Source organism: Phoenix dactylifera, chromosome 6 (genome assembly GCF_009389715.1).
Source record: "Phoenix dactylifera cultivar Barhee BC4 chromosome 6, palm_55x_up_171113_PBpolish2nd_filt_p, whole genome shotgun sequence".
NCBI classification, from domain to species: domain Eukaryota; kingdom Viridiplantae; phylum Streptophyta; class Magnoliopsida; order Arecales; family Arecaceae; genus Phoenix; species Phoenix dactylifera.
This window is the reverse complement of record NC_052397.1, coordinates 2270870-2334447: the sequence shown is the minus strand read 5'-3', so window position 1 is coordinate 2334447 and position 63578 is coordinate 2270870. Positions and strand designations below refer to the sequence as shown.

Below are 63578 nucleotides of genomic sequence, written 5' to 3'. Positions count from 1 at the left end.
ATAAAAGGGATAGCTCAAAGGATGTATCAAGGTCTAATTTGAATAAACCATCCTCTAACAAGCAATTACCAATAATAATATTATTCAAAGAAAGGTTTACAAATGACCGTCCAAATGAAATGGTATATCCAAAGGAAACAAGTTTCGAAATAGATATCAAGTTTCTTGAAAATTCGGGTACATAGAAGGTATTTTCTAGATACAAAATATGGCCAGTCTTTAAGGTCAATTTGAACGTTCCAACTGCTTCCACATGTGAACGCATCTTATTTCCCATTATGATGCTTCGTTCACTTTCCGTTGGAATTCTTTTGTTCAATAATCCCTGCAAAGTTTTACATATATGGATAGTAGCACCAGAGTCAATCCACCATGTGTTATGAGGTACATCTATAAAATTTGATTCATAACACACTAAGGAAAGAAAAGTACCTTTCTTTTCGAGCCATTTCTTGTACTTGATGCAGTCCTTTTTCAAATGTCCCTGTTTCCTACAGAAGAAGCACTTTATTTGCCTTTTATCAGTCACTTTGGCTGACACTTTCATTTTCTTCTTCTTAACAGGAATATGATGACTGGTACCGCCGACCTCTTTATGTCCTTTTCCCTTATGAGAGGTGAGATAAACACTCTCTTGCCTCTCTTGTTTTATTCTCTGCTCTTCATCAACACACATGGCTAGAAGTTGATTCATAGTCCATTTTTCTATATGTGTGTTGTATGAGATCTTAAATGGTGCATATTCCATAGGCAGAGAATTAAGAACAAAGTGTACAAGAAAAGTCTTTGACATGTCTACTTCCAATGATTTTAATTGGGCAGCGATGTCACGTAATTCCATAATGTGCTCGCGTATGCCACCATTATCATTATACTTCAAGGAAGCAAACCTTGATATTAAGGTGCTGGCTAGGGCTTTCTTTGAACTCACAAATTGCTCTTCTACTGCTGTTAAGAATTCTTTTGCAGTTTTGCAATCAGGAATTGAACCCCTTATCTTTCTGGAGATATGATTTTGTATGAGTAAAAGACTTAAGCGGTTTGACCGCTCCCACCTCTCATACAACTTTTTCTCCTCTGGCGTAGTTTCCTCTGTGGGGACAAGTGGCATGTCCTCACGAAGTGCCAGATCAATATCCATGCACCCTAAAGTAAATGTCAGTCTTTCTTTCCATTCCGAGAAATTTGAACCATTAAGTATTGGGATGCATGATGTGGATTGTGAAAAAACTGTCGGAAACAAAGCTGCAAAAACATATGCTTACTATCAATATGCATGCTATAATTACGCTAAAACCTTATCTAAATCACTAACCCATATTAGCAATTTAGTGAGTAAATCAAAATTAACTTTACATGATTTACCCCTTTACGATAAAACTAATGCATTAAGTATGATATTTAATGAACTTTAGTTGGAAAAATCCAAAGAATAACAGCCAGATCAGCTCCAGATCGGTGGTGGAGCACTAGGCTCACTTAAGTACCAGCCTTTCTTAGGCACGTATGCCTTTTTGACAAGCTTTTCTTAGACACCGTTATTCAATGGATAAAATTTTACTAGATATTGTTCAATATTAATGAAGAATTCAAGGCCTTTGGGCAACAAGATTTCATCATAAATATCATACTAATAACATTATTTCATCCCATCATTAACTTTGTATAATGATTTCCCTTTGGGGCCGGTTCATTATATATGATGCAACTATTCAATTTCATGAGATAATGATAAAAAGACTCTTTATTGATTAAATTAAACTAAAGCATTCTAAAAGTTATGGGATGCTTTGGCTCGTCACCACAAATATGCAAAAATTTAATCATTTATATATAAGATGCTTTGGCTCGTCTCATGCATATATCATCCTTTTATCATGAAAAATATGAATAATTTAAACAATCATGTATCATCATAAGAAAGCATATAAATTGATCATTTATGTAATAAATTCATTACGGAGACCAATATGTAATAATCAGTGTACCGTTCTGTAATGAATCCTAAGTACAGGGATCAAATAAATATACTTTAGCACCTTTCTGTAATTTAACTTTCGGCTGGGGACCATAGATGAATTTCGGAATCCCCTTGTTCAGAATAACATATTGTCAGGGGTTTCTTTGCAAAACTCACAGTTTAGTCAAAAGGATTCGGGTTTCGGGTTGCGGGTCGAAACCCAATAACCCGGAACCTGTTAATCCCTTCACCTTTTTTTTTTTTTTATTAACCGGATTCGGATTGCGGGTTTAGAAAACCCGAAACCCGAAACCCAACACTATTCATCTTCTTCCCCAAACGAAAAGAGAAGGGGGCCAAAACCAGTGGCCCCTTCTCTCCTAAACGACGGCGGCGCAACCGCCGCCGCCAGCCGTAGACATGGCCGCAGGCTGCGGGGCGGCCACAAGGCGGGGCCGGAGGCCGGGGGTCGGCCGCGGGGTGCGGCCGCAGCCCGTGGTCGCGGGCCGCAGGGGCGTCGGCCGCAGGCCGTGCTGCGGGCGCCGTGGGTGGCGCGGCTGGCGCCGCTGGCAGTGGCCGGGGCCGCTTAGCGGCGGGCCGCAGACCATGGCGGCCGATTTTTTTTTTTTTTCTTCTTCGCCCGCGGTGGCCATGGCGGCCACGGCGGGTTGCAGCCGCTGCCGGCTCGCCGGGGGGCGGGTCGCAGCGGCAGCCGGGGAGTCGGGCCGCTGGACAGTGGCCCTGTTGGCCACCAGTTGGACGGGGAGGGCCGCGACCGAGACCCGCCGCAGCGGCGGCCATGGCAGCGGCTCTCTCTTCCTTATTTTTCTTGAGAAAAATGGAACGAGGGGAAAGATGGGAAGAGTTTAGTCCCACATCGCCCAAATGAAGAAAATTCATTGCTTTAAGGAATATGGGGAAAACTTCTTATTCAGAGATAAGAGTTTAGTCCCACATCGGCTAGCCAAAATTCGTTCCGATGTTTAAATAACATCGGGTTCTCAAGCAGGGTAAACTAATAAATCAAATAGGTATGATTTATTTTGGAATCAAATCCACCCGCTCTGATACCATTGATGGAATGATTAACTAAATGAATTATAAATCATACCTTGATTCGCTAAATCCATCTTTAATTGGACTCTGAGATGCGTGCCCAGTCTCGATTTGCTCTGATTGAAAAGAGATTAGCGAGAGATCTTCTGGAGAGAGAGCTATTAATGCGTGTATAAGAGAAGGGGTCTGACAGGCTATTTATAGCCCTCTCCAGGGACCAAACGCCATGATTAGTTACACACGTGAAGAGTCACCCCCCATCAAGGCAACCTTTCACTGCCGTGCAATTACCTTAATGCCCTTGTGATGATCAGGATTTACGAAATTCAAGGGATATTTGTCAAACGTGGGTTCTAATTAAACGAGATCAGGGTTTAATTAAAACGGGATCCAACAGAAAAGGCAATCTTTGAGATTTCCGTTCAGGGGATGGCAGCTCTGCACTGACCAGACAACAACTTTGTTCGCATATAACGGTCATATAGGTTGTTATATATCCAAATATCTATCTCCTGTCCCCATTTGAATAAAAGCAATACTAAGTAAGTAAAATCATCAAAAAATGTCACTCAGCTGTCTTGCAGCAATCACTTTGCCTTTTTTTTTTTAAGCGGCACAATTCACAAGGTTTATTCAAAAGGAGCAATAATAATACAACAAACCAGCTGAATAATTTTCTGAATTGCGTACCTGAGTTACTATTAAAGCTTTTCTATATATATGGTGCAATGCAATACATCAGAGATATCAAAACAATGTCAACAGTGTTGTAACGGCCAAAATTGTTTCAAACCAACAGGAATATCTCATCAGATCCCATTATTTTGGTATAGACTCTAATAGCTTAACCTATAATGACGATTTCTCTCGAGACCGAGTAAATACAGCGGAAAAAAAATAACTATCTTTCTGTCGAGAAATTATTGGTTAGATCATATTTTTTGGCGAACACAAAAGAAAAATAATCAAGAAAAAAAAAGAAGCAATACAAATGTGATTGTGCATGTTGCTTCGTGGTTGGACTGATCCACCGTTGAGCTAGTAGACTTGATACAGCCAATATTTTTATCCCCCTCTCTCTCTCCCTCTCTCCTATATTTTCATCTGGCAATTAGACTATAGACTTTATGATAAAGAATTACAAAGTAGTAACGGAATTACTCACATGATCTAAGAAAGGATTGTTTTCTCGCAAGCTCCCCTCATGCTTTCCAAGTCCATTGTCATCATTGCTTTGAGAACTCGCCCGCGGTTCATCAAAGGTCTGAGGTGCCCAGGTCCAAGAGCAATCCACCGAAGCCTCTAATAGATCCTCCCAGCTGGGACTCTCCTGTCCAAATTGAAGTAATGGCTTCTCCTCCTCTTCAAGCATTTCCCACTCCACATTAATCGCAGCTATCTTCACAGTCTCTACAGATTTGCTACTGCTGCTCTCCGACTCCATTAGAGTTGACGAAGACGACGAGAAGGTCACCGGGGATGATGACGACGAAGATTCCGTCAGCTGCCACATGTTCTCGACAAAAGATTCTATTGCCCGGACTTGAATCTGAGGAATCTTTTCCACGAGAGGGTACTCATACAGCCCACACAGGCTCATCCTCTTGCACCAATCGTAACACTCCTCAAGGCGGCCGGCTTGCTCGGCGGCCTTCTTATAGATGCCGAGCCCGGCGACGCAAACCCGGTGTGGCATTTGGAGGAGGTTGTCCAACACAACCACGAGCCTTGGCCGGAGTGCGGCGTACCACATGAAGCTATCGCATATGATATGCTTCATGGCAGACCGGACGATGGAGCTCCGATGGGCCGTGCCTAACGGCCGACACTCCATCGCCCGGTCTAACATGCCCTGGAGCTGAGAGACGAGCTCGACGGCCTGGTCCACCTCCTCCACCTTCTTTGCAAAGGTCTCAGGAGGAGGTGGGGAATAGACTATAGTATCCTGGAGGCAGAATAAAGCCTCGTCAAGGAAGTAAGCATAGGATCGGACAAAGATGGTGAACTCGTCCGAAGTGCAGCGGAAATGGCATGGATTGAGGGAAATGATGGCATTTGCATGGGACCTGAGGAGGTCGGAGTGGAAAGGGTGGTCGGAGGGGAGAGTGCGGAGGAGGCGGTGGAGGAGGTGGAGGCATTTGACGGCGACGCGCCAGGACTTGGTCCGGCCGAACCGGCGGGTGAAGCTGAGAGCAAAAGCTTGGGAGGTAGAGGGGGAGGAGGAGAAGAGGTTGGCAAGCTCCCATACAAATTTCTCGGCAAGTGCAGCATCATCAGAAGAAGTGGCCTTGGCAAGGATGAGGTCAAGATCAGATCTGCGCATGATGAGATAGATGAAGTGGAAGGTCCGAGGGAAGGTGATGGAAGGGAAATGGAAATGAGGCACCAGTTGCATGCAGCTAAAAGGGGAAGGGGAATGATGAGATGGCTTTGGGATTTACGCCTGGTCTTTGGAGAATGTGTGAAGCTTTTCAGCCTAGGCTATGTTGCGGCATGGGAAGCATCGAGGAAATGCCTGTCCCCGGCCAATTAAGGCTTCTCTGAAGATGTGGATATCGGCGCGTGCGTTACGAAGGGATGGGGATAGGTCTCCACGCGTTCGTGAGAAGATTTCATTTATGCCATGCCAAACTTGGCTCTTTTTTACTTTAGATATCTTGTTTATAATCCGAACATAGTACAAAAAATGTTTGGATCCAGTTCATGACTTTCTATCCTAGTTTGTTTATAATCTTTAATGGTCCGCGTCATAGTTTCTTGTTGTAAGAATGGTTAAAATAAAATCCTGGACTCTATTGCATCTAATAGACTAGCTTCCCATTGTCACGGCCTGGGGTCTTCGGTGCAAAACTACATAGTCAGGGCTCCGATATATAAATATATAATTGTTAGAGTAAGTGGCTCGTATTAAGTGATACACTGGTACTCTTATTTGAGTAATACACTGGTATTCTAACGAAACGGAGCGAAACGCCGGTATCTTCTTATTTTTGGAACAATTATGTAGTGTTTTATTTTACCAGGAACATTGATAGGGGTTGGAACTCCGGGGCCAGAATTTAAATATAAATATTATATAATACTTGTTATTTTTGAGATATTGAAATTATAATCTTTTCGCTCCCGTAGATGTAGGCATCTTGCCGAACCACGTAAAATCTCTATGTTTGATTTCCTTTCTCTTTCTCTCTTAATTCTTTGTACTGTTCTTCATCATTGGACCCTGCGATTTTACCAAAAATAATCATATCAATACCTCATGTCTATGCAACGACCTATTTACCCCTCCGATAAACATGTATGCAGTCGATGCTATACTCCATATGAATCTTATCATGAACAAGAAACTAAAATACAGGTCATGTTTAGATAATTCATCTTTGTTTGAATGACTTCTTTTTTGAGGAACAAGGAGAGGGAGCTACCTCCTCCGCTGTTTATCAAAGTAGATAAAACAATAAAATCAAAGTACATATTACATGAAGGCGATTAGAGGGGTTTTTTTTTTTCTTGGTGAAGGGAGAATTAAGCAAGGCAAACAATAGATTGAAAAGCCAATAATGGAGAAGAATAGTTGATGTCTGGTAATGAACTCCCAGATTGGTTCTTATGTTCATGTCATGACTTGCTACGCGTTCCCAAACATCTGAACACTGAAGAAAAAGGAAAAAGAAAACCAATACGTATCATGAGTTTGCAATCCAGTATAGTTAATCAGAAGCCAGATTCAATTAAAAACATCATCCGGCATACTTTCATCAACCAACAAATAGATAAAAGGAGAATAGTGGTGACTAATTTTACGAAAGCCCGGTGCTGCAGGTACAAGCCAGCAAATTCGATTCTTCTCTTACGGAAACCAGATTGAGCATCGCATTCAAAACAACTGCCCATGGTGCATGAGTTAAAGAATTCAAAGAAATCCATGGCGCATGAGTAAAAGCACTTGGAGCAATACTGGTCCACCATGAGTTGTTACGAGCAAGTAGCAGGTGATGAAATAGAAGATTGAGGCCAAGGAAATGGCACAAGAGCATGTTGAAAGAAATAAAATACTTCAAATTTTCCGGGCAACTAAATTTGAGTTATATCTTGTCCCTCTCTACACTAACTTGCTTTATCATGTTTACTAACTGATTTTTTTTATAAAAAAGGTAAATTGGCTCAAGGAAAAAATCTGAAGGTTTAAAATATTTTGAAATCAGCATAGCAGAACAAAGAAGAACTGATAAAATATTAGCTGCCAAAGTGTATGACACTTTCTAAAGCAGTGACTGCAGGACTGCAACAGATATAACAAAATGCAGCCCAACTTGGATGGAGCAGCACATCAGAATGTTAGAATTTTTTTAAAGTTTAAATGGAACCTTATCTCTTTCCATTTGAAATTTTAAAATGGAGCAAGAGAACTTGGCTTTATACATCCAATGTGGAACTAAGCAGTACATTCAGCATGATATGAAGACATACTCTGAATCTGTGGTGGCCTCAGGAAGGGGGGCACAAATTATTTCTGACACCTGAATTGTGAAATGTGGGGTTGGTGGTACATCATGCCAATAAGCATGTGAAATGCATGATACACATGTTGGCCCCATGATGTTTGCAATGCATCTCATGCATACCCAAACAATTAAACTAAATTGCAATGTCATCCAACTCCCGAGGCTTCAAAACTTTATTTCATTTTTTCCTTGTTGCCCCGGAAACACTTTCTATATCCGCTTCTCTTTAAGGAGTATATTTACACATTTGTTCATGATCGTGGTTTAAATGGTTCGATTTTTTACGAATCCACGGAGGAAGCAGCTGTCTACGACTTTAAATTTTCATATAGTTTGAGTTAGTCTATAGTCTGTAGTGATACGGAACAACTCCAGTTTTTTCCAAGTCTTCAGATAGAGATGAATGCTCCGCCTCAGATGAGCGGATGAGATAATTTGTCTGTTCGTTTATTTACTCTAATTAATCTTTGCAGCCTAAACACCAAAAGTTCATGCCTTGGGAGATTAAGGGATCGAACAAGCGTAGCATCAAAACAAAAACAGCTTTTTTCTTAGTAAGAAGATGGTGAAGGATTAGGATAAGCCTTCGCAGTGGTGCGGGTGGGCGGCGTACTCCTACCATTGGAATGATTAATTTTGGATGGCCAATGATTTAACTCATATTTAACCTGATCTTGAGCTGAACCTAAGCTGCTCAGATGAATTGCCCGACCTACTCCTACCATTAAGGGTTGTGGAAGGTTAGGGAGGTTTCACCCAAGTTCCAAACCTATAGTTTGGATCTTAAAGTTGCATGATGCACTTTTCAAACAAAAGGGATTGGGATCTAGTTGTCATTATTCCCACAAAGTCGTAAGAAGAGTTCATGATTTTTTCATAAAAGCTTAAGCAATGTATTCGCAAAAAATCAGGTAGATTTGTTTTCAAAAGTGACAAGCTCCTGAATAGAATAGAAGATTATTTGCCATGCGAAAGTTGGGTGAAATAATTTTGCAAAATGACAGATAAAAGAGAAAAAGAAGGGAGAAAGATAGTAAATGTGAAAAAAATAAGAGAGAAGACCCCCGATCAAACTTAATATTGGAAACTAATGATCTATATTTTCTCATCTGATAGTGTTTAATTCATAAATATTCTCGCTGGGAGTAGTCCAAACTCGTTGAAAGTAATACTTCCAAACAAGACACCACATAATCTTAGTAGTTAACTAAAGTCCTCTGGTATTTGGCACATAATTGGAAACATAATCCTGTGTTTCATACTTGAGTCATCTGAAGCTTTGTTCTTCTTTGAAGTTTGATTTTTTGAACATATGCTGCATGTACAGTTGGAGAATTAGCGCTTTTTAGTTTGTTTTTCAGAAGTAGCAAATTGTCCTGTTACATTTCTATTAGATTCATCATTAAATCCAATAATCCTCCTCTCCATGCTGCCAACTCTGATTGGATGGTCGGTTGGACAAATATCATATTAAAATTAGAGGTCGACCATGAGAGAGCCTAGAAACTTTGCTCCATGATTGAACCGAATAGAACCCAATGCAATGTGAACCCAATGCAACTTGGTGAGCCCTCTTTCGACGATAAATTAATGCAATACATATACCCGCGACATAGACAATTATGCCATTCCTTTCTCTTTCTTCTCAATTTTCTATCCAAGTGGCAGTCACCACTTAAAAGTAATCCAGATAAGCTAGAGACTGAGCTATATAATAAATTCCCTTCAATCATTTATGACACGCAAAAAAATTTCCATTGCGTTATAGAGGATACTTCAATGTAGAGCCCTAACTAGTACAAATAATAGTCATTGTCTCCCTTAAATATAAAACAGCCACCTCCAAGCCCTGAAAAACTAAATAAAGTATAAATTTAATGCTAATTTAAAATTCTATTGTAAGTCATTTAGGCTGTTAAATAATTGCAATATCGAACCTGATTTATGAATAATTATGTAGGAGAATATAGAGAAATTGGGAGATACTATTTGAGCCCATAATGTCCTAACCAGTCACTTTCTTAAATACCAATGATTGTATATGAGGGGGAGACTAGCTAATGACTTGGAGGGAGAAATGATTGAAGAAAGGGTAAAGAACCAAGGGGAGCCTTGTACCATATGCAAAATAATGGAGGTAGTGATTAGGCAATACATGAAATATGAAATTGTTTGTAATTTATATGCTTAACCGGGCATCAAGCGAAAATTCATGCATCGAGTCTGAGCTAATCGGTCACTCATGAAACTAATCTGTAATCAGTTATATTCGATAGAGTTTGATGCGTAAATATGTCATTAATAAGATGAACTAGTCCCACAACATACCCTGCAGTGTCTAGTTCAAACTCATATTTAAATTACTTACGTTCCATAAGGTTTAATTCACAAATATTCTCACCTAAAGTCTGAAGACGTGGCAGGTTAAAACTTAAAATTCAATGGAAGTGATGATTACAAACAAATCTCTACGTTAATTTAACATTCGCTTTAAGTCCTGTAGTATTTGGCGAGTTCCAATCTTCTCATTCCACTGCATTAAGCTTGGACTTGTTTCGGTATGCTACCTGATCGAACTAGTTTAAATGAAAATCATAGAAATTAAATCTCCTTACAAACAAATTATTTTGTTTGAGTACTTAAATATTGGCCAAACTATTCGTCTCTCCATTCCATTGAGCTTGAACTGGTCCCAGCAAGTTGCATGACGAGACAGGCTAAAACATGATAACAGTAGCAATTGCAAATAATCAACTCTACAACTGAAATAATTCACTGAAGTCCACCTCATACAAGCCCTCCTGTTCCCAATTCCGTTCGTAGCTCCATGGTTTGAATGGAGATTATATTTCTTTTTCTTCGTGTATTAGTATGGCGTTGGTGCAGCAAACTGATGAAATAAGAGAATTTTTTTTCCTGTACTTTAAGAGAGCAGGGAAGAATGATACTCTAACATCCTTGTTGGCCCGTACTCAATCCTAATAAATATGTGCTGCTGTGTCCCCTAATCTATATAGATTATGAGTCGGGTTCACTCTGATACCATTTATAATAATTTAGGATTTCACCTAAAATTTATTCAACGAATAATTGATGTGGAACTAAACACACGTCTGCATAGGTCTCCACACATGTAGTTGGTGGCAAGATAAAGAAATATTGATACATGGAGTTAGGGGATTGGCACTCTTAAATCTATTGATCAATACCATCACAAGAATTATTTAACAAAATTAATTGTCTTATTATATTTCTGTTAATTTCATCATTAAATCCCAATGATTCTCCCCTCCAAGTTGCCAAGTTTGATTGATGGCTGGTGTGATGAGTATCAAGATTTGGATCCGATGTTGACCATAAAAGAGTGTGGAGACTTCACTCCATAATTGAATTGAAGAAAACCCAACGCAATGTGAACCCAGTGCAACTTGGCGGGACCTCTTGAGACAATAAAGACACTGCATGCTGCCCGAATCCATGTTGTTCCTCCTTTTCTTCTCAATTTTTTGTGCAAATGGCAGCAATGTCTTCTAAAGTTGCTACAAGCACCACCTAACATCCGAGTAAACCTAGATTCTTACCCATAGCATATAGCCTTTAACCATTTATGATCAAAAACAAACTTCCTTAAATTATAGAACAACATACTTTAATGTTCGGGCATAGTTGATGAACAGAAGTCATCGTAATAGGTTTGAACACTCCTCTATTAAATTATAAACATATATGGCAATCTTAAATAACTCTTAAGTTCATGGCAGTCATATCAACCATTTCATTAAAAAAAACACACACACTAAAGTATTGATCTTAAATACTGCAAAATATTATGGAATATAGTACAAAATAAGCATGGCGGTTCGAAGACATTAACCTATAGCATGCTCATTTATGATTTATGATATTTTATATAGGAGGGTATATAAAGACAAAGGCCGGATGCCCCTGGAGTCCATATTATCTTAACCAGTTCATATTTTTTTAAGTATTGATGATTGTGATGGAAAGGGGCTAGCAAAAGAGAGAGAGAGAGAGAGAGAGAGAGAGAGAGAGAGAGAATTTTCTGCAACCACGAGAATCTCATGAATATATATAATATTATTTAATATTTTTAGTTATTAAAAAAAATTTATATTAGATGCATAACTAAATATATATCTGCATTGTTCTTCGTATATTTTTTCTATTTAGGTAATGATGTCCTCGTCAGGCTAGAGATTCAAATCTAATCATAAACACCATGATCAGCTTATAATCAATTTAAATAGATCTATACTGCAGCTTATAACACCATGATACTATTTGTAACGATTCAGGCCTTATCTAAAAAAAATAGCTAGAATATATTTTTTAAATTTTTTAGTCTTTTTTATGCATAATCGATATAGAACTAAATATATATTCGCATAGATACACATAATTTTAAAACTTAAAAGATAGAAAGAAAGCATGTGGCCTCATACTATGTACATAAACAATAATGGAGCTTTGGAAAGATGTGCAAGTGGGAGAGTTGGCCAACTGATCGAATGGACCTGGTAGGTGGCAAGGATGCCCTCGGACGAGATGTTAAAAGACTTAGGACGAACATAATATACTGTGATTGATGGATTCGAAGATCTTAGCAGTATCCCTCATGTCCCCCCTGTACACCACAATCAACACCAAAGACACCCATTTAGATCCGAAAATCTCGGCGTATCTCCATTATCTATGCTTTTTATTTCAATTATATGATTAATTAACCAAGACATAAGATTATATTATGTGACAAGTTAATACTTTGGAATATTCTTGTTCCTACCTTCCTATCCACTAGACTAGTCTTGCAGAGGATGTCTTGCTTCCACGGGGATAATTCTTTTCTCTCTCCCTTTCGTTGTAGTTTATCATGTCATTAGGACATGAGTGGAATACTTTCGACACTGACGCGGACCAACTCTATTATTTTTGGTTCGAGGGTGAATTAAGCTTGTGGTTGTCTTCATAGACATGAGTGTAATTTTACCTTCTCGTTGCAATGATGGATCGTGCTATCGATCCTTTTAAAATTTAGTATACATCGAATTTCTACAAATCAAGCAGTATTCAAGTTTCTGATGGCATCAGTTCTCTTCATTAAATTTTATTCATGAGTATAATATCTATGTCATTACAAGTGTTGCACTGAGCTATACCGAGTTCATCATGGTAACAAAATAAACAAAATCTATAATTCAAATAAGCAAACCTAAAGAACATTCTCCATACAGAACAGTTCTAACTAAATTTTAAGTAGTGTTAATTCACTTTAAAAACCTCACTCCTAGAAACATAATATAAAGCTAAATATTTTAATATTAGTATCAAGTTCATATCTTGTATTGACTTTCAAGATTACAAACAAAATTAGACGAGGACCAATTTGACTATAGCATGATTTACGTACGGTTTATCAAGGACCAGCTCTTATTTGACATGGTGATTGTTTATGTTGGATATTTGCATGCAATATTTTTTTTTATTAGTTGGAATTCTTAACATAGTTGGGCATATTAAGCTAGAATATAGCATTGAAATTTGATTCTTTCTATTGTGAAATATGATTTTGTGGGGTGGGGTTTTGCCCACCAGCAGAGTTCAAATCTTATCCTCTCTGGTTGGGGGAGGGACGCAACTAGTTGGCGAAAGTTTGGTTTTTTCTTATAGTTATTGCATGATCAACAAAATTATCAAGTACAAATTCTCCTCCTCTCAGCTATTTCTAAATTTGCTAAATATCTACCCACCTTTGCTTTCATTCCAAGCAATATGATGTATCCAGCGAAACAGAGGTCATGCACTAGGAAAGAATATACTCCGCACCTTCTTGAAGAGAGAATATATAAAATTGCTTCATATTGTAATAGTTTCTAGGAGGATCATACTGTTCAATGTTTTGTTTGGTAATAAAAAGATGTAGCTAACAAAAGTATATTTGATAATGTGAAAATTAGATAAATTATTGAGATCTTGAACAAATACTATAAAAGCAACTCGTTTGTTTATTTTTTTGTAGCAAATGAAAAAAAAAAGGTGCAAACTAATTTGATAACTCTTCTGATAATTCAATACATGGTCATAAAAAAAGTTGAGACTAAGAATTTTGCCCTTTGAATTATTTTGCCAAATAGTTTGCATATTTGCTATAGCGAGACACCTAAATGGGCTTTCCACAAGTCAAGTCTTAACTCATATACTCATAAACTAAGACTTTCCACCTAATTACATGTGAATTTGCACAGTTAAAATATTAAAAAATGATGTACCGAGTAATAATTTAGCAAACAAACATATATTTGAAGAAGGAGCGAAGCTTCATGCCCACTTTGAGCCTCGGATATCGGGAACTATAACGATCTCCGACTTTGATGTTCCAATGTCTTTTGCAAGATTCCTTGATCCCATAATCGTGGAAAATTTTGAGAAACAAACATGAGGAATGAAATGCTCATGAGAAATAGGACCTACTAAAAGTGTTCTTTAAGTGAAAATTCCGGTATTTTTCATGGAGGCAAAAAAAAAAAAAAAAAGAAAAAAAAGGAGGAAGAAAGAAAAGAAGTTCCACACGATTAGGAACACACGTAAGAATGAACTTGGTACTATTCTGTCGTCAACTTTCCATCATAGCTAATCAAGCATCTCGGTGTAGTGGTTTGATCGAGTCCACCACATGCTGTCCGAACTTGGGAAATGGCCAGTCTCTCTCTGTCATCCATGCATGCAGGTCCCATCAATGAAGAAATGATGATGGAGAGCCAGGCAAGAAAAGGTTCCACCCAAAAGGTGACCCAACACTAATTAGAAGTGGAGCTGTCATGGACCAATGAGAGAGCATCTAAAATGGACCAATAAGAAGACAGGGAGATCAATACGTGCTTCTCAAGTGGCACAGTGGTGGGACCCCATCACCACCACTTGAAGGTCGAAACCACCCTCCCCCTCTATATCATCAATCCAGAGTCCGGACTTGCCCCATGCCCCTCTTCTCTCCCTCCCCCCCCCCCCCCCATCACTCTTTGGTGATCTTGTAGAATTAAGAAGAAATTTAGAAGAAATGGGGTTGTCGAACCGACTCCATGACGTCTCCAGCGACTCCATCCCGATCCTCCTGGTCGTGACGGCAGCCGAGTGGGTCTCCTACCTTCGCTCCCTCCTCCTCTGCCTCCTCCACTCCCTCGGCCTCCTCCGTCTCCACCCCGCCGACGAAGACCCCCTCGTCCCAGCCGCCGGATCCGGCCTCGCCGGCCTCGTCGTCATCGCCGCCTCCACCCGCTCCTTCATCTACGAGCCCGCGCCGTCGGCGGCGGAGGAGGAGGAGTGCGTGGTGTGCCTGTGCGGTCTCGCCGACGGCGACCGGGTCAGGCGGCTGGCGTGCTGCCACGTGTTCCACAGCGAGTGCCTCGACGGGTGGTTCGACCAGAGGAACCTGAGCTGTCCTCTCTGCCGGTCGCCGCTGGCGGCGGAGGAGAGGCGAGCCGATGCAGATCGCCGGATCGGGGCGGAGCTCGTCGCCTGGCTCTCTCCCTATCGATCTGATCATCTCCCGATCGGACGGTGCTGATGTCTTCTCTTCCCAATTATCGTTAATATTACCGTTGCCGCTGTTGTTATAATAATAATAATACTAATTATTGTTATTTGTTTTTGAGGGTCGGCCGTGGCTGAGCTGCTTCGCCTTTTCTTCCACTTTTTATCCCCTTTTTGGAAGAGTTTCTTAAACTCTTCTTCCTCCTCCTCTTCTTCGTGCTTTTTTTTCGGCGTGTGAGGGACAATTACGTTGTAAGTTTTGGTTCCTAATTAAGCATGGATGGCAAGGAGGGATCCTGTAAGTTTTAATTGTGTTAACTGTTTAAAACCATGGTGTTAATGATGGTGTGCTTTATATTGATGCTTCTTGGTTTTTGTTTCTGGATCGTGTCATGGTTCATTCCAACCTTTTCGGATCATATTAGATTTTTATTGATGGTATGATTTGATGATGATGATGATGATGATGATGAAAGGAAGAATTATTACTTTGCTGCAATACTTTTGTAGTTTATTTGTGTCTTGTTATGTTTTTTATTAATTCTTTTGGGCTAAATAAGGTGATGAGGAAGATCAATACTATTTAACTCTTTATATGTTATATTTTAGAGAAATCTGTGGATGGTAGGTTGATTAGGTTTGCCACCACCGCCAGAAACAAGTCTTGGGTGCATGGCGGCACAACTTAACTTTTGATGCACGCCAGATCACCTAATAGACTGGCCTTACTTAGTTAGTCTCCCCAGAAAGAGAAGGGGGAAGTCGGAACGGACTTGCGGAAACCTTTAATAAGACCTTGTGCAAATTGCTGAAGAAGATTAGTGACCAGAAACAAAAGAGATTGATACGAAAGGATCTTCGAATGGGTCCGTGGCTGCACCCTTGACTTTTGATGCATGTTTGCGTGCATCAATTTGGATACACTGGTGGATGACAAATCGACTGGTTTGCATGTTACTCTTAACACATAAGCCCCCCCCCCCCCCCCCCCCCCCCCCCCACCCCTAAATAAAATAATTATAAAAATATTACTGATTATGTCATAAAAATAATAGAAGAAATATGTGAGAAACTCCTAGGAAGGCTTCAAAGCAGCATCTCTTTTCAATGGCAACTACAATAACCCTATTTGCTTCGTTTTGCTCCTTTTTCTATTTTTCATGCATACACTATAGTTGCAGGTAGTACAGAGGGGGATAGACAGTACACTTAAGTAGGTGGGATCAAATACTTGAATACAAGCACCTTTAGTAAATCACCTTTTGCTCCTTTTTCTGTTTTTGTTATTTTTTACTTAAAATCCAAGATAGTAATTTTAAGAAGGATTTTTTTTTTTATTGCTACAATCAAAAATTCTTCTTTGAAGAAGAACAATTGTAAGTGAAGTCATACAATTATTCGATATCCTCATTCTAGAGACTTGGAATAGGGAACCTCGTCGTGAGCAAATTAGTCCATAATAGGAGCCCATTTACTTTGCATATCTAACAAAGTTTCAACAAAAGGGAGAATAAAGAGCTGCATTAGTTTCTCTCTCCTCATTCCTTATAATAAAACTAGCTAATTATTCTCAGAGAGATCAAATACTCACCTCTCAGTACTTTGTGCTCATACCACTATGCTTCCCGTATTTCCAAGAAACAATTGATGTAAAATTAAGTACTAAAGCTTGGTAGTGGTATATATCTGAAACAAAATGCTATCTAACATTAAGTACTAATACATCCGAATACACTTTAATTTGAAAAGCAGTTTTTTTTTTGAGAATGATTTGGCAGAGCCTAATGATTTTCATTGAGCAAATGAAGCCGGTACAAAATATAATTTGAGAGCTCAAAAATAAGAAATTGTTGGTATACAAATTTCAAATGCCACTTGATGTTCTCACCATCAGAATCTTTAATGTTATGACACTACTCTAATTGACTGACAGGGATAGGCCTTTTATTTGCTTCGAGACTTTATGATCTTAATTTGCTTGTTGAAAAGGAGAAGTGAGATTTAAGCCTTCAATGCCATGATGACTACCTACTCTTGGAGATAATGTAAAGTTGGACGAGGAGATCCACTTGGTTCCTTAGACATGAGGATGCCTTGATTACAAGAAAAGTATGCATGACCTCTCACTATCTTTCACTCTCAAATCCCAAGCCCGAACGTATTTGTGGAACTAGGGTTGTTTTTCCCCCCGGAAAATAGGATTAAACAATAATATTTGTTGAGGATGTTGGTTTAGTTCAGCAATGGAATGGTCAAATCATACCCACCTACATTAGTGCAGACATTTTTCCATATGTAAAAAGGGGATCAATTGATGATCAACTTAGTCTGATTAAAAATTGGTTTCTAAACTTAGGTCCACAAATTAGACTCTAAATTCAACTAGTTTGCATAACTGGTTGGCCTGGGTCTGGTTAAGAGCGCTTGTTTGGATGTTATCATCTCTTAAGACTTGTACGTATGACCAAAGCACAATTCTAGTTGGAGACAACCCTCCGAGAATAGGTGGATATAAAATAGAAGGCATGAATTAGCCCTTCCTAATATCAACTTATTGCTAGCTACATGTTTGAACTCTAAAACAAGATTCAATCAACATTACCAAAAGTTTCGAAAACACTTAGAGTTTAACAGACTACATTAGATTTGGGATTTGCATGGAGACCTGAACCGCTGCTACTGTGGCCTGAATTCTATTCCATGCGGTTGAGCTTGCACACCACTCAGCTCTCAGTCCCAACATCCAAGGGTCCTCATATTTCCCTTCTCACAACAAATCTCAACCATCCAATGGCATCTACAATGCCAGCTGACCCATATGGACCACTAAAATTGTGTAGTACAATGGACCCAAAGCTCATAGCTCTTGTTACAGTCACCGGCTGGCCTACCTGAGAAGGGACGTAGTCTTTGAATTATCCGGTGGTCCTACGCGACGGGTCCATATCAGAGGCACAGAGGCCGCACACTAATACCTCACTGTGCTGGATCCCTACAGGCTTTGATGGTACTTCTATGTGTCTTTTTATCCTTTAAATTGCACTTGGTTACTTTCAAGCACGTGAAGCTTGGTCTATAGTGCAAGGTTTATCGTTTCAGCACTGGATTCTATACCAACATCATTTTATTACAATATCAATATACGTAATATGATATTATAAAATTTGGTGTACCGAATATTAGTATGTTAGATATCATATACCAATTCGATATGGATATAGTACGATAAAGAACGGTCTATTATAAATGTCATGACTTCTTTCGAGTGTAATGTTATAGGCTTCAAAAGAAGAATCTAGGCAATTTCATTTAAGTGGTATGGTGGTGCTTCAAGTTTTGTTTTTTTTTATTTTTGTTTGTGTTTTCAATTGAAATATGATCAGTGTCTAGGTGGAGATATAGGTGGTGCAGCATCGAAAGACATGCTATGTCTTTTGTGTTCTTCTGCTGGTTTTAATTCTCTTCTCCATCACTTTATTTCATTTTATTTTAATTTCCTTTCTCTTCTACAACTTTTCATTATTTTAGTAAATTATTTGGAGGATAATAACGTGGATGAACTAAGGTGGATTTCTCTCTCCAAATAAAAGACAAACAAACAAATAAAAGAAGAAATCCAAATATTTGAAGCCAAAGTATCTTTCAGTTTTTATTGAGTTTCCAGTAGTTTCAGCTGAATTTGAAACAAGATCGAGATTAGGCCGAGTGAGTTCGGCCTAGATATAGTGGGGAGAGGCCCAACTAATCATCAAAAGAACTCTCAAGTGGAAGGAGCGCAACCCAGGCCAAAATTGTCATCAAAAGAACCCATCCAACCAAAAGTAAATGGACACGACCACATTTGCTACGTCTGAATCGACGATTAGCGTCAAACGAATGGTTTCAGGCTTGCTACATACAGAGCCAATTAGAACCTAAGTAAGGGGCCAGGTCCAATTAAAACTTAAATCGAAAAAGAGGAGACCCAATTCAACATAACTGAACATAAACGCATTTTGTAAATTAGGCCAAAAGCTGAAAAGAAAAAAAGAAAAACAAATAATACATATTTTGACTTTGCTACTCTTACATTAATTAAAAAAAATCATATCGATGAATTCCCAATGGTTCCGATGGGAACTGGGAAAAGAAGAGGAAGAATAATTTTCAGTTGTTGTTGTCATAATCTTTTAGATAAAAGTAGCACTCTATGAGTGTGTGATACCAACCTAGGGATGCAAATGGGCCAGCCATGTTAAAACTTACACTGTTTCTAAGGCCCACTCAGAACCCTCCTGCGGCCCTGCCTGACCGAAGCCATACTACCGAGGTAAAGTTGTTCCAAGAGACGCATTAATTTGCTGACAACCCGTAACCTTGGTCCCCTGTTCTTCTTCCAACCGGGATGCATTGCCCCCAGGATGGTGAGAAGCTGATAATTTCTCTGAATTCTTAACTAAGAAGTAAGAATCATCCATGGTGATGCAGTCCATCCAACGACAAGTCAAAGGCAAAACTATCATGATGATGACAAGCTTTTCATTTTTGGCCTCCAAGCCAAGCAACTGCGTCCTCCATCTCCCCTATAATTAAGAGGCCACCTTCCGGGATCTTTAACCAAACATACTCTTACATACCATCCCTTTTCATCACCATGCCGCCCCGGCCTGAACCCCGGCCACGCCCACCCGGCCCTCCGCCTCCTCGCCCGGAACCTCCCAGGCCCCCGCCGCCCCGGCCAGAACCGCCCAGGTCCCCGCCGCCCCGGCCAGAACCGCCAAGGGCCCCGCCGCCCCGGCCACAATCTCCCAGGGCCCCGCCGCCCCGGCCAGAACCTCCCAGGGCCCCGCCGCCCAGGCCAGAACCGCCCAGGGCCCCGCCGCCCCGGCCAGAACCGCCCAAGGGCCCGCCGCCCCGGCCAGAACCGCCGAGGGGCCCGCCGCCCAGGCCAGAACCGCCCAGGCCCCCGCCGCCGGGACGTCCGCCGCCCCGTCCAGAACAGCCGAGGCCGCCGCCACCCCGGCCAGAACCACGAGGGCCGCGGCCGCCCGGTCCGCCGCCTCATCACCATAGACCGCGCGGCCCGCCACCACCATGATCACTCCGTCCACTAGCAACGGTGTCGCGATAGGATCTGACAAATACTATGTACTTCTTCATGAGAGACGCCGGTGCTGTGGTGTTCTACATTTCTGTACCAGGATTCCCGTCCTTGCCGGTTCATATGTGGAACCTAGTCGTGTGTGTGTACGTGCAATAAAGTCCCAATGTATTGGTTGATGTACAAATAGTTGTTGATCTTGTTTGGGTATGATTGATCTTACACGCAAAAGAACAAAAAGGAAAAACGATTCCCTTCCAATTAACATTCCTTTAGCTTTATACGATGCAATATTTTCTAGCTAATTGTAGCGATGCATCTTCTTATTATAGATATGTCACATGAGACCAGCTTATGCCTTATACTGGACACACGTTCATTGGAGGTTTCATATCATTAACAAAGTTTGGCTGGGGGCTTCATGTCCCATTCCGGTTGGAGCAAACTAAAAGCGTGAACGTGGCGCAAAGGAGTGGGACTGTCCACTTTTGGATGTCGAACGCAATGACTTGCTGCTGCCTTTCAGCTATCTTATCTGGTTGGTCAGCATCTATTTCAACTCGGCACTAATCCATAACTGGATTGAGCTTTGGTCTTAAATTATAATTATGTTGCAATCTTCCTTTTCTCTTGTTCCTTTTTCTTCTTGTTTTGTAGCCTATGTTGAAAGTTCTTGGCCTAATCTCTCTTTCCTTATGTGCCTAGCTAGTTACAACGTTCAAAAATAACTCCCATACAATAAGCAAGAACTAAACTAGCCAGTAATGGAGGGAAATTGGCATCCCAAATAGCATTCCATGCACTATCCTGATTCTCCTGCAGATGGGTTTGGGAAGCACAGAAAGATTCTATAGGGTCAGCCACCTGCCAAATATCAATTACCCGGGGGGTGATATAGCTTTCTAAAGGAGTTCCATAAACTGCCTCGCAAGACTTAATCCAAGTGATTACCACCCAAGAATCGCTCTTAAGCCAAACTTGTTTAGGCTGAAATGGTCGAACCGCCGCTTTTAAATTAACCACACCATGCAGTTCTCAGCTCGGTATGAGGACGTAGTCTCGCTTTGTGGTGGCTTCAGGAAGGGTACAAAATTATATCCGACAGAGGCTGACATTGATTGTGAAATGTGGGGTTGGTGGTACATCATGCCGATAAGTATTTGAGATACATGCATGATTCACATGTTGGGCCCCATGATGTTTGCAGTGCATCTCATTCATACCCAAATAGGATATGGAGCAAATTTGGACATTCAAACTATTAAACTAAATTACAGTGTAATCTTTGCAGCATAAACACCAAAAATTCAGGCCTTTGGAGACTAAGGGAACAACTGTAGCATCGATTTTTAGTCCTACTCCTACCAATAAGGGTTGTGGAAGGGTAGGGAGGTTTCAATCAAGATCCAGACCTATAGACTGGATCGTAAACTTGCTTGACCTAATTTTCGAACAAAATGGATCGGTCTCATAATAGGTTAGCTCTTGTTAGATTAAATAAATAAGGCAGCTTTGGCCCCCTCTTTCTAATAGAAAAATCCAAACCATCTGATGGCATATTTACCGGGCCAATTGTCATTTCATTGTGGATAGAGTTCCTAATTCCATTCAATTTTATGAGCAAATAATGGCTCAAAATAGACCTGGACAGTGGAAATAGTACTGTGGATCCCAAGCCTCCAGTTGTAATTGTCACGGATCGAAGAAGGGACAAATTCTTCAACTGACCCACCATTGGAGGCAGAAAGGCCACGTACTATTATTAGACTAACACCTCGTTCTGGAACCTGCCAGGCTTCTATAATACCTTTTGATGCATTTTCATCCACTAATTAAACGCATTAAAGATTATTCTTAATCAGACATCAATCAAATAGGGGAATTGTGAAAGGAACACAATATGCATATTTATGGGTTTGAATTTGGGAAGGTTAGTCAACTACGTTTCAAGTTGCAATCTAATCAAAATGGTCCAAATCCAGCTGAACTTAACTGAACTTGAATTGGCTCGAGCTGATTTCCAAGCGAATCAAGTTATAAACACACTCATGGCTTCAGGCTTCATTAGCCCCGTGAATATTGGGGAGAGAAGTTTGGCTCAGTTTAAATGAGCATCCAATTAGCTGAACATAATTCCAGCCCAGTTGTAGCGCTGCTTAGGCCCAAACTATTGTCTCAGGATTGTAGTGGACCTAGGCCAGGGGTGTCCAAGGAAAATGAGCTACGCCTCATTAATTGAAAACATGAATGGTTTCAGTCTTGCTAGAAGGATTCAAATGCAAATCAAAATCAAATTAAGGAAGTGGACCTAATTAAACTTGAACTAATTTGACCAAAACCAATTGAAGAGGACTAGACTGAATTTAGGGTGCGTTCGGTTTACAATTAGAATCGGAATCGGAATGGACCGAATTGAGAATCGAAATGGCCATATTTTTTTGGTGTATTTGGTTCGTAGCTAGAATTAGAATAAAAAATGAAATGGATTTTAAATATTAAGAGAGAGTCGGATTGGGTTTTGGGAGATTAGGGTTTCTTTGTTTTTTTTTAGAACTGGAATGATAATAGGACTTCCTCGATCCAACTAAACAATTGGAATGAGAATTACTCATTTCTATATCTATTCCCGTGCACAACTCCACCCGATCAAACATACCCTCAATGTAGTTGACATACAAATAGATTTTGATACATGCTTGCCTAAATTTTTAAGAATGTTTATAGAGACAAAGATTGCTGCTCAAGGTCTCGAAAATAGGGGAGGTCAACCACTGATTCCTTGTATAGCTCACCTATAGGTGACTTTTTGTTATTAAAACTAAAGTGTTGTTGCTAAATTCTATCCAATTCCATACGATAAAGATGAGACAAGGACTCATGTATTCTTTTTCTCAAAAGAATAAATTTATCTATTGGCCGGCTGCTAATTCTTAACAAAGAAGCATCCACCATGGGAAGCCAGCTAACCAACAGTCAAAAGATCAAAGATCAGCGTGACTAGATTGCGGAGTAAAAGATAATAACGTGTGCAGACCTGCAAGTCAATCAACTAGGAGTCTTCCCAAATGAGCCAAATATCCAACACCTCGGGTGCAATTCATCCCCCCATCTGCCGTCACCACGCCTCCGAGCCACAGCATGGGCCGCCATTGCTTGCACTGCCTTGTCCTGCTCTTTCTTTGGGTCCTTTTGATCCTCCTAAGCACAGTCCTCCAATCCTCCTGGTCCGCCATTATCACACCATGCAATGCCTCTCTACTACGTAATTACCATCGCAATCTTACAAATAAGAAAATATGGGCAAGGGAGTTTTACTCCTTGTATATCTAGAATTCTTGTGTAAATACGGGCGGGTTGGCCCATGAATCACAATTTATATTTTGTTGGCCGAGTAGAATGGGTTTTGATTTGATCAATGATGCCGTACGCATCGTGGCCTCCGCTCCCAAGTGCGAACAGGCTTAGAACGGGCTGTGGAGACCGTCTGGGATGGACCAAACATTTTTCAATTCAGTATCGGAAAAAAAATAAAATAAAATTACACCCTCGAATGAACCATCTCACTGAAGTATTGCAAGGATGCCGCTCATCATACTTTGCTGGTTCTGAGGCTGATAATCTTTTTTATATATATATATATATATATATATATATATATATATATATATATATATATATATATATATAAGTCAACAGGGCAGAAGATGAGATAACTTCATTTATAACTCATCTTTTTAATCAGTATTTTGAAGGTCTACATTTTTATTGCCTTCCCTGTTGTATAATATTTTGTACTCGGATGCTATTAGCTCTATGTATATTAGGGCAGTTTAATTTTGCCACCTTATCGAAAAAAAATACGGTCAACGTGAAGAGATTTTGCCCGAGAAGGTATGTAACCGTAAAAACGCAATAGTCTGTGAAGACAAAATGGTAGAATAAAAAAATAAACAAAACCAGAACGTAAGAAGCATTCGTGGTTATCACTTTTTTTTTTCTTCTTTTTTTTAATTACTTTTATTATTATTGATATTTTTTGTTGGCCTCATCTAAAGTTCAGCAGCGATGGAGAGAGAGGATCCTAACCTTCTATTTTATGATTTTATCTAAGCCTAAGGGCAAGATTCCTCGACCTTGAGCCAAACGTTCATCCCACTTCAACTACCTTTGATCGCTGTGGGTAGAATGGCGCCGCCCCGGCCGCCACCCCGCCGGCCAGAACCCCCACCACCGCCCAGGCCCAGATCGCCGCCCCCGCCCAGACCGCCGCCACCCCACAGGCCGCCGCCGCCACGCCACAGGCCGCCGCCGCCCCCGCCCCACAGGCCGCCGCCGCCCCCGCCCCACAGGCCGCCGAGGCACAGATCACCACCACCACCCAGACCGCGACACCCGCCCCGACCGCCGCCACCCCCAGGCCCACCTCCTCCCCCGCCTAGACCGCAACGACCGCCTAGATAGCCACTTCCACCGCCGAGGCCGCCTAGACCTAGACCGACACTCCTTCCAAGACCGCAACCCCCGCCCAGCCCCTGGCCGGAATCTCCGCCACCACCAAGGCCACTGCGCCGGCCAGAACCCCCCGATACCGCCGCCACCCCCCAGGTCCAGACCGCGTCCATCGCCCGGACCTCCGCCCCCACCTAGACCGCAACCCCTGCCCCGACCGCCGCCACCGCTGAGGCCCCCGCCTAGAACGACACCCCCTCCAAGACCGCAACCCACGCCCAGACCGTCGCCACCGCCCAGCCCTGTCCGGGACCTCCGCCACCGCCCAGGCTGCCGCGCCGTGGACCTCCGCCGCCCCGAGCATAACAGCCTAGGCCGCCACCGTCCCTCTGCCCAACTCCACCATTATCATACGGTCCACTCCCTCACTAGTATGGCTTGCTAACGATGGCATAGAGAACAAGTGTTTTAGCCATCCCTTCAAAATAAGTACTGGTATCATGGTGTATTCTATCAGATAGAAACCTTCTTGCCATTTGATTTGCGGATTTGTTGGCGAATGCACTGAAAGATCGAGGATGACCGATCCAGCTACGAAGTTGGACTCGTGTCTGATCGAGTGTGTGGGTGACACACTATATATATACCTTACGACACCGCAGCCAGTGTCCCGGAAGTCTTGCATCAACTAAGACTGCAGGTGAGATTGGGGCATTCTCTGTTCTTTGTTTGCACCATCTCCTCGTATTTTTTACCCCTAAGAAATATAGGCTCTGCGCATCCAAATAATAGATACAAGAGGTTTTGTATCGTTGTTAGCAGGGCATTAACTGATATGTGGTGAGCTATTGATTGTTCAGTGATGGTGATGCTCAGTGCTTGGCTTTGTTTTGAGTAATGATCTTGAAATCGGTGCAAGGTTGTGATACTCGCAGTGATGCATCTTGTTCATGCGTTATACTTTGTTCTTCCAGCTTATAGACTCTGGCTTCATTTTCCGTCATGCCGTAATTCTCCTTGATATCCTTTGTTCACATTTTTTGCCTCAAAAAAAAAAAAAAAGGAACCCTCAAAATGATCAGCTGAGATCCTATATTCATATAACGTAATTATATTTTGGTTTCTTCTTTTTTGTATGCGCATCCTTTTTATAACAAATACATGTCTAAATATTTACAATATGGATAAAAAGATTAAGTCATAAAGATAATCATCGAGATCAAATTGGAAATAGATTTAACAATTTGCTCCTCCATTTTGTCTGATGATTGACTGGAAACCCTTTGCCGATCCACTGATATCTGGATCAGAGAGAAACAGGGGAACAGGGGAGGGCAGGGACAGGAGAAGATGCATGGAAAGCTGTATGGCGTGAAGCACCCCAAATATTCCTTTCTAAGCTTAGTCATTCAGGACAGAAGCCAGTGAAGACGAGAACAAGAGCCGAACTAAGCTCCATAATATCTTTGGATTGGCACTCCACCTTTTATTACATAAATCACGTAAAAAGCAGGAGTCAGATACTGGTATTAACATAACCAAAACGAAACGGGACAACGATCATCCAACCATACAACCATCCATTAGTAACACAATCATGCATAGCCTCCTCATTTATTCACATAAATACTTCTTTCTATCATTCCCTCCTAAACAACAACAATCTATTCCAACTTTTCGCGTTTGCTCCTCCTGATTGTGGACGTTGCTTTGTTGAGGCATAAGCGGCTGCTTTGTTCATTGATAACGTGGTGGCGGTGGAGGGTAAGGCCCCGGCGGCGGTGGGCCTGGCGGAGGCGGCGCGTAGGGATCGAAGAAGGCAGGTGGTGGAGGGGGGCCAGGTGGGCCTGGCGGCGGCGGCGGCGGCGGCGCAGCGAAGGGGCTTGGACCGGGCTGCCATGGTCCTGGCGGCGGTGGAGCGTAAGCACCTGGCGGTGGAGGAGCAAAGGGACCGGGCGGTGGAGGAGCAAAGGGACCGGGCGGCGGAGGGTGCCTGCGGGGGTCCATGAGAGTATTTGACTGAAGGTTGCGTGGAGAGATGGCTTCTATATTGGTTCGTGCCTTCTTATATAATGGTGTTGGAAGAAGGTAGGAACTCTTTGCACGGCTGTCTTGTTGACCAGCCGGTTTGAAAGGTGAGGTAGTTGGTGCTCGTGACTGACTGGTCTGGAACGTTGGGCGACATGGTTTGGTCCGGTCCGGTCCATCGAGCCTTTTTAGCCAGGTTGAATCCAGAACATGCTTGGGTCTTGTTTCAACGTAGCCGAAAGCTTAGAGTTGATTTGTTTAGCTCGGTAAGAAACAAGCGAGTTAGAATTCAATGAATGGCCTGTTTAGGTCCATGACTGTGTGCTGCAATGGATTGTTCCATAATAACATCACACTAGCTTTACCGTAAGATTAATCGGCATAACAATGGACTGGGCTTCGTAATTGTGCTTATCTTTTATCAATTCTTTTGACCACCCACTCAGGTATTTTCTGAGCCTATATAAAGCATAGGGGAAGTATGGTATTAGCAAGAATGAGTCTGTGGATGCTGGTAGATTGCGCAAAGGTTTAGATCCCAGAAAGAAGAAAACAAAAAAGATGTTTGTAGGTAGCTCTTATCGGTCTAATTGGCCTATTCTTTATAACTATAGTTTTCGAACGGACTTCTAAACCATACCGCACAGCAAACCTAAAATACCATAATCTTTTTTCACGAACCCAAAACCAAAGATTACTCACTCATAACCCATAACAAAATTTAACATGCCAAATACAATCCATGACTTAAACCATCCTTGTACACTTACATTCCAGTCAACAACGAACCCGAGCCCATATTTCGAAGCCTATTCATAACGACACAAACAAATTAAAACGAAAGTGCAACCTTAGTCATGGTCTATAAATGTTCATAAACCTAAAACTTGATGCAAGTCCTTTCTGAAACCCAAAATGCCAAACCCAACCTTAATCCCATTGGTCATGCAAAGCCATCTCTGTCTATTCACATACGAAAACTAAGCATGACCGCAAGCCCAAGCCCATTAAGCTCAAAAAGCTAGAACCACCCATTCCTATTTCTATAAATTTCCCTATTTCTCGGTGGTGAATAAGTATTCGTATGCGTATAATTATTAAATGCCCCAGTTCTCATGGTGGATGGGCCAGGGAGAGAGAAGTGAGGATATGCATAAGAAAAGAAAGCCATCATGCTTCCATTTCAAATCCATCCACCCAACTTTCCCTTCACCTACAACAAAAACGCTCAGCAATGCACGCGAAACCAAACCTCACAAGAATTTGGTGCCATCACATTAATCATCCATTATCCTCATTTTCATTTGATTTGAACAACTTAAAAGATTCAATAAATCTACAAAAATAAATTTTCTACGATAAGAAATTCAAAAGGTATTTTTGCTTTGAATCAACTATTAATTTGCATGAATTTTTAGGGTGACAACAAAAAAATTCGGATCATGCATGCAAGATCTGGATAGAGTAGGCTCTCTTAACTATGTCTGTGTAATTATATTATGGATGGAGAAATACGAATCAGATCTGTTATTTTACAATTTTACGAAGGAACATTAACAAAAGAATATCATTCTCAAACATGAAACTGGAAGAGCTTTTTAAAAGAAGACCCATCCAAGAAAGCTATATATGCTGCAGAACCAAAGAATCATATTTATTTTCATATATTTCTCTCACAAAATTGTTCTCATATTATAGAAGAAAATCGAACACATCCCTTCCAAAATGCCGAACAAATAAACAACCAAAGCATAGCAGTGATTTTCATATCACACAATCGACACTCCATTAACAAAAACCTCAACGCTAACCTCAACGTTATCCCTCAAGCACCCTCCGGATGTAAGTCCTCCTGCTCTCATCTGCCAAAATATGAACACAAACAACAACCAAGTCAGTTTCCAACTTGACAGATTAAAATGAGAAAAGGGGCTAAGGTGATGACAGAAGCATAGAGAGCACAGAGGAGTGAGATGCGAAGCACCATGCATCTCATCATATGTGCTCTCTATCTTCTGTCAGCAGCATCACCACAAGCCTCCCTTGCCTCCTACCGATATCATAGAGGGGATAAAAAATGACAGAGAGGTGGAAGACATAGCATGAAGGGAGCTATAAAGGTGGTGAAGAATGGTAATAGCTACAGGGGCATAAGGGATGTGAAAAGTTCTCGGGTAACAAAGAACTCCTCCCTTCCCCACTATTTATAGCAGAGCGTGTTTTTATTGGTAGCACAGTAGAGGGTTAGGAAAGGGTCGTCTTCTTCTAGTCGGTACAATCCTCATGGTCTTTCCTACCTACTCAGTAACCGTTTTAGGGACCAATGGAAAAGTTGGTCTATATTTGTGTGACTGACCCCTTTTTTTTCATCAACTGTGGATGACCCTCATTTTTTTGTTCTGATTAGCATAGTGTGTTTGATTTTACAAAGCTCGAACAGCTGAATGCTTCTCTCTTATCTACTCTCTATTGACACATCTGTTCACTAGATTAGAAGATTGCAGCTTATGCAACCTATGGCAAGTAAGACTGAAGACCCCAACCTGGAATTGATTGCACATAGGTTGGTCCTTACTCCAATTGGAGAAGCCTTTAGTTTTTTGAGTGCTGTTGAGGTGCATAGTGGCAAAAGAGGCATTGTTGTTAGTCACGCATTTGGTGTTCAACAATAATTAGGCTGGGATTAACAATTCAACATTCCAAAATAAGGGGCCATTTTTTTCTTAAAAATAAGATATAATCAGTGACAAAAGCATGTATTCGAAAGGCGACAGCAACATACATGATGGCCACTACCTATTAACAATAAAAACAAATAATGTCCTCGATTTGTAACTAATGAGTGCTTAATAAATAATTAATTATATTCAGCTAAAAGTTCATCAATAAGAATAACTTGCCTAGTATTGATGCTGGTGATGGGGTTATTAGCATCTCACCTTTCGCGTGGGCTACCTATTGTGGGATTGATGTCATGGAATTTAGGTAGTATATTTCAACTCACTCATTTTAATTCCTTTACTAGTTACATTCAAAAGGTCATCGATAATAAAAAAATTGCACTCGTATTTTAGGTAGAACATTAGAGTGGATTATAAGTGATGGTTGTGCCATTATGATATGATGATTATGTTAAATAAATGTTCATGTCACTTTAGCAAGCTATCACCAAACATTTGGCTACGTGTGAGAGGTCTTACCTTGGTGTGGCTTCGTTGACGTCTTAAACCGAGCTCCTCAATGTTCTCTTTAGCGCAATTAAAAGCATGGGCCATGCCATAATGTCTGCCGGGCAATTTCGTGAGGGACATGGCAACTTGCTTTAGAAAAAAATGACGTAGGGGAAAGAGAAGAAGAGAAGGCTAAAAGAATATTTTAAACAAAGGGGAGAGAAAGGTGGAAACGCAACGGAAGAATCCACATTCATAGTTTCAAAGGACCTTATCCTTTATCCTCACCCCTCTCCTATCAATGGCCTGGTGACCCCACCGGCTTCCAAGTGTCACGGCGCACGTGTCGATGGAGGACTTATGCTTCCTTGGGCACGAATCTTGATGAGGATGTTAGCGTACGTGTCAACAAAAAAGCAGTGGTGGGCCCGATGAATTTGGCGGGTGGAGCTGTCGTAATGGGAAGGGGGGAATGGAGGGGTTGTATCTTCCGAGCGAAGAACGATGGATCCAACCACTGGATCGCGCCCGCTGCGAACTTTTTTTCATCCGCCTGCACGGATCGCGAAGTAACTATTGGGAGATCTAACGGTTGGCGAGGGATGGTGGGATGGGGTCCCACCATGTGACGAGGGATGGTGGGATGGGGTGTTTGTGGCCGTCGGATGGGAATGGTGACGTTTTAGGAAACTTAGGGTCGGTGGGGTTCGGCATCCATATCATTTTTAGAAATAACTGCAAGGGTTCGGAGTCAACGGGAGAGGAAAGATCGCACGTGGCTGGGGATAGCTTTGGGTTCTCTTACCCTGCTGACGTGGGAGGTGATTCGGTGTTTGGTTCCAAACAGGGATTCTACGGGAGCTCGTACGTGTCACCAGGGAGGGCATCTTTGCACCCATCATCTATCGTACTTTAAATTGCTGCTCATGAACAGAAGTTTGCCATTTAATACTAGATAATAAAATACCAACTCTTCAACCCAGTTGCCGCTGAATCCTAGATTGAAGTCGGAGTATTCCTCGGCTTGCTCTGAAATCCGTAAGAATCGAACTGAACGAGGCGACCGATGTGTGGAAGAGCTGGTCTTCTCCGATGATGACTTGCAAAAAGTCCGCTTACTGAAAAATTTCTGGCAGAGGATCCTTCAATGCCTAAATCAAAATAGTGAGGCAATAGTGCTGCTGAGGGGGAGCGGATCCTGGGATTTTAGTGTCATACTGCTTGAGTGACGAAGAGGGCTGTGCCTTAAATGGAGGGTGACTCTTTTCTTTTCAGAGGTACCTTTTAAAGGGCAAAGCCATGAGGGAAAACACTGCGTGGAAACATGGGTGCTCTTCCCCAACGCGGATATTTGATCCTCGCACTTGGCCGGCAATAAATTAGGAGTCACTGAAGACCTTCAATTGCGGAACACCGAACTGTTTAGAAAGCTTAATCCCAATAATAAGCGCTTCATATTCAGCTTTCTTATTTAAGGCTGGGAATTTGAAAAAGGAGAAGAGTTGGGGGTGGTAAAAATATCACATTTGAACGAGAAGAGGTTGAGGCGGAAAAAGACGGAGGACGGGTTTTCTGGGGGGGTCTTTGGGGTATTCTGTCGAATAGGTGAGGGTGCGTGGGGATGACCGATTTGGGGGATGGATCGGCGGCGCCGGGAGCTGAGATGCCGAAGGGCTTAGGCCCCGGGGCTGCGGAGAAGGGTCGTTCATGGGCAGATGTGGCCAAGGGAGAGCCGCGGAGGCAACATGGATCCCCCTCCTATCATCCTTCCCCACGGGTGTTGGAACTTCTGCAGAGAAGGTTTTCCGAGGTGGTGGATGTCCCGGAGGAGGAGCTGGAGGGAAGTCGTTCGGAGTGGCGGACCTCCACGATCCTGGTGAGAAGTCTTGGGAGGTATGTTCCGGCGGACTGGGTGGCGAAGGAAATCAAAAGGGTGGGGCGCTTGGGATACGAGGTGGAATGCTTCTTGTTGATGGACGGGTTCTTCGCTGTCCGATTTGAGAACGAGGTCGATCGGGAAGCTGCTCTGGCGAGCGGTCCGTGGATGGTGGCCGGTCAGCTTCTTGCAATGGACCGGTGGCGTCCTAACTTCATTCCGGGCGACGAGGGACTCAGCCGGGTGGTCGTTTGGCTCCGCATGCCTAGGTTGCCTTTGGATTACTGGAAGAAGGCGACCATCATGCGGATTGCTGCCTCTGCCGGAACTCCTCTGGCCTTGGATGGGGTCACAGAGCAGGGGAGGCGCTGCGGTTTTGCCAGAGTGAAGGTTGCTTTGGATTGCTCTGCTCCTCTTAAACCGGGCACGCTAGTGAGGGGGTCATCGAAGGGGGTTGCGGAGGTATTTTGGCAGGATTTCATCTATGAAAACATGCCGGCTCCCTGCTCCAGGTGCGGGCGTATTGGGCATCCGATGGCGAACTGTGCTTTTTCCATCCCGGAGGCCGTGGTGGCGGAAGAAGGGGAGATTCCTGGTGATGGGATGGAGCCCCCGAGGCCGTCGGCTCAGGTGAATGGGGGTGGTGGTGAACCGGAGGATCCGCCGGTGTTCGGCCCATGGATGGTCACGGGTCATGTGCGGGCGCCGTGGGTGGCTAAGGGGTCGGCACGGAGGAAGATGACGGCCAAGCCAGGGGCTGGTCCGAGTGCGGCACCTACCTCTCCCCGTTCCGGTCTGAAGCCAGGCGTGAACAGGGACGGTGCGGGATATTCCCCGATCGACCTTGACGGGTGGCAAAAGCCCACCAAGGTTGCTCGCCGAAGGACGCCGGAGAAGGACGTCTCAGAAGCCGGCGGAGGCGTCAACAAGGGCGGCCCGAGTTACTCCACCCAGGCCGAAGGCGCGGCGGCTGTGTTGGATCCAGGTCCGAGCTCGGGCGGAATCGACTCAGTGCCGACTCGGGCTGTGGGTGAGGCGGGACCCAAAGCTGTTCGGGATGGGGTCGAGTCTGATGATGTGGGCGAGGTGGGATCCATTCTCGGGTCAAGGCTGTTGCCATTGATCTCGGCGGTATGGGTCGGAGCCCGATGAAACGAAGCAGAAGCCCGGCTAGATCTAAGGGGCTGCTTCGCTCGACCTCCCCCGGGGGAGGGTTTAGTTCTTTGAGGAAGGAGAGGCCGGAGGGAAACCGCCACTGGAGGAGCAAGAGCTCCCCTCCGCCCCTCTCGGCGGTGTGCGGTCGGCCTCCTAGGGCGGAGCGGGAGCCCAAAGGCGGTGGTCCCTCTCGGCGTGTGGTGGTGGGGGCGACTGGGAAGACTCTGGCCCGGTCCCTCTCTGTGACGGCGTTGGCCCCGGAGCTGGCAGTTGATCAGGCGGCACGGCAGGCTGGGAAGAAGGAAGGGCCGTGTCTTTCGGTGGGGATGGGGGGTGCGGGTGGGCCGCTCGATCAACCTCCGTCTGCGGTGGCCAAAGCCTTACAGGTGGATCGGGGTAAGCTCCCTATGCTGCCGGATACGGGTGAGTCCTCTAGACCCTGTGGTGTGGGGGGTGGCCAGAGTGAGGACTCCGGAAGCAGGCTGCAAAGGGGTCCGTTGCTTCCTGCAGCAGAGCTACGAACGGAGTTGGGCCAGGAGGCTCAATCGGAGGCTGGTGGTGCTCACCTCCGAGTCTTGGACCAATTGAAGATTGCTGTGGAGAGGGTGCATACAGGAGAATTGGCTTGTGATGGACCTGGGAATGAGGTGGTGGTTCGTGTAGGGTGTCCAGTGCCGGAGACTAGCGGTGTTCCCTTCTGTGCTTTGGATCAATTGAAGGGTGCGGTGAGGAAGCTGAATAGAGGAGGATTGGTCAGTGAGGGATCTGTGAATGAGGTGGAGTTTCATGATTGCAACCCCGGGATGGCGGGTTGTGATACTCCCATGGGTGAACAATGAAGGTTCTCCTATGGAATTGTCGTGGTGCGGGGAAGCCCTCTTTTGCCCCGGCGTTCCGGAGGTTTGTGTTACAGAACAGACCGGATGTTTGTATTTTGTTTGAGACCCGTTTATCGGGTAGGGGCCTTCAGAAGGCAAGGAGAGTGCTCCCTCGGACATGGGGATTCTATGCAGTGGAGTCCCGTGGGTTGTCAGGTGGGATAATTGTCACGTGGAGGCTGGAGTCGTGTAGATTGGATCCGTTTCATGTTTGTGGCCAAGAGGTGATCCTGGTGATCTCGGAGGGCACAGACGATCCCCGGGTTCTTGCGGCGGTGTATGCGAGTACTGACTTCAGGGAGAGGCGACGGTTGTGGGAGGAGGCTTCGCAGTTGGTTGCTCAGGGCTTCCCTTTTCTGATGGCGGGTGACTTTAATTGTATTGTCGACCCTCAGGAGAAGATGGGGGGTAAGCCTTTCTCCCACGAGAGGAAGGTTAAGGAATTCCAGAATTTTTTGACTACAAATGGGTTGATTGACTTGGGATTTACTGGTCCAAGATTCACATGGTGCAATAATCAACAGGGTCCGGCCAGGGTTTGGGAGAGACTTGATAGAGCTTGTGCGACAGCTGGATGGGTCCAGAGATTCTCGGATCATCGTGTGTCTCACTTACCCAGGATTGCATCTGATCATTGTCCCTTGTTGTTGAGCACTGATGCTTTTGTTCCGGTGCACCCCCCATTCAGGTTCGAGAAGATATGGCTTTCTTACCCTCGTTCATGGGAGATGGTCAGGGAGGCGTGGAGCACTCCTGTGAGGGGTGATGCCATGTACCGGGTGTCCCGGAGATTGGAGTTGGCGCGGAGGAGGCTGAGGAGAAGGAATCGAGAGGAGGTGGGTGACATTTTTAGGAGGATTGAGGAGTCAGAGGTGGCCATTGTTAGGTTACAGGATCAGGAGGCTCGAGGGGGGGGGGTCTGTCAGATGAGGTTATGGGGGAGCTTAGATCCTTACTTGCTCTGCATGATGGCCTACTTAGACAGCAGGAGATATTTTGGAGACAGAAGGCGAGGGTACAGTGGATTATGGAGGGGGACAGGAACACCAGATATTTTCACCAGGCGACAGTGATTAGGAGGAACCAGAACAGGATCAGGCTTATTAGGGATGAGGAGGGGCAGCAGTCGGAGGAGCCGGAGGTGATACAGAGGATTCTGGTGAGCTTCTTTAGGAGCAGATGGACAGAGCAGACTGGTGGAGCGAGCCTAGCAGATATTCCACCGCCAGGGGAGGTGGTCACAGAGGAGGAGAACTCTGGTTTGATTAGTCCGGTATCAGAGAGGGAGATCAGGGAGGCGGTGTGGTCCCTCGGAGGGGACAAGGCGCCGGGGCCGGATGGGTTCCCACCGGTGTTCTTTCAGCGATATTGGATGATAGTTGGACGGGATGTGACGGCAGCTATACAGCAGTTCTTCAGTACAGCAGTGATGACGGCTGAGTGGCAGAGGACCTTCATTGCCCTGATCCCGAAACGGCAGGATGCTACGGAGCCGAGTCATTTTCGTCCGATCAGCCTGTGTACGACTTTGTACAAGGTGACGACGAAAATTCTCGCTATCAGATTGAGGGGGGTGCTCCCTAGGCTTATATCCCCGGAGCAGGGGGCTTTTTTGGAGGGGCGGAGTATATCGGATAATGTACTCATAGCTCAGGAGTTTATGTTTGATCTTAGCAGAGCTCCGATGAGGAGAAGCTTGATGGGGGTCAAGCTTGATATGGAGAGGGCTTATGACAGGATGAGGTGGGACTTTGTGCAGCAGTCCTTGCGGTTGTTTGGGGTACATGAGACATGGATCAGGTGGGCGATGGGTTGCATCAGGGTGCCCTCCTTTGCTATTTTGGTGAACGGTTCGCCCTCCCGTTTCTTTACGTCGTCTGGGGGTTTGCATCAGGGTTGTCCCCTCTCTCCATTGCTGTTTATTATTTGTGCGGATGCATTGTCTAGATTCTTGCGGCAGGCAGTGATGAGTCAGGAGCTGGAGGCTTACAGACCGGTGGAGGGAGCAGTGGCGATCTCCCATCTGCTATTTGCTGATGATTGCATGCTTTTAGCCAGGTCCACGAGGCAGTCGGCTCGAGTTATAGATCAGATTCTTCGGGATTACTGTGCTCTGTCTGGGCAGCAGGTCAATTTGGACAAGTCTGCTGTTATCTTTAGTCCGAAGACGCGCGGGGCGCTGAAGCTCTCTATATTGGAGGTTCTAGGAGTGGGAGAACAGGGGGGCCTGATGTCTTATTTGGGGGTACCTTTATGTGGCCGACGTTTGAGGATTAGGGACTGTGTGTCCCTTGTGACTAGAGTCAGATGCAGGCTGGAGGGCTGGCAGTCTCATTCATTGTCTATGATGGGGAGGATCGTACTGGTGCGTTCTGTACTTTCATCTGTTCCTATTTATCTTCTATCCCACGTCGATATTCCGGTGTCAGTCTTGAGGTCCCTTGAGCAGTTGTTCAGGGAGTTTATTTGGGGGAGGAGGAGTGGCAGAGGCGGGATCCACTTGGTGGCCTAGGAGAGTGTTTGCCAGCCGACCAGTGCCGGGGGGCTGGGAGTGCAGTCTTTGATGACGAGACGGGAGGTGTTAGCGGCGAGGCATGCAGCCAGATTTGTGCTTGAGCCAGAGAGTATGTGGTCCTCATTGATGAGGGCCAAATATGGTGTCTTGGTGCCTGGGGGGCGGATAGAGCGTCACCACTCTCCGATATGGCGAGTGATGTGTGCCAGGGCTATGGTGGTGCTTCCGGAGATCAGATGGGTGATTGGTGACAGGCACTCGATAGACGTGCTGGAGGATAGCTGGGTGACTGATTGGCCGATATGTCGTCTGCCGACCACGGTGGACTCTGCGAGACTAGCTGGGTGCAGGGTCAGGGATCTGCTGGATTCTGAGGGGAGTCATTGGAGGGTGGGGTTGATCAGGGAGGTGTTTGGTGAGCAGTTGGCGGAGTCGATTTTGGCTTTGCCAATTCCCTCTGGAGGGGTGTCGGATAGGCTGCTTTGGACTACGACGGGGCGGTCGCGGGTGAGGGCCAGGGATCTTTGTGCGTTGTTCTGCAGGACGCCAGCGCGACAGATCGTGGGAGGATGGATATGGAGATTACGGATTCACCCACGGGTGGCACTTTTCATCTGGAAGGTGGCTTGGGGATGTCTCCCGACGAGGAGTTTACTTGTTCGGCGTGGTATGGGGGTATCTCAGTTTTGTGAGACGTGTGGTGATATCGTAGAGACCATTGAGCATGTTCTCCTATTGTGCCCTAGAGCTCGACAGATATGGCAGTGTTCATCGGTTCCCTTGATTGATGCGGTAGTCTCGATGCAGGATCTGCTGCGGATGCTGAGAGACTCCATGTGCAGGCCCAGGTTGGCAGCAGAGGGGATTATAAGGGTGTACCTGTCTTATCACATTTGGTTGGATAGGAACGCAGGCATATTTGAGGGGAGGCGGGGCCTTCCGAGGATGGTGGTGGACAGAGCAGCACGACATGCGAGGGAGGTTATGGCGGCTGCCACTGAGTTTTCTTCTGGGATGGCCAGGGACACCTGGGGTTCTCCTTACGCTGTTTCAGCGCCCCTTTTTGTTACTGTCTCTTGGGTACCCCCACCCCTTGGCTATCTCAAAGTAAACTTCGATGGCAGTAGGTCACTAGACGGTTTGACTGGAGGGGTCGGCTTTGTGATTAGGGATCCCGGTGGTAGATTGGTGGTTGCTGGTGGGCGTCGGACACCTGGGATTACAGTTGTTGGTGCGGAGCTACGGGCTGCTTGGGAGGGACTATCCTATGCCAGGCAGGTCCTTGGCGCCGAGCGAGTGTTCCTCGAGGGAGACTCTGCGGTGGTGATCGATTGGATCCGGGGGATGGACAGGTATGGCGACGGTCACCCCCTCATTCGGGAGACTCGGAGGATGGCTCAGATGATGGTCGGTTTCCAGATTGGTCATGTATTTAGAGAGGCGAACAGGGCCGCAGACTGGGTCGCCTCTTTTGTGGCCCGGCACTCCGGGGATGTTTTGTGGACGTCTACTGTAGACGTTCCTTCTTCTCTGTTGTTTTTTATTTCTACGGACATGGCAGGATGTACTCATGTTAGATCTATATGAATGAGTAGCCGTTTTTTACCAAAAAAAAAAAATATCACATTTGGGAAGATTCTTGGTTAGGCCCAGTTCCTCTTGCTCAATTGTTTGATGAGCTGTACACTGGAGTGATTAAACCCAATGTCTCAGTTGCTTCTTTATGGAGTTGGAGAAAGGCTAAGTGGAATGCTAGAGTTAAGAGGCCCACTGATGCAGTCCCAATCAGCGCAAGATGTCCAATTACTGGAACTTCTTGCTAATGTCAGGCCCTCAAGAGTAACGGATTCCCTGTTTAGAAACTCGCGCAACATGGATTTTTTACTGCGAGCTCCTACCATTCTTTCATTAACAGAGGTGGACTGATTTGTCCTCACTACAAGATCACTTGGAAGGCAGTGGTTTCTGAAAAGATTAGTCTTTTTTTTGGCTCAATGATAAGGGCTGGTCAGTGAGTGCCGGTTGTCCTTTGTGCGGCTGTGCCGCTGAGACAATATCTCACCTTCTTCATAAATGACTTTTTGTTAAAAGCATCTGGATCATTTTGAAGACTTGCTTGAACATAAGGGGTTGGCCTTCAAATTTCTACTCTCTACGGACCTCCTGGAGGCTAAAGAAAATCCGCGAAAATTGGAGAATAGCTTGGGACCAGTTGCCAATGGCTCTGTTTTGGCAGGTGTGGCAGGAAAGGAATCAAAGAATTTTCCTTAACAGAAGTAGCTCTATCTGTTCAGTCCTCTGCAAAAGCCTGAGAGTGTCTTTGCTCTGTAAAGAAGGCTGCAGGTCACCGCGCACTCTGGAATCAACTCAAGAATCTGCTACCTGCGGTACAATGGCCGGGTACTTCTGCATGATCCCTGCAGTTCCCTTGTTTTTTTTTTAAGTCTGTTTGTAGCTCTCCAAATTTTTCTGCTTTGACTCTGTCGGCAGATGATAATTCTCTTCTGAAGCCTGGTCTATCCATTTGCTGCTATCTGTTTACAGGAATCGGGTCCATTCCGGACACTCAGATGTGTCTGTATGAATCTGTTTTGTTCGACTTCTTCTCACTCTCTCCTAAGTCTTTTGTAAATTCTCCTATATATATTTTTCTAATAAAAGAAGGGTAGTTTCCAGCTTCCCTTTCCCCACAAAAAAATTAAAAAGGAGAGGAGAATGGAGTATGGCCAGTGGTGCTCCAAGCTCCGACTGACCAGTGACATAAGGAGCACCAAAGACAGCCAAACCACCTGACAAAGACAAGAACAGGGCAAGATCTGAAATTCTTTTTTTAGATAATAATCATAATCACAATGACTATTGGAAGTCTAAAGTCGTGATAATTCTGTAGAACTTAATAAAACCCCATCATAGCAGGAAAAGATGCACTTATTCACATACTAATCTGTAGGCTTAGGAAGAAGAGTGGGAAAGATAATTTAGATTCTCTCTCTCTCTCTCTCTCTCTCTCCGTGTGTGAGAGGAAGGACATGTTACAGACTCAGGTGCACATGAATCTCTAAACTTAAATATTGAGAAAGCATAATATTTAAAATATAGTGAACAAATTCAAGATAGATGGTGAAAATTCGAGTAATGCTAATGATATTTCATAGCATATCCTATGAATCTGTTTACAAAACAAATATGTCCTTTAAATTGCATTGTTGGCATCTATACTTCATTTAGAATCGTACAATTCTAGTGATCAGATGAGGAAATGAAAGGTTTTGGGGGTATTTGTAAGCTTTGCAAATCCCCTGTCAGCATCTGAATTACCCTTGTCATGGAGGGACGATCTGCCGGATTCCACTGTATGCACCAGAGTGCTACTATAGCAAGCTTCTTCACAATCTCTTCTTCTCTTCCGTTCATCTCCGAATTCAGTCCCAGATCTTGTCCATGAACTATCCATTCATATACCTTTTCTGGAAAATAAACTTCGTTCTGATTCTCAATCTCGGGATCCTTGCTCTTCTTGCCTCCCACCATTTCCAATATCAACATTCCAAAACTATATATATCTGATTTATAAGAAACCGTTCCAAAGTTCCTAGAGTACATTTCAGGTGCAATGTAGCCCATTGTGCCCCTAGCTGCGGTCATGGTAATGATGCTACGATCCCTTGAGCATAGCTTTGCAAGACCAAAATCTGAGATCTTCGGGTTGAAGTCATAGTCCAACAAAATGTTATGAGGCTTGATGTCGAAATGTAGGATCCGTTGATCACATCCCTGGTGCAAATACTCAATACCCCGAGCAATACCTTTCACTATTTCTAGCAACTTTTGGATGCAAAATGATTCATGAGCTCGTGTATTTTCTCTAGAGTAAATATACTTCTCTAGTGATTCATTAGGCATGAATTCATATCCAAGTGCATGCCTTGTTCTTTCGGAGCAAAATCCCAGGAGGCGCACCACATTGACATGGTGAATTCTTCCAATGGTGGCTACTTCATTGATGAACTCTTCTCCCTCCCCTTTAGACTTCTCAAGCATCTTAACTGCAACAGGAATTCCGTTTGGCAACTCCCCTTTGTACACACTTCCAAATCCACCTTGACCTAATTTATGCTTAAACCTTCTTGTCATCTTCTTAACTTCTACAAAAGTGTATCGAGTGGGTTTCGTGGTCTTGTACATTGCTAGAAACCGTTCTACCTTCAATTGTGTTTCTTTTTCTGTATCTGACTTTTTGAAAATGTAGAGTAGAATAAGAGCTGCTAATACAAGTGTAACAATTGCACCAGTCAATATGCCTGGATAAAAACAAAAAAGAAATAATTAGCATATGCGTCTCCTTAGGATGGATTGTATCGATTATGCTATGCTCCATATCAGGGAATATGAAGGTTATTTTTTGTTGTATGCCTTGAAGAATTTTCCGCATCTGGCCAACGAACCTATGGATCAAGACCAGCACTAAACTAAAGTAGGACAACCATTCCTCTTTTTTGTGGCTATGTATGCGATATGTAAAGGCCAAATGGAATTTTTTAGGAACAGATCTTATGATTCAGATTTGTATATCATCGCCAATCTATCATCAGATAGTTTTTCCTCATTAAATGTTTCTTTTTAATAAAAAAAGTGGATGATTCAAACGGAGTGTTTTCTTCTGAGCAAATTAGATAAGATTTCATGAGAACTCACCTGTAATGAGCTTGACATCTGAACCTGCAAAAATGTTTATGAAAGAATCAGTGCTTCTTTTAGCAAAAAAAAAAGAAAGAATCAGTGCTTCTAATAAAGCATTGGGAAAGTTTTCACTTCCTCCATATTTTGTCAAAAAAAGAAGAAGGAAGCAGTGAATTCCGAATTCTTGATAAAGTTAAATTAGTTTTTGCAACATTTTGATAAGAAATCATAGACCATCTAATGAGCGCTAGTTGAAGTATGAGAGGCATGCAGACAAGGAAATACGGTGAAAGCTCGGCATGCAGAACATAACAATCAATAAGCACAAGTTGGGTAGATTAATTTATAACCTCCTGGAGAAGGTTTATTCAAAAGTAAAACTTCGCCAGCTGATTGGATCCACCAATATGGGTAGGGGTTCAATCAGTTGGAAGACATCTGCCTAAGAAGAGAAGAGAAGAGATGTTCTCTTTCTTTATCAGCAGAATTGAATGGATTGAAACCTCACTTTTGTAACATCTAGACATCCAAGTAAAGGACACATTGACTGTTTGTCTCATATTTCAGATTTTTTTTTGAAATAAGCAAAAAGTGATTTACACCTTAGGCTTATGTCTATTGAATATGATGATTTTTTTTTTCATTTTTTTCTCTCTCATTACCTATATAACTAAGGGCTATTGCAAAATATTTCAGGACTTTAAAGCAGAAAAACTAGCAGGCAATCATCCCAAATATTTGTAGTTGCAGACAGGAAAAAGGTAGCTCACCATGATGCTGGTTAGTGTTTTTTGAGGATAGATGCTGGCTAGTGTTGCAGTAGACTTCGTGTCCTGCACAGCGCTTTGCTACAGCTTCGCAGGCCTTGCATTTATCACTGATCTCAGGAATACTGATCTCAGGAATAGACCAATCAAGGGTTAGCTCTCCCCTCTCTATGAAATCAATTGCTGACCCGATATAACTAGTAATTAGGGAGGGGATCTCCACACCTAATGAATGCAGCGCTTCCTCGTAATAATTACCAGTAATTAGGGTGGGGATCTCGGCACCTGCTGAAACCACCATGCAATCGAAGGGTAGCTTGTCCATAGACATATCTATTTCTGCAGCAAAAATATCATAACCTGCACTGCTGAGACATTATATTGGACCAATCATTTCAGCACTTCCTTTGGGTCTTTTTGAGCAGCGTACCAAACTAAATATCTGGGTAAGAGAAGGCTTGTACACCGGCGAAGTGAGCTTGATGGAGCTGAGACTTTGCAGTGGACAGCGAACCCATGGTTCTCCAACATTGATCGCTATTTGACCGAAGGTATAGCTTATTTTAGTCACTTTATAGGAGCTTGAACGGGAGAGAGAGAGGAAGGTGTCGTTGCCAGAGCATGAAAGATGCAAGCCTTCTGCACCGCAGGATGGAGGACTAGTCATCAGTCGCAGGGGATATCTGATCTTCAAGCCTCCTAATCCGCACTTGGATGGTGGGCAAGCTTTGAAAAAATCTTCTTCTTTATCCCCTAGGGTCATCTTGTTTCCATCTTGAAGGACAAGAAAGAAGAGCATACTTACGAGCCAAGACGCAGCCATGTAAGGGGCTAAAGGAGAAATGGAGGAACCTGCTTTTAGCTCCAGAAGGGATCTTATCAGGGTTGAGTGTTTCCATTGGCTTTGCAATGACTAAAATCGTTTGGTCATAATTGACTTGCAGCCTGTTGCAATCTTCTCCAAACACTGTTCTGCATAGACTCCTGGAATCTTTCCTTTCTTTCTTTTTTCTCCAACAAACTTCTGCAATGTTTTCAGCTTTGGGGAAATTTATATAATACTAAAGCACAGGAGGGACACCAACTTACTTCTCAAGTACTCAAGTCAGTTCTAAAACCTGCTGCGAACTAGCCTGCCAATTCCTAAGATCGCTGTAAAGGAGGGACCCTCTTCTTCTTCTTGGATTCTTCTCTAAATTTCTGCCTTATTTTTCTTATCTACCTAATAAACTATAGGGAAGGTTCTCCTTCCTTTTTGTCCATTCAAATAAAAGACAAAAAATGATCCGCAGCTAGACTGGACCAGTTGGTGATTGGCTCCATCATTGATCCGTAGTGATAATTGTATCCACGGCCATGCCATAATTGTGACCATCAAGTATTATTCCTACTAGGTGGGCTCCATCAGAATATAGAGCATATCAAGCATGACAATTCTACATGAAAATTTTCCACAAATATGATGGAAACGATTGCTTCCACTAATCACTGCTTATCATGTTTCTCAGCTTTAGATATTCTCTAGGATTCAGATTAAAAGCTGAACGTTTTTTCCAAAAATAATATCAGAAGCTTCATCCTCGACGAGCGGGACCATTCAAGGTATTGAAGCGATTGAGTCCTAATGCTTATATGCTAGAATTACCTGATGATCTTCAAATCGGCCGTTTGATGCCCTTTACAGTAATTTGCCTCTTAACGACAAAGTCTAAGTTCAAAGCAGTGTTTGTCCAGCATTTCTTTTTCAAACCAATTTACCAGCAATGGAAGCCACTAATTTTGTCCTCTCCTTTCCCTATCAAGTACGAGAATTCTACATGAAGATTTTCCACAAATACGATAGAGACGATTGCTTCCACCGATCACTGCTTACCATGTTTCTGAGCTTTAGATATTCTCCAGGACTCGCATTATAAAATGTTTGATGCACTTTACAGTAATTTGCCTCCTTACGATAAAGTCCAAGTTCAAAGCAATGTTTGTCCAACATTTCTTCTTCAAACCAATTCACCAGCAATGGAAGCCACTAACTTTGTCCACTCCTTTCCATATCAAGTACGACAATTCTACATGAAGATTTTCCACAAATATGATGGAGACGATTGTTTCCACCAATCACTGCTTACCATATTTTTAAGCTTTAGATATGCGATGGGGACTCGCACTATAAAATGTTTGATGCCCTTTACAGTAATTTGCCTCTTGATGATAAAGTCGAAGTTCAAAACAGTATTTTTCCAGCATTTCTTTTTCAAACCAATTCACCAGCTATGGAAGCCACTAACTTTGTCCACTCCTTTCCATATCAAGTACGACAATTCTACATGAAATTTTTTCACAAATACGACGGAGACGATTACTTCCACCAATCGCTGCTTACCATGTTTCTGAGCTTTAGATATTCTCCAAGACTCGCACTACAAAATTTTTGATGCCCTTTACAGTAATTTACCTCTTGATGACAAAGTCCAAGTTCAAAGCAGTGTTTGTCCAGCATTTCTTCTTCAAACCAATTCATCGGCAATGGAAATCACTAACTTTATCCACTCCTTTCCATATCAAGTACGACAATTCTACATGAAGATTTTTTACAAATACGACAGAGACGATTCTTCCACCAATCACTGCTTACCATGTTTCTGAGCTTTAGATATTTTTCAGGACTCGCACTATAATATGTTTGATGCCCTTTACAGTAATTTGCCTCATGATGTCAAAGTCCAAGTTCAAAGCAGTATTTGTCCAGCATTTCTTCTTCAAACCAATTCACCAGCAATGGAATCTACTAACTTTGTCCACTCCTTTCCATATCAAGCAAGACAATTCTACATGAAGATTTTCTACAAATACGACGGAGACGATTGCTTCCACCAATCACTGCTTATCATATTTTTGAGCTTTAGATATTCTCCATGACTCACACTATAAAATGTTTGATGCCCTTTATAGTAATTTGCCTCTTGATGACAAAGTCCAAGTTCAAAGTAGTGTTTGTCCAGCATTTCTTCTTCAAACCAATTCACCAGCAATGGAAGCCACTAACTTTATCCACTCCTTTCCATACAAGTATGACAATTCTACATGAAGATTTTTCACAAATACGATGGAGACGATTGCTTCCACCAATTATTGCTTGCCATGTTTCTAAGCTTTAGATATTCTCCAGGACTTGCACTATAAAATGTTTGATGCCTTTTACAATAATTTGCCTCTTGATGACATAGTCCAAGTTCAAAGCAGTATTTGTCCAGCATTTCTTCTTCAAACCAATTCACCAGTAATGGAAGCCACTAACTTTTTTCACTCCTTTCCATATCAAATACGACAATTCTACATGAAGATTTTCTACAAATACAACGGAGATGATTGCTTCCACCAATCACTGCTTACTATGTTTCTGAGCTTTAGACATTCTTCAGGACTCGCACTATAAAATATTTGATGCCCTTACAGTAATTTGCCTCTTGATGACAACGTCCAAGTTCAAAGCAGTGTTTGTCCAGTATTTCTTCTTCAAACCAATTCACCGAGCAATGGAAGCCACTAATTTTGTCCACTCCTTTCCATATCAAGTACCACAATTCTACATGAAGTTTTTCCACGAATACGACGGAGACGATTGCTTCCACGAATCACTGCTTACCATGTTTTTGAGCTTTAGATATTCTTCAGAACTCGCACTATAAAATGTTTGATGCCCTTTACAGAAATTTACCTCTCGATGACAAAGTCCAAGTTCAAAGCAGTGTCTGTCTAGCATTTCTTCTTCAAACCAATTCACCAGCAATAAAAGGCACTAACTTTGTCCACTCCTTTCCATATCAAGTACGTCAATTCTACATGAAGATTTTCAACAAATACGACGGAGACGATTGTTTCCATCAATCATTGCTTACCATGTTTCCGAGCTTTAGATATTCTCCAGAACTCGCACTATAAAATGTTTGATGCCTTTTACAGTAATTTGCCTCTTGATGACATAGTCCAAGTTCAAAGCAGTGTTTGTCCATCATTTCTTCTTCAAACTTCGTATGAACATTAGAAAAGAAATGGAAGCTAAGAAGACAAAGAAATTGAATCTTTAGTTTTTTTTTGTTTTGCCTTTTTATTTTGTGAGAAAGCGCGTGGCTGAGCCTAAACTTCTTGTATTAAAAAATTGACTCGCAGTGTTTGTCTACAAGCCCAAATCAGAACCTCACCCAAAATGTCTAGTTGGAAAGTATTCTTTGGATTTCTTGATCTTGTATAAGTACCCAAGATCTACCCACCGAATGACCAATGCGGGAGTAAATACATGCCCACACGGGTCCTGACATTCTCTCCCCATTCAAGCCCTAATGTCCTCGCCAGACTAAGGGTTCAAATCCATTTAAATCTAATCGTAAATACTACGATCGGCTTGTGGCAGCCTTAATAGATTCGTGCTATAGTGCCATCTAATTCACATAGGTTATGAGCCAGATTTGCTCTGATACCATTTGTAATAACCTAGGACTTTACCCAAAATGACTAGCCGGCAGGTATGCTTTTGGTTCCTTGATTCTGTATAAGTACCCAAGATCTATCTACCGAATAACAGATGTGAGACTAAACATACGCCCATAAGGGTTCTGACAGCAGCTCCACCATGGGAGGCCATAGCAACTGGCAACATAGTAATTATAATTCACATGAAAGAAAGAAAAGTCATTGAAAAGATAAATAAATAAATAATAAAAGTTGAAAACAGAAGATATTTAAAGATGATGATGAAGAAGAGAGTTGGAACAATTGAACCGTCCCCTCTAAAAGGATTTTAACTTTCTTTGGATGGACATCCTCATCAAAACCTACCAGAGTCTCCCGGACATCCTCAAAGGAGACAGGCTTGCGTTCTCGATCAACATGAAAAGAGAGAATCAGAGTTGCAAGCAACGAAGTTCAGCAAAGTTTTCTTCCTTATTAGTTATTGTGCCTTCGGAACCTTACATGCAATTTAGTGCTTATTACACCGCATCTTTTCACCCTTTTTGGTAACATCGTATTTTCAGTTCAGATATGAGATAACTGTTGTCATTTTCACCTAAATATGATAAAACCACATTCAAATTATTCACTACTTGCAACTATGAGATCATTCAGAACTATATATTCTATAAAATTTCACGGAGAAAAGAATGCTTCAATCGCATGAATGGGTAGCTCTATCCCTTTTTTGAAGAAACAAGTAGAGAAAATAGTATGAGCTTTTTTTAGCTTCTACAAAGTCCTTCCTCGCACAAATCTCATGCAATCTTGGAACCCAGATTATCTTCGAGATGAGATCAGAATGGATGGCTCCTCCATTGCTTTCCTATTCCTTGTAATTAAGACAAAGTAGAACCATGTCAAGGGAAAGTCATTCATGTTCTGGGATGATAGATAACTCAGTTGAAGACGAATCCTGGTGGGAATATGCTACAGAAATGGGTTCCTCTGGGGAAAGGAAAGGCTTGGGTGGGATTTTCAAACTATCTACATCAGCTTCCAGCATTTCCACAACTTCGCTGATTGAGGGGCGATCGCATGATCTCATTTGAATGCACCACAGGCCCACCATGCACAACTTCCTCTCTACATTCGAGATCTCAAAAGAGTTATCGATTTTGAGCTCTCCTTCGTGAATGAGTTTATCATATATCCATGAAGGATAATAATCCTGGCTTGAACACCCTGGTCGTGGATCCGCGTTCCTCCTCCCACCTGCCATTTCCATCAGTAGCATTCCAAAGCTGTAGACATCAGCCTTGTGAGATATAACACCAAAACTCCTAGATATCAATTCAGGAGCTATATAACCTATTGTGCCTCTGGCAGCACTCCTGGGCAGTAAACTATAGTCCTTCGGGTACAACTTTGCCAGTCCAAAATCTGAAACCTTGGGAGCGAAGTCATGGCCTAGGAGGATGTTGTGGGGCTTGATGTCAAAGTGTAAAATTTGTACATCACATCCCCTATGCAGGTAATCGATGCCCCGAGCCACGCCTAGGGCTATCTTGTGGAGTCTCTCCAATGTAAAAGGACGAGCGCCGGTTCTATTTGAGGAGAAGATGTACTTGTCCAGTGAGCCATTAGGCATGCACTCATAGACGAGGGCCCTCTTGGATCCCTCTGAACAGAACCCAACAAGCTGCACTATGTTCACATGGTGTATCCGACCAATGGTGGAGACTTCATTAATGAATTCTTCTCCGTTGCATTTTGAGTTGCCCAACATCTTCACGGCGACCAGATGGCCGCCTGCGAGTTTTCCTTTGAAAACAGACCCAAAGCCTCCTTGCCCTAATTTCTCCTTGAAGTGGTTTGTGATCGCAATGATGTCGGTGTAGGCATACCTTGTCGGTGTCAAGGTCCGCTGGTTTCGGAGAAACTTCTCAACAATGTCGATGGACACTCGCGTGCTCCAGAATTTGTAGGCAAGGAAAAGGTAAACCGCCAGCGGTGCACAAACACACCTACCCAATAATGCCAATACTGCAAATAAGTTATAAGTGGATGTCAAAATCTTTAAACAATATAATTGGTGACGGGAACATTTGAGGAAATGAGGAGTCTTACCCATCAGTAGCTGCATAATCAGTAATAATATCACCAAAGCTGCTGCAATTCCGAAAGTCATGCTCTCACTAAAGTAATACGTCAAGCAACCTAAGAAATACATCGCACCGTAGACTAGGGCGGAAATTTGAGAAAGAATTCGATTGCTGGAACTTTGCTCATAAAACATGCTGCATAACATGTGAAGAAAAAAATATCAGCATGGCAGAGAGGAAAAGGACAAGACCACAGAGCAGTAGAAATCCTTTTCTTGTTATGTTTTGTTAAAGCAAACTGCCGAGAAGACTATCGGACTACAACCCAATGGAAGATTGTGCAGATTCAAGTAGACCTTGATTCAAAAGAAATTTAAAACATATGGTGGCTCTGCTCACCTTTTGGCATCTCTCAGACACGCGTGGAGTGATATTGACCGATCACTCATGCAAATCAGAGTAAAGCCCTTTTGAAAGAGTTTGATAACTTCTAATGCTGAGTTGTTTATGGGAGCAGCAGTGATAGGAAACATAGCTGAATACGCACAGAAAGGTTCAAGGAACCTTAGTTCATATGCAGATTCTGAAACTATAACATAGACAAATGTGTTGTTCCCGGTTAGGCAAGAAACTGGCAAATACATGTCGTTCTTGATCATCCTCGTACAATTCACAAAACTAGCCCATAACTGTCCCGCTGAATAGTATCCCGCCCCTTCCAACATAGAGTATGACAGAGAATGGGGAGGAAGACCGCAATTGCCACTGGCTAAGCTATCATCCACGACTTGTAAGGTCCCGGCTGAGAAGGTAGAATCATTATATGAAATCTCAGTGACATAATACTTTCCTGGATTCAAATCCAAAATAGTTTTGTTACCGTCGCAGACTAATTGGTACTGCTGCAACCCACAGTAAGCTGGATCGCCTTTAAGGCGGAAAGGGTCGCTGATACGGAGTTCTCCACAAGAGGAACTACGACATCTTGTATGGCCGGCACCCAATCCAAAACTCGAGAGGAGGAGAAATGAAAGCAGAGAGTTCATGGCTGATAATTGGAGGCTGACTACAAAGGATGGAGAGCAAGCTTCATCACACTTATGGTTGGCTGATTCCAGTACCAAAGCTGGGTAAGATGATTGGGAATAGAACCAAGATGATAAGTTTATCCAGTCATCCAACAAGACAACACTGGATTTTTTTTTTCTCTCTCCCTACTCTTAACTTGATCAGATTATGTGGGACATTTGAGACCGGATGTTCTTAAGTATAAAAAGCATAGAAGGTCTCCAGCAACACTGGACAAAAGAAATTGCCGACGAAATGATGATAAGTTTACTTGGTCATATGAGACAGCATTGGACATTTTCTAGACAACTGTCTACTCTAACTTGATCAGAGTACGTGGGGCATTTGGGATCAGATATTCTTGAGCATTGAAACTTTAAGGGCACATGAGATCCCCAGCGTGTTGGTCCGATCAGACTGCGCTTATACGTCAACCTTCAACGAATTACAAGAGAAAATTCTCGTGGAAGAGGAAGAAAAGTATAACACGAAATGGAAAAGAATAATGTACCCGGGCAGGGGCGTTGTTTGCAACTGCACAGCTGAGACTGTCCTTCTTTGAGAAATTAGTTGGGACTGTCGAATCACTTTATTTCTGCGTTGTTCTTGTGTTAGGGACTCCCAAGCATAGAGAGTCGTAGGACATCCAGTATCAGTGAGCTCTCTGTGGTTGAAATGGAGTGTAATACCCCTAAAAAAAAAAAAAAAAAAAAGAGAGAGGGGTGGACGGGCCGGCCCGAAAAGACCGGGCCCATCCACCATATACGATCGTGCCTAGGGCACGATCGTGGGAGAAGAAACAAAAAAAAAAAGGGGGAGGCGGCGGCGTCCGGCGTAAGGTCGATCGCCGGAGGAGACGAGCACCGGAGAGGAGATCCGGCCGGCCGCAAAGCGACCTCTTCCCTTCGTGAAGACTCCTCACAAATCGGGCGAAGAAGCTTGGGGATCCGAAGGTCTTCCTCTCCGATTTTGTCGCCGGAAAGGCCGCCGGAGCACCCCCATCGGACCGAGGTAAGCGTGGCTTCTTCCTTGCGTTTCATTGTTTGGTTTTTGGGTCTTGTGGGAGGGGTTTTTGGCCGGTGAATCGTCGGAGAAGAGCCCGAAACAGGGTACCCCTGTTTCGGTCTCTTCTTTCCAGTTTTTGGCCGCCGCCGGCCGCCGGGATGGCCGAGATGCATGGCGGTGGGGCTGGTCGGGTTCGTATGAAGGTCGGAGAGGGTTTCTAGGATGGGTATGTGATGAGGGAGGGTGGATTCGAGGTCCTCTTCCTCGGGATCCCATCCTCTCCTCCTCTTCCCCTCGTCGGATGGCCACCGTCGGCGACGACGACGGCGGTCGTGGGCCACCGTGGCTGCTGTCGGGTGGGGGGGGGAGCCGAGCCACCATCACGGTGGCTGTGAGAATGCTTGCCTTCTATCAATAATGCAGGAAAAGGGGGAGGACCCATTCGGTTCTAAGGGAAGGAGAAGAAGAGGGATCTTCTCTCCTCTCTTTCTTTGGCCAGCCACCATCGCCGGCGACTGCAGACGGCCGACGATGGTTCGGCCTGTGGTGTTGTCGGGTTGGGGAAGGAGAGGGCACAGCCACCATGGTTGTTGCCCTTGGATCAAAAAGGATTTGAGGGAGGGAGATGTATTCCCAACCATGAAGAGAGAGGAATCATCCCTTGATGTTGGTCTCTTCATCGGGACCGGCCATCGTCGTCGGCATGGCTGCGGCCACGGCTGGCGACGACATAGGCCGATGGTGCAAGGTGGGAGTCGGGCCACCCCGACTGCCCTAGATCTGGAGGGATTGAGATGTTTGGGGACCTGGTGATGGACCCCATAGTAGATGTGAATTATGGTTTAGAATATTTAAATATTAAATAATTTAGTTTGTGATTTATAATTGATGTTGTAGGGGAAGAGTCAGCGGTGCCAGGAGGTTTTGATCAGGGGACTCAGCACCCCAGCTCGTAGGTTGTGATCCAGATCTGTATTTGAGTCTGTCTACAATTTCTGTAAGGATCCTTGTACGCCAATCCTGCATGATATAATATTTTTATACTTAGATATGTATGATATGCTGTGATCGAGACAAATCAAAAATAGTTTTATATTAAATTATATTTTGATCGTGTTGGCTTGTGGTTGATATTATGATCGTATTCGCTTGTAGTTGGTATTATGATGGATGTATGCATGCGCATAACCTACACCTACATAATTGGACTGATGGATGTGGTGCTCTAAACTAACTATGTGATATTGGTTGCCCCGTCACGGGCTGGAAACGTGACCGTGGTTAGTTTAAAGCCGAAAATAAATATAAAGGAATTGATGTGTGGATGTAAACTGGATTGTATGAAAAGGGACTTTGGGTTTATCTTGTTATTATGGCAGGCCCCGTCACAGGCTGAAAAATGTGGTACTTTGGTAGGCCCCTTCACAGGCTAGAAATGTGGAACTATAATGTGCAGGCCCCGCCACAGGCTGAAAATGTGATACTTTGGCAGGCCCCCTCACAGGCTAGAAATGTGGAACTATAATGTGCAGGCCCCGCCACAGGCTCAAAATGTGATACTTTGGTAGGCCCCATCACAGGCTAGAAATGTGGAACTATATTGTGCAGGCCCTGCCACAGGCTGAAAATATGATAATTTGGTTGCCCCACCACAGGCTGAGAAATGTGACCGAGATTTGACCCAAAGTCGGAAAGATAATTGATTCGGATCAAATTAATATAGAATGGAAAGAAAAAGCATTGAAAATATTAATGAAGATTTATGAGCTATCGTATGCTATACCATTCTTGCGTGGTTGGACTTTCATTGATATTTGACGTACATACTTATATTGATTATTTGAGCCTTTTGATAGCCGGTTTATGATTTCATGAAATGTGCATCGATTTGTCGTGGCTTTCAAATTCATATTATTATTGTGTTGGTATGGATGTGTAGGGATTCTTACTGGGCTGTAAAGCTCACCCCCTTTTCTTCTTTTTCTTTACCAGAGTTGCAGGATGCATAGATTTGGATGGGATGGGCGCAGAGTGCGAGTACCAGAGTTAATTGTTAGTTAGTTTGTTTATCCTTCTTTGATGTTGATGAACATTTGAAGATTTTGTAATTGAACCAATTTGTTTATTTGGACATGTCGGATTTGTCTATTTGAATTATCAATTTCTTATGGATTTATTGGAATTTTTGTTAATCATAGGCCTCGCATGATCTTTAGGGCACTGCTCTAGAGCTCATGCGGCCGGTCGCGTACCGAACCCGGGTGCTGGGTTCGGAGCGTGACAGAGTGGTATCAGAGCTTAAGGTTAAGGTATCCTAGGGTTTATGTTCAGGTGAGTATCAGTGGAGAATTATGATAGAAAAACTATCAGAGATTTGGTTTATAATCACTTGAGATTGTAACAAGAATGATATTATAATCTAAGGTTTAAGACCACTAGGGACTGTGGCCTTAGTGGCATTAAAGTTTGAGGTTTAAGATTATTGGAAAATGTGACCAGTTGGAATCTGAGCATATGATTAAGATCACTTAGGTTTGCGACGGAAATATATCATAGCTTAAGGTTATGATCACTAGGGACATGACAATTAGATTCAGTGCTTAAGGTGTAAGATCACTGGGCATTGTGATAAAACGTATGCATCAGGTTTGGTTTTCGATGAGTGTGGAAGGAAAGTATAAATTGTCTTTGATCATGATAAGAGAGGTTTGACCTAAGATAAGTGTAGGAAAGTCAACAATGGCATATCGGTTATACGATGTTCAGATATTATTTAAATGACTTGAAAGTTTAAACTTGATATGGGTTTTGATGTGATTGTACTTTTGGTTTTGCTGCTAATTGTTAGAGCAGGATTTGTACGTAGATCTTCCGTAGTATTGGAGTGAGCTAAAAAGATTTCATAATATTAAAAGAAATGTTCTTCGAAGTTGAATATGTATGTGGATTATATCTGGTATTGGCATGTTGAATATTGTAAATAGACCTATTTCCTATTGATGTATTTGATTATTTTGAGGCTATAGAGTATGCAATTGGTGGAGTATTCTAATTATTTGAATTTGTATATCTGGATTGGGCTCCTGAATTTTTCTTATAATTGTTGGAAACTATTGGATGTGTTAACTTGAACTCAAGTCAAGGTTTATGACCTAACTAGAAATCTTTGTCATTGTAAAATACAAAATTGAGTAGAAATTTCGATTTTGAGATGCTTATGTGAGTTATCATGGGTAGCATTGATCATAGACATTAAGGATTTTGGTAAAGAAGGATTTGGTGGTGGATAGAGTTAATTCCTACTCATAGTGATATTGGCTCAACAGTTCTAACCCATTGAGTTTGAGGTAAATTCTGTTGGAAGGAAAATCAATGTAGATTTTCTAATTAAATTGCAAAGAGAATACAAGAATTATCCCCTTTAAATTAAACCTAGATATTTTGGATTCTAAAAAGGTTGTGGAGATCACATAGTGACCTTAAACTTGACTAAAGGATCGGGGGTTAGTTATGGTAAGTACACTCTATATAAATCGAGAACAAAAAGATCTAGAGGTTTTGCTCTAGTTCTACTTGGAAATTTGAAATTTGGAGTTTCTTAGTCTCAATGCAAAGTGATACTTTAGTCAGAAATCATTTTATGACTTTAGAGAATTAAATGAATTAAATCAGAGTGTGCAGCGGAAGTGTGGTGGTTTGACTTATTTTGAAACTGGTGAAGATCATTAATATTTGATCTAAAAGGCATTACGATGGAATACTTGAGTTAGCTTCAGGAGAATGTTGTTGATTCTATGGATGATCTAAAGGTAGCTATGTAATTTTCATCAGTGGATTCTTCTATTGTTGACAACTTTTGGAAGAATCTTGGGCATGTTAAATTTAGCATTTATGGTTGATGATTCCTTGGTTGGTCTTAGACTTGGAATGTTTTAACATGGATCTCTTATTTGTTGAAATGATATGGGAGAAAGAAAAGAAAAATGATTATAGAATATTAGGAGCATTTGATACTAAAGATTTCTCCTATTTCTGTCAAGCCAATTATGATCTCTGGGTAGAATTAAGAGAAATTAATTTCTTTGGGATATAATTATGGCATTTTAATCCAAGGTTGGGAGTTTGGAATTCTTTTGAAGGAGATCAAAAGAACTTACTATGTGTGGTAAATAGAAAGGATCAAGTTTTGAGATGATGTAATTTTTGTATGTCAAAATCTTGTGGGTAGGTACTCCGAGAGGGAGACTATTTGAAATCTCAGGGATGATATAATGGATGCAATTTTTTTTAAAAAAAAATTTGAGGCTTCAAGTAAGTTAATTTCGAGGACGAAATTTTTTTAAGGGGGAGAGTATGTAATACCCCTAAAAAAAAAAAAAAAAAAAAAAAAAAGAGAGAGAGGGGTGGACGGGCCGGCCCGAAAAGACCGGGCCCATCCACCATATACGATCGTGCCTAGGGCACGATCGTGGGAGAAGAAACAAAAAAAAAAAAAGGGGGAGGCGGCGGCGTCCGGCGTAAGGTCGATCGCCGGAGGAGACGAGCACCGGAGAGGAGATCCGGCCGGCCGCAAAGCGACCTCTTCCCTTCGTGAAGACTCCTCACAAATCGGGCGAAGAAGCTTGGGGATCCGAAGGTCTTCCTCTCCGATTTTGTCACCGAAAAGGCCGCCGGAGCACCCCCATCGGACCGAGGTAAGCGTGGCTTCTTCCTTGCGTTTCATTGTTTGGTTTTTGGGTCTTGTGGGAGGGGTTTTTGGCCGGTGAATCGTCGGAGAAGAGCCCGAAACAGGGTACCCCTGTTTCGGCCTCTTCTTTCCAGTTTTTGGCCGCCGCCGGCCGCCGGGATGGCCGAGATGCATGGCGGTGGGGCTGGTCGGGTTCGTATGAAGGTCGGAGAGGGTTTCTAGGATGGGTATGTGATGAGGGAGGGTGGATCCGAGGTCCTCTTCCTCGGGATCCCATCCTCTCCTCCTCTTCCCCTCGTCGGATGGCCACCGTCGGCGATGACGACGGCGGTCGTGGGCCACCGTGGCTGCTGTCGGGTGGGGGGGGGGGAGCCGAGCCACCATCACGGTGGCTGTGAGAATGCTTGCCTTCTATCAATAATGCAGGAAAAGGGGGAGGACCCATTCGGTTCTAAGGGAAGGAGAAGAAGAGGGATCTTCTCTCCTCTCTTTCTTTGGCCAGCCACCATCGCCGGCGACTGCAGACGGCCGACGATGGTTCGGCCTGTGGTGTTGTCGGGTTGGGGAAGGAGAGGGCACAGCCACCATGGTTGTTGCCCTTGGATCAAAAAGGATTTGAGGGAGGGAGATGTATTCCCAACTATGAAGAGAGAGGAATCATCCCTTGATGTTGGTCTCTTCATCGGGACCGGCCATCGTCGCCGGCATGGCTGCGGCCACGGCTGGCGACGACATAGGCCGATGGTGCAAGGTGGGAGTCGGGCCACCCCGACTGCCCTAGATCTGGAGGGATTGAGATGTTTGGGGACCTGGTGATGGACCCCATAGTAGATGTGAATTATGGTTTAGAATATTTAAATATTAAATAATTTAGTTTGTGATTTATAATTGATGTTGTAGGGGAAGAGTCAGCGGTGCCAGGAGGTTTTGATCAGGGGACTCAGCACCCCAGCTCGTAGGTTGTGATCCAGATCTGTATTTGAGTCTGTCTACAATTTCTGTAAGGATCCTTGTACGCCAATCCTGCATGATATAATATTTTTATACTTAGATATGTATGATATGCTGTGATCGAGACAAATCAAAAATAGTTTTATATTAAATTATATTTTGATCGTGTTGGCTTGTGGTTGATATTATGATCGTATTCGCTTGTAGTTGGTATTATGATGGATGCATGCATGCGCATAACCTACACCTACATAATTGGACTGATGGATGTGGTGCTCTAAACTAACTATGTGATATTGGTTGCCCCGTTACGGGCTGGAAACGTGACCGTGGTTAGTTTAAAGCCGAAAATAAATATAAAGGAATTGATGTGTGGATGTAAACTGGATTGTATGAAAAGGGACTTTGGGTTTATCTTGTTATTATGGCAGGCCCCGTCACAGGCTGAAAAATGTGGTACTTTGGTAGGCCCCTTCACAGGCTAGAAATGTGGAACTATAATGTGCAGGCCCCGCCACAGGCTGAAAATGTGATACTTTGGCAGGCCCCCTCACAGGCTAGAAATGTGGAACTATAATGTGCAGGCCCCGCCACAGGCTCAAAATGTGATACTTTGGTAGGCCCCATCACAGGCTAGAAATGTGGAACTATATTGTGCAGGCCCTGCCACAGGCTGAAAATATGATAATTTGGTTGCCCCACCACAGGCTGAGAAATGTGACCGAGATTTGACCCAAAGTCGGAAAGATAATTGATCCGGATCAAATTAATATAGAATGGAAAGAAAAAGCATTGAAAATATTAATGAAGATTTATGAGCTATCGTATGCTATACCATTCTTGCGTGGTTGGACTTTCATTGATATTTGACGTACATACTTATATTGATTATTTGAGCCTTTTGATAGCCGGTTTATGATTTCATGAAATGTGCATCGATTTGTCGTGGCTTTCAAATTCATATTATTATTGTGTTGGTATGGATGTGTAGGGATTCTTACTGGGCTGTAAAGCTCACCCCCTTTTCTTCTTTTTCTTTACCAGAGTTGCAGGATGCATAGATTTGGATGGGATGGGCGCAGAGTGCGAGTACCAGAGTTAATTGTTAGTTAGTTTGTTTATCCTTCTTTGATGTTGATGAACATTTGAAGATTTTGTAATTGAACCAATTTGTTTATTTGGACATGTCGGATTTGTCTATTTGAATTATCAATTTCTTATGGATTTATTGGAATTTTTGTTAATCATAGGCCTCGCATGATCTTTAGGGCACTGCTCTAGAGCTCATGCGGCCGGTCGCGTACCGAACCCGGGTGCTGGGTTCGGGGCGTGACAGAGTGGTATCAGAGCTTAAGGTTAAGGTATCCTAGGGTTTATGTTCAGGTGAGTATCAGTGGAGAATTATGATAGAAAAACTATCAGAGATTTGGTTTATAATCACTTGAGATTGTAACAAGAATGATATTATAATCTAAGGTTTAAGACCACTAGGGACTGTGGCCTTAGTGGCATTAAAGTTTGAGGTTTAAGATTATTGGAAAATGTGACCAGTTGGAATCTGAGCATATGATTAAGATCACTTAGGTTTGCGACGGAAATATATCATAGCTTAAGGTTATGATCACTAGGGACATGACAATTAGATTCAGTGCTTAAGGTGTAAGATCACTGGGCATTGTGATAAAACGTATGCATCAGGTTTGGTTTTCGATGAGTGTGGAAGGAAAGTATAAATTGTCTTTGATCATGATAAGAGAGGTTTGACCTAAGATAAGTGTAGGAAAGTCAACAATGGCATATCGGTTATACGATGTTCAGATATTATTTAAATGACTTGAAAGTTTAAACTTGATATGGGTTTTGATGTGATTGTACTTTTGGTTTTGCTGCTAATTGTTAGAGCAGGATTTGTACGTAGATCTTCCGTAGTATTGGAGTGAGCTAAAAAGATTTCATAATATTAAAAGAAATGTTCTTCGAAGTTGAATATGTATGTGGATTATATCTGGTATTGGCATGTTGAATATTGTAAATAGACCTATTTCCTATTGATGTATTTGATTATTTTGAGGCTATAGAGTATGCAATTGGTGGAGTATTCTAATTATTTGAATTTGTATATCTGGATTGGGCTCCTGAATTTTTCTTATAATTGTTGGAAACTATTGGATGTGTTAACTTGAACTCAAGTCAAGGTTTATGACCTAACTAGAAATCTTTGTCATTGTAAAATACAAAATTGAGTAGAAATTTCGATTTTGAGATGCTTATGTGAGTTATCATGGGTAGCATTGATCATAGACATTAAGGATTTTGGTAAAGAAGGATTTGGTGGTGGATAGAGTTAATTCCTACTCATAGTGATATTGGCTCAACAGTTCTAACCCATTGAGTTTGAGGTAAATTCTGTTGGAAGGAAAATCAATGTAGATTTTCTAATTAAATTGCAAAGAGAATACAAGAATTATCCCCTTTAAATTAAACCTAGATATTTTGGATTCTAAAAAGGTTGTGGAGATCACATAGTGACCTTAAACTTGACTAAAGGATCGGGGGTTAGTTATGGTAAGTACACTCTATATAAATCGAGAACAAAAAGATCTAGAGGTTTTGCTCTAGTTCTACTTGGAAATTTGAAATTTGGAGTTTCTTAGTCTCAATGCAAAGTGATACTTTAGTCAGAAATCATTTTATGACTTTAGAGAATTAAATGAATTAAATCAGAGTGTGCAGCGGAAGTGTGGTGGTTTGACTTATTTTGAAACTGGTGAAGATCATTAATATTTGATCTAAAAGGCATTACGATGGAATACTTGAGTTAGCTTCAGGAGAATGTTGTTGATTCTATGGATGATCTAAAGGTAGCTATGTAATTTTCATCAGTGGATTCTTCTATTGTTGACAACTTTTGGAAGAATCTTGGGCATGTTAAATTTAGCATTTATGGTTGATGATTCCTTGGTTGGTCTTAGACTTGGAATGTTTTAACATGGATCTCTTATTTGTTGGAATGATATGGGAGAAAGAAAAGAAAAATGATTATAGAATATTAGGAGCATTTGATACTAAAGATTTCTCCTATTTCTGTCAAGCCAATTATGATCTCTGGGTAGAATTAAGAGAAATTAATTTCTTTGGGATATAATTATGGCATTTTAATCCAAGGTTGGGAGTTTGGAATTCTTTTGAAGGAGATCAAAAGAACTTACTATGTGTGGTAAATAGAAAGGATCAAGTTTTGAGATGATGTAATTTTTGTATGTCAAAATCTTGTGGGTAGGTACTCCGAGAGGGAGACTATTTGAAATCTCAGGGATGATATAATGGATGCAATTTTTTTTAAAAAAAAATTTGAGGCTTCAAGTAAGTTAATTTCGAGGACGAAATTTTTTTAAGGGGGAGAGTATGTAATACCCCTAAAAAAAAAAAAAAAAAAAAAAAAGAGAGAGGGGTGGACGGGCCGGCCCGAAAAGACCGGGCCCATCCACCATATACGATCGTGCCTAGGGCACGATCGTGGGAGAAGAAACAAAAAAAAAAAAAGGGGGAGGCGGCGGCGTCCGGCGTAAGGTCGATCGCCGGAGGAGACGAGCACCGGAGAGGAGATCCGGCCGGCCGCAAAGCGACCTCTTCCCTTCGTGAAGACTCCTCACAAATCGGGCGAAGAAGCTTGGGGATCCGAAGGTCTTCCTCTCCGATTTTGTCACCGAAAAGGCCGCCGGAGCACCCCCATCGGACCGAGGTAAGCGTGGCTTCTTCCTTGCGTTTCATTGTTTGGTTTTTGGGTCTTGTGGGAGGGGTTTTTGGCCGGTGAATCGTCGGAGAAGAGCCCGAAACAGGGTACCCCTGTTTCGGCCTCTTCTTTCCAGTTTTTGGCCGCCGCCGGCCGCCGGGATGGCCGAGATGCATGGCGGTGGGGCTGGTCGGGTTCGTATGAAGGTTGGAGAGGGTTTCTTGGATGGGTATGTGATGAGGGAGGGTGGATCCGAGGTCCTCTTCCTCGGGATCCCATCCTCTCCTCCTCTTCCCCTCGTCGGATGGCCACCGTCGGCGACGACGACGGCGGTCGTGGGCCACCGTGGCTGCTGTCGGGTGGGGGGGGGGAGCCGAGCCACCATCACGGTGGCTGTGAGAATGCTTGCCTTCTATCAATAATGCAGGAAAAGGGGGAGGACCCATTCGGTTCTAAGGGAAGGAGAAGAAGAGGGATCTTCTCTCCTCTCTTTCTTTGGCCAGCCACCATCGCCGGCGACTGCAGACGGCCGACGATGGTTCGGCCTGTGGTGTTGTCGGGTTGGGGAAGGAGAGGGCACAGCCACCATGGTTGTTGCCCTTGGATCAAAAAGGATTTGAGGGAGGGAGATGTATTCCCAACCATGAAGAGAGAGGAATCATCCCTTGATGTTGGTCTCTTCATCGGGACCGGCCATCGTCGCCGGCATGGCTGCGGCCACGGCTGGCGACGACATAGGCCGATGGTGCAAGGTGGGAGTCGGGCCACCCCGACTGCCCTAGATCTGGAGGGATTGAGATGTTTGGGGACCTGGTGATGGACCCCATAGTAGATGTGAATTATGGTTTAGAATATTTAAATATTAAATAATTTAGTTTGTGATTTATAATTGATGTTGTAGGGGAAGAGTCAGCGGTGCCAGGAGGTTTTGATCAGGGGACTCAGCACCCCAGCTCGTAGGTTGTGATCCATATCTGTATTTGAGTCTGTCTACAATTTCTGTAAGGATCCTTGTACGCCAATCCTGCATGATATAATATTTTTATACTTAGATATGTATGATATGCTGTGATCGAGACAAATCAAAAATAGTTTTATATTAAATTATATTTTGATCGTGTTGGCTTGTGGTTGATATTATGATCGTATTCGCTTGTAGTTGGTATTATGATGGATGCATGCATGCGCATAACCTACACCTACATAATTGGACTGATGGATGTGGTGCTCTAAACTAACTATGTGATATTGGTTGCCCCGTCACGGGCTGGAAACGTGACCGTGGTTAGTTTAAAGCCGAAAATAAATATAAAGGAATTGATGTGTGGATGTAAACTGGATTGTATGAAAAGGGACTTTGGGTTTATCTTGTTATTATGGCAGGCCCCGTCATAGGCTGAAAAATGTGGTACTTTGGTAGGCCCCCTCACAGGCTAGAAATGTGGAACTATAATGTGCAGGCCCCGCCACAGGCTGAAAATGTGATACTTTGGTAGGCCCCCTCACAGGCTAGAAATGTGGAACTATAATGTGCAGGCCCCGCCACAGGCTCAAAATGTGATACTTTGGTAGGCCCCATCACAGGCTAGAAATGTGGAACTATATTGTGCAGGCCCTGCCACAGGCTGAAAATGTGATAATTTGGTTGCCCCACCACAGGCTGAGAAATGTGACCGAGATTTGACCCAAAGTCGGAAAGATAATTGATCCGGATCAAATTAATATAGAATGGAAAGAAAAAGCATTGAAAATATTAATGAAGATTTATGAGCTATCGTATGCTATATCATTCTTGCGTGGTTGGACTTTCATTGATATTTGACGTACATACTTATATTGATTATTTGAGCCTTTTGATAGCCGGTTTATGATTTCATGAAATGTGCATCGATTTGTCGTGGCTTTCAAATTCATATTATTATTGTGTTGGTATGGATGTGTAGGGATTCTTACTGGGCTGTAAAGCTCACCCCCTTTTCTTCTTTTTCTTTACCAGAGTTGCAGGATGCATAGATTTGGATGGGATGGGCGCAGAGTGCGAGTACCAGAGTTAATTGTTAGTTAGTTTGTTTATCCTTCTTTGATGTTGATGAACATTTGAAGATTTTGTAATTGAACCAATTTGTTTATTTGGACATGTTAGATTTGTCTATTTGAATTATCAATTTCTTATGGATTTATTGGAATTTTTGTTAATCATAGGCCTCGCATAATCTTTAGGGCACTGCTCTAGAGCTCATGCGGCCGGTCGCGTACCGAACCCGGGTGCTGGGTTCGGGGCGTGACATGGAGAGAATGAGCTCCCTTGTGAGCTGATTGGGACCGTGCAGCTCTCTCTGCTCGGCTGTGTTAAGAGGGAGAGAAAGAATCGATTTCTCTTGAATGCCAGAGTTCCTCGAAATGTCTTTTTTTTTTTTTTTTTTTTCAATTTAAACCTTCATGCAAGCATGGCAATTCACTCGTCCTCTCTTTGCTCCAATACTGAAATCTTTAACTAGGGTATGGCGTTTTCGGTGGCAAGTAGTGCCATGAAAATGGAACCGGAGGCTGATCCCGATGCTTTCCTCCAATAAAACTTGCCCGCTTGTCTGTCAGCCACCAAAAACGAAGGAAGAAAGAAAATTAGCACAACTTCATGAACACTCGTACTACCACAATAATGAAAAGAAAAAAAATCTACATATTTAGCTTATTCTGCTGCTATTTAGTAGCAAGTTTATCTACTAGCACGTTGGCACTGCATGGGTCATAAATGGAACACATTAGAGAAAAATATAAAAATGTGGGGGAAAAAAGGATTTTAGTGGATAGGAAGAGGAACATTCAGAAAAAGAATAAAAGTGATATGTGGAATCCCATCACAACTTATAGAAAAAAATATAGAGAAAATAAGAAAGTTCCAAAATTTGTTCTTTCAGTTCTTTTCATGACAATTTGTATTTAACTCTATAGAAATGGAAACCCAAAAGGACAATAGGACACTTAATTCGGACAACAGATTTTGCTAAAAAGCTTGTTTTTGGTGAATTGTTTTCCTAATATTTCTAGTAGTTTGAAGGAAAAACCAGTTGGGATGAAAGAGAAGGTTTTTGCACAAGACGGCAGACTGCAAATCTCTGCAACCCAAACCGTAAAAATTTTGGAGTGCGGATGCAAGCGTGTTATATCTTTTTTTTTTTTTTTTTTTCTTTAAAAATGGAGCAAAGTTCGTTGTTTGGATTCCAAATTTTTTTTTTAGCATACTGAGTATCGGTACGTTATCGGTATCAGTACCGAATCGATATGGTATGGTATGCTCCGTACTATTTGATTTGGGTTGGTACAATATATTATAAAATGGAGCAATCTTTCATGGGCCAAAAAGCTCCAAGTGAAATCATTTTGATTGCAAGACTGATGAATCCAGTGACCTTTGCACAACCAACGAAACTGTGTCACGTATCATTATTTAGCAAGTCATATCTATCCTGCCTCGCACCATTAATTTGCCATTAAGCTTTTCTTTTTATTGAACAGCAAGTTTGTGTCACCTTGACTCTCGCATCAACCGCTAAGGATTTTTAAAGCCAACCACATGAAAGGCTTGAAAGAACTGGACGTCCTCCTATCCTGTCCCATTTCTTCTCGAATTTACATGTGTGGACCACAATTTCACGATAGAACTACTCTCAAAAAATTTTTCTTAGAGAATAGCAGGTTTAGAGTAGGTAAACAAATTTAAAAAATTAGGAAAAAAATAAAGCTTGTACAAGTAGAAAGAAAGAGAAGGAAATGGGACACAGGACGCAGTCCTCCTCGACTGAGCGGATAAAAAAGCACCACATAGTTAAGCCCCGATGAAACTAAGTCGGGGGCTGTATATTGACACAGACGAGTAAGTTTTGGATAGGGTTGGGCTCAAGTTGTAGGCCCGATC

General features: G+C 42.9%; 5 protein-coding genes and 2 long non-coding RNA genes across 7 annotated transcripts; 3 read left to right on the top strand and 4 right to left on the bottom strand.

Moving 5' to 3' along the window:
• Nucleotides 1–4154: 4154 nt before the first annotated feature.
• On the bottom strand, nt 4155–5411 carry LOC120111153 (putative clathrin assembly protein At2g25430). Its single transcript, XM_039127713.1, has one exon. It carries the CDS (start codon nt 5409–5411, stop codon nt 4155–4157), a length of 1257 nt encoding a protein of 418 aa, XP_038983641.1.
• Nucleotides 5412–14596: 9185 nt separating this feature from the next.
• Nucleotides 14597–15103, top strand: LOC103697166 (E3 ubiquitin-protein ligase RHA2A-like). The gene has a single exon (XM_008778974.3). It carries the CDS (start codon nt 14597–14599, stop codon nt 15101–15103), a length of 507 nt encoding a protein of 168 aa, XP_008777196.1.
• A 9203-nt stretch (nt 15104–24306) lies between these two features.
• On the bottom strand, nt 24307–24771 carry LOC120111152 (acanthoscurrin-2-like). Its single transcript, XM_039127712.1, has one exon. The coding sequence runs from the start codon at nt 24769–24771 to the stop codon at nt 24307–24309; it is 465 nt and encodes a 154-aa protein (XP_038983640.1).
• Nucleotides 24772–38615: 13844 nt separating this feature from the next.
• On the bottom strand, nt 38616–42884 carry LOC108510665 (rust resistance kinase Lr10-like). The gene is made up of 3 exons (XM_039127098.1): nt 41671–42884; nt 40916–40939; nt 38616–40521 (listed from the first exon to the last, which is right to left on the bottom strand). Exons 1-3 carry the CDS (start codon nt 41996–41998, stop codon nt 39461–39463), a joined length of 1413 nt encoding a protein of 470 aa, XP_038983026.1. The 5' UTR covers nt 41999–42884; the 3' UTR covers nt 38616–39460.
• Nucleotides 42885–46688: 3804 nt separating this feature from the next.
• LOC103697167 (rust resistance kinase Lr10-like) lies at nt 46689–49444 on the bottom strand. The gene is made up of 3 exons (XM_039127097.1): nt 48618–49444; nt 48244–48413; nt 46689–48159 (listed from the first exon to the last, which is right to left on the bottom strand). The coding sequence occupies exons 1-3, from the start codon at nt 49262–49264 to the stop codon at nt 47045–47047; spliced, it is 1932 nt and encodes a 643-aa protein (XP_038983025.1). The 5' UTR covers nt 49265–49444; the 3' UTR covers nt 46689–47044.
• A 717-nt stretch (nt 49445–50161) lies between these two features.
• Nucleotides 50162–52321, top strand: LOC120111214. The gene is made up of 3 exons (XR_005512292.1): nt 50162–50297; nt 51189–51288; nt 52284–52321. It is a non-coding gene; the product is annotated as an uncharacterized LOC120111214 (long non-coding RNA).
• Nucleotides 52322–54949: 2628 nt separating this feature from the next.
• On the top strand, nt 54950–57011 carry LOC120111213. Its single transcript, XR_005512291.1, has 3 exons — nt 54950–54985; nt 55879–55978; nt 56974–57011. It is a non-coding gene; the product is annotated as an uncharacterized LOC120111213 (long non-coding RNA).
• The last annotated feature ends 6567 nt before the right edge of the window (nt 57012–63578 follow it).

Excerpts from the sequence above, each read along its gene's own strand:
- LOC120111152 (XM_039127712.1), bottom strand. The coding sequence starts at position 24,771 with ATGGACGCGGTCTGGACCTGGGGGGTGGCGGCGGTATCGGGGGGTTCT.
- LOC103697167 (XM_039127097.1), bottom strand. The coding sequence starts at position 49,264 with ATGAACTCTCTGCTTTCATTTCTCCTCCTCTCGAGTTTTGGATTGGGT. Across the intron at positions 48,414-48,617 it reads TGTCTGAGAGATGCCAAAAG|CATGTTTTATGAGCAAAGTT; the intron begins GTGAGCAGAGCC and ends CATGTTATGCAG. Across the intron at positions 48,160-48,243 it reads GATTATGCAGCTACTGATGG|TATTGGCATTATTGGGTAGG; the intron begins GTAAGACTCCTC and ends ACTTATTTGCAG.
- LOC108510665 (XM_039127098.1), bottom strand. The coding sequence starts at position 41,998 with ATGTCTATGGACAAGCTACCCTTCGATTGCATGGTGGTTTCAGCAGGT. Across the intron at positions 40,940-41,670 it reads AAACACTAACCAGCATCATG|GTTCAGATGTCAAGCTCATT; the intron begins GTGAGCTACCTT and ends ACATTTTTGCAG. Across the intron at positions 40,522-40,915 it reads AGATGTCAAGCTCATTACAG|GCATATTGACTGGTGCAATT; the intron begins GTGAGTTCTCAT and ends GTTTTTATCCAG.
- LOC103697166 (XM_008778974.3), top strand. The coding sequence starts at position 14,597 with ATGGGGTTGTCGAACCGACTCCATGACGTCTCCAGCGACTCCATCCCG.
- LOC120111153 (XM_039127713.1), bottom strand. The coding sequence starts at position 5,411 with ATGCAACTGGTGCCTCATTTCCATTTCCCTTCCATCACCTTCCCTCGG.